Consider the following 60948-nt stretch of genomic DNA (forward strand, 5'->3'; position numbering starts at 1 on the left):
ATAGACTGAATTAATACAGCTAAGAGATACCTCAGCATTTTTAACATACAAAGATATTAAGATAATAATGTTCCATAATCTTTGCTCTATTTGTGAGAGAAATATGTCAAGTGGATTTGAAGACAATATCCAATTTGTTAAGTACTATATGCAAGATAATTAATGTTTCATTACTTAATAAATAATTTTATTGTTAGGTTATGGGCAACACTCATATCTATTTTAGAATAGATTATAAGTCAACATTAAAATGAGAAATTAAAAAGTTGACAGGAAGCAACAAGTGTTGGCATGGATGTGGGGAAAGGGGAATGCTCTTACACTGTTGGTAGAAATGCGAGCTGGTATAGCCACTCTGGAAAACAGTATGGAGATTCCTTATATGTTAAAAATAGAGCTACACTACAACCCAGTAATTGCACTATTATGTATTTACCCCAAAGATTCAGATGTTGTGAGAAGAAGGGGCACCTGTACCCCATGTTCATAGCAGCAATGTCCACAATAGACAAACTGGAATGATCCAAGTTGTGCTTCAACAGATGAATGGGTAAAGAAGATGTGGTCCATATATACCATGGAATATTACTCTGCCATCAGAAGGGATGAATACCCATCATTTACACCGACATGTATGGAACTGGAGGGGATTATGCTAAGTGAAATAATTCATACAGAGAAAGACAATTATCATATGGTTTCACTCATATATGGAACATAAGGAATACTGCAGAGGACCACAGGGGAAAGGAGGGAAAACTGAATGGGAAGAAATCAGAGAGGGGACAAACCATGAGAGATTTTGGACTCTGGGAAAGCAACTGAGGGTAACAGAAGGGAGGTGGTTGGGGGGTGCACCAAGGAGGGTACATGATGTGATGAGCACTGGGTGTTACATGCAACTGATGAGTTGTTGAACAGTCCATCAAAAACTAATGATGTAGCATATGTTGGCTAATTGGGCATAATAAAAAAATAAAAGTATTAGACCTGAAAAAATAAACGGTTTTAAATATCAATCGCTCCCTTCAGTAAAAGTAGTAAATACACTCTTAAAATAATTACATGTAGTGTAATATTATGTGCAGTGACTCAGTGGGTTAAAGCCTCTGCTTTTGGCTCGGGTCATGATCCCAGGGTTCTGGGATTGAGCCCCCTATCAGGCTCTCTGCTCAGCAGGGAGCCTGCTTCCCTTTCTCTCTCTCTGCCTGCTTCTCTGTCTGCTTGTGATCTCTGTATGTCAAATAAATAAATAAAATATTTTAAAAAATCACATGTTGGGGCGCCTGGGTGGCTCAGTGGGTTAAGCTGCTGCCTTCGGCTCAGGTCATGATCTCAGGGTCCTGGGATCAAGTCCCGCATCGGGCTCTCTGCTCGGGGGGGAGCCTGCTTCCCTTCCTCTCTCTCTCTCTGCCTGCCTCTCTGCCTACTTGTGATCTCTCTCTCTCTCTCTGTCACATAAATAAATAAATAAATAAATCTTTAAAAAAATAAAAAAATCACATGTATATAATTTTTTTAAATGTTCACTGCATTTCTGTACTTAGGATGCTGCACAGAAAGTCAAAGAGATCACAGTCATTGAATTTTTGTCAACAAAGACAGCCCAGGAAAGTGTGAATGTTTCCTATTCATAATCCTCCCTATAGGAAGGAAATGCCATTTAAAAAATTTCAGTTCTAATAACAAATACTATCTGAGGACACTTCCTTTAAGTTGGTTGTCTAACAGTCAGCATTATAATCATCATTAATTTGAATATGAGAGAGTAAGGGCAGTATTCAGTGAGGTTCTTCAATACCATATGATTGGTATGGAGGGTAAGTCTTCAACTCCCAGGTGTTTTATGTGGAAAGGACAAAGACTCAAAAGTGATGTCTAGAAAATGGTGGTTCTCATAGTATGTTCAGGGACTTCTGATGGTCTTTGAAGATTTTTCAAGGCATTAAGGTCAAAAGTAATTTCATAATAATGCTAAGATATCATTTGCCTTATTCACTCTTATTTTTTCTTGATTACTGAATGGAGTTTTCTAGACTGCATGATGGGTGATCTCCTACCAAAATTTTCGATCTCACAACAAATGTCTAGTGATTAAAACCAAACAATATCCTACTGTTTTCTCTTAAAGTAAACATTAAAGAAATTTATTAAAAATGTTTAAAAACACAATACCTTCCTTTAATTTTTTTATGCTGACAAAACAATTATCTTTAAATTGACATTTATGGTAATGTGATTACTTTATTATTGCCACTTTAAAAGGAGTTTAGTATAAACTTTATTTTATGTTTTAATTTCTAAATGGTAAATATGAATAGCTATAACATATGAACAAAACCACTTTGGGGTATTTGATGAGTTTTAAGATTTGGAGGGGTCCTGAAATCAACAAGTTTGAAAACCACTTACTTTGCAAAAATTACTACTATCTATAAATAAAATGAAAAGTTTATATTTTTTGTTTTGGTTTGGTTTGGGTTTGGAATTACATAGATATTTGCATGTTAAACTGTAAATAATGCTGTGAAGACACAGCAGATTTCAAGTATACAAATTATTATTATTAACTATTGCTACCATGCTGTACATTAGATCTGTAGAACTCACTCATCTTGTAACTGAAGCAAAGTAAAAGTACTACAGGAGGTGATGGATAATTAGTTTGGTTAATTAGTTTGACTATGGCCATCATTTTATGATGCATATCAAATCATGTCATTGTACCCTTAATACATACAATTTTTATTTGTCAATTATACCTCAATAAAGTTGGGAAAAAATGAACTATAAAATAGGACAGTTTGGAAATTAAGAGCAAATAAAGAAAAAAATAAATTAATCCATAGTACTAAAGTCTTAATCATAAATTCACATATATTCATACTCTTTAAAGGAATTATATACTTTTAAAATATTTTATTTATTTATTTGACAGACAGAAATCATAAGTAGGCAGAGAGGCAGGCAGAAAGAGAAGGGGAAGCATGCTCCCTGCTAAGCAGAGAGCCTGATGTGGGGATTGATCCCAGGACTCTGGGCTCAAGGCAGATGCTTTAACCCACTGAGCCACCCAGGTGCCCCAGGAATTACATAATTTTAAGGTTTTTCTTAAAAACAAACTTTGAAATTTGAAAAGTAACAGACTCATACTTAGGAAGAATTTTTCTAAAACAGTAATTTCATCTAAATTCCAAAGTAATCACAGATAAGAACCCAGACTGAGGCCCTGGATTTAGTATGTAACACAGTGTTACAAAATTGTAGCCCATGTAAACCCTCAATAATCTCCTATTACTTCTGCCATCAACTTCGGGTTTTACCTCTTCATGTTTTTTTTCATTTATTCTACTATCTCTTTATGTGTGTGGAAATGTCTCTAAACATCTTAGTGTCTACCTATTTCTCATTGCTTTGTTTGGCTTTTTTCTATTACGAGTATATGTATGCATGTGTGTGTGTATGTTTGAATACCTTGCAATTCTTTCCATGTCTATAATTTATTCACATGTGATATATCTCCAGATTTCATAAAACAACTGCCGGGAGTCTAGCCTTCTAGCCAATCAAGTTCTTCTTTCTCTTGCTTCCTCCCCCAACTTTGTATTTACCTTCTCTTTTTATAAACTCTTTCTCCAGTGTAGCTGAATATGTATGAAAGTTAAATCTATTTCATTTTATATATGGACACACATATTCACATACCTATTACATATATTTATGAAACGAGAGAAGATGGGTTTTTACAAACATTTTCAAGTTGAAAAACTGATATGTAAAATACTGTCTTTCTTCAAAAGGAATTTTTTAAAGATTTTATTTATTTGTCAGAAAAAGAGAGCACACAGGTAGGCAGAGTGGCAGGCAAAGAGACAGAGGGAGAAGGAGGCCCCCCACTGAGCAGGGAGCCTGATTCGGGGCTGGATCCCAGAACCCTGGGATCTTGACCTGAGCCCAGGGCAGTTGTTTAACCCACTGAGTCACCTAGATGTCCCTCAAAGGGAAATAAATTTTAAAGATATTCATAAAAATCCTCATCTTTAACATATAAAATTTTTTTTTGCAGATTGAAATAAGGACAGGAATGTGAGCACCAAAACTTAAAAATAAAGAATAGAAAAAATACAGATATCTTGAAAGTAGAATATTGTGCTACCAATTAGAAAACATCATTGAACAAGGCATAGAAAAGGCAAATTACTTACTAGACATTAAAGTCAAATATGTATCATTCATAAAGCTATGTTAAAGTTCACTGTGCTCAGAGAGGCTAATCCTCAAATTCTGCAAAACATGAATAAAATTTCATTCTTTCTTATCCTCTAAAAATAACAGAAATTAACAGGGCAATAGTCAATATATCACTTGAGTTTCATTGAAGAAAATAGTCACTTACTGGAAACACATTCATTTACTGGAATTTTCTCTACCTACAGACCCCAACTCCTACACAGAGCAACACAAATGGGAAACTAGCAAACTACTTTAAGAGTTCTAATACATTTTTGAAGTAACATTTGCTTATAAGCTCTAAAAAAAATGCCTGGCTTTAATTCTGAAGAAAAACTATTTTCATAATTCATATTCAAGTGGTGGAATATAAAACTAGGAATGGGTGGAAGGGGGGACATAGAGGGGCTTGGAGTCATGTGAGCTTTACCTTACCTGTAGATACAAGATGGGTATCATAGAAATCTGTATGGTTGAACACCATCTTCTATATCACAGTGAAAACTCTAGTCTCAGATCTCAGAAAAAGAACAAATATAATAGTGTTCCATGCACTACTGTGGGTGTTCACAGAACTGCAGACCCTTTTAGGAGAACATTACAAAAGCAGTCATGGGCCTCTTCAGGCTTGCCCTCTTATATTTCTCTTGCTTACATAAACTGACAAAGCAACAGGAAACTTGACAGTTGAAAAGAGAATCATAGTCTCATGATCTACACAGAACAAAATGAGCAACTGAAATAGGAAGCCCATTTACTTTCTTTGAGGATCATCTTTGGGGAGTGGCTCTCTAGAGAGGGAATTTATAAAACAATGGCTCCATTTTCTCATTCAGCATGCTGGAATTTGTTTCAAATTCAAACACGTTTCCTACTTTAATTCACAGATTTTTTATTTGGAATAACAAGAGAAATATAAACACATAAAATGATTTGGGCAGGTATAAGTTTGCTGTTTAACTGTGGTAGAAGTAACCTTCTCTCTGAGGATAAAGAAAAAGTTGTGATTCTGGCAATGAGACCTCTTTCCAATCTTAGAGAAAAGACTGTGGAATATAGGTTAACACAGAGATTAGGAGCCTGTGCACTTAAGCACATTAAAAACTCTCTTCTTTTGTTTCAGACTATTTATCATCTTAACTTCAATTTGTTTGTCCCACCCCAAGCTCACCACAATCACAAACACTGAGATGCATTCTTTAACAATGAGTAAATTTCTTTTTTTTTTTTAAAGATCTTATTTATTTATTTGACAGAGCGATCACAAGTAGGCAGAGAGGCAGGTAGAGAGAGAGGGGGAAGCAGGCTCCCCGCTGAGCAGAGAGCCCGATGTGGGACTGGATCTCAGGACCCTGAGATCATGACCTGAGCAGAACGCAGAGGCTCAACCCTCTGAGCCACCCAGGCGCCCATGAGTAAATTTTTTAAAATAAGAAAGACATTTATGGAAATTTCTCTTTAGTTAAGTACTTTGCTAATGCCTTTTAATGGCTCCATAGTATAGCATCAACATTTTATGAATAAACAAAATTTATGTAATGATCCCCAAGTTTTTGAGACCTTTGGTATAATAATTGGAGCTATGAAGATTTTCAATCTAATATTAACACATATCTTGAATAGAGTATTTCCAAATAATAGAATATGATCAAATAGAGGTTAGTCCTTTAAGAGATATTCAATATTACCTCATTTACATCATATGCAAATATAATATATAAACATAACTTTTTAAAATCATTGACTGATAGAAAAATATAGGAACATCTTACTAATGGTAGAAAAAGTAAAAGTAAAGATAAAATTGAACACCCATTTTTGATAGACTTCATAATAAACCAGAGATAGAAGAAAATTTATCTACTTGGTAAAGAATCTCTGCACCAGAAATAAATGGCTGAAACATTGTATAATAATAAAATGTGAAGCATTCCAATTAAAATCAAGTACAAATGAGAATGGCCACAATAGTAAAGAGAGTTACTGTTTCAAGTGATTCACTGTCCTTCCTGTAAAAGGATTATATATCCATGTCTCACAAATGTTATGCTAGCCAATGTAACTTGGTTTGTCCAATGTAGTGTATGACAAATTTAAATATAACTTTTTTTTTAAAGACTTTATTTCTTTTTCATCAGAACAAGCATGAGTGTATAACCAGGGGGAGGGAGCAGCAGGCAGAGGGAAAGGCAGGCTCCCTGCTGAGCAAAGAGCCTCATGTGGGACTTGATCTCATGACGTGAGCTGAAGGAAGATGCTTAACTGACTAAACCATACAGGTGTCCTATAAATGTGCCATTTCTAAAGAAAACCTATAGGGGGGGACAAGATGGCAGGGAAGTAGGAGGAGGTGTCTTTTCAACCTGCACCCTAAAGTGAGCTGATTACCTACCAAAGAATTCCGATCACCCACGAAATCAGCCTGAGATGAAAATTATACACATCTGGATCTCTACAGGGGCAGAAGACGCCAGTGGGCAGGTAAAGCGGTGTGGGAACGACAGACTGATATCAGAAGATAAACAAAAGGGGGAGGGAGCCACCAGAGGTGACCTGTTGGAAAGTAATACCCCTAATACGAGTGAAAGTGCCCTGCGTTTGGGGACCAGCATTAACTTAGAGACTGGTTGAAAGCACTCCAAAAGAGCAAAGGATCATGGGGGGTGGGGAGGAGGGGGATTGTGGGAATTGGGGTGGCTAGGGACAGGGGCTTAAGTCCCTGGTCCCAGGACAGCCTCCCCTGGAGCTGAGCCAGAGAGAGTGCGGTGGAGAAACCAGGCCTTGGTCCCTGAGCCGCCAGCGCGCCCGAGATTGCATGGGGTCTGGCTCCTGTGAGGGGATGGGAGCCATGCCAGATGGCAGAACGTGTGAGCCCTGCTACAGAGCCCTAGATGCACATGCCCCTCATCCTCCCCTGAGAGAGGTACAAAGGCCCAGCCAGCGCTCTTTGACCCACGCCATTGTTTCAGAGCCTAAGACGAGCGCCCCATACTCTCCCCTGAGAGAGGTGCGTGAATGCCCAGCCTGGTGCTTTAGGACTTGCGCGCCTTTCTCAGAGCCTGAGACACACACATGACCTACAGCATCCGCTGAAAGAGGTGCGTGCAAGTCAGGCGATCTTAGACCCAGAAAGACCATCCACTCCCAGCCTGGGCCAGTGGGAAAATCTAAGTGCAATCCCTGCTTGGAACCTCTCTGAGGGTCTGGAGCTGCCCAGACAGCCACAGCTGCCTTGGTTTGGGGTACAAGCAGAAGATACTGCATCCCCAGGGACCGCGACTTGGAACCTGCTCTACCAGCAGCCAAGGGCAAATTTATATGGGCTCTGCAACACCCACAGAAGAACAGACAGAAGCTTCTCTCTGAGAGGGAGGTCAGGGTGCAGTTTGCTTTCCTCTAAACCTACAAAACCCATCAAAAGCAGTCAAGGTGAGAGGAAAAAAAAAAATGTGAACAAACATAAAAACCTCCAGAGAACAAAAGCCTGAAAAAAACGGTTTCCTCAGAGCCCACCCCCTTCAGGGGGGCAGGAGGACTTAACTCAGAGAACATCATTGACTGAAAACCCACGTGGCCAGCCCCTCTCCCAGAAAGCCAGCCAGGAAAGAAAAAAAAAAAAAAGAGAGCCACTACCACTACTTCATAGGATAACTTTTATTTTTAATTTGTTCCCACTATTCTGGTTCATTTTTTTATATATAGATAATTTTTTAACCTATTTACAATCACAGCGAGGTGTCCAGAACATCAAATTCCATAATAACCTTCTAACCTGAACTTTTTGATATATACACATGTGTTTTTCTTTTGCATTTCTATTTTTTGAATTTCTCTTTTTTTAAATATTAGTTTAGCTTAGTCTAGTTTGTTGCTTTTTTATTTTTATTTTCTAATATTCACATAGAATTAAACTTCAAAGTAGTCCCCTTTCCCCAATCAATACTACCCCTATAGGTAAACCAATTTTTATCCCGCTTTATCTTAGGAAAGTTGAGTCCTTCATCAAAGATATCAAGATACATCCAGGAAGAATCAAAACAACCTTCCTCGCCTACACTGAGAATTTATAACCACTCTCCCATCTTTTTTTTTCCACCACTGCTTCTGTGTTTTTGTGTTTTTCCTGATAGTATATAAATCTTACACTTGGGGTTCTTTTTGACGAGGTTCTTCCTTTATTTGCATATGTATATATATTTTTTCTCTTGTCATATACTTTTATCAGTCTTTTTGTTTGTCTGTTTTTGTTTGTATACCTCATAAATCTTACCTAGGGGCCCATTTGGGGTGAACCTTCTCTTTCATCTTCCCTTTCTTTCCTGTCTCTCTCTCTTTTTTTTTTTCTTTTTCTTTTCTTTTTTCTCTCGTTAGGGTGGGGAATCCTAATTGCTCAGAAGGGTTCCAGGGTGCACCCTGACTGCACCACAGTCGATACATCTAGCTACATCTGTTCAGCCATCTCTCACCAAAATGACGATGAGGAGGAATGCCCAAAAGAAGAAAAATACAGAGGTTGGGCCTTCTGCAACAGAGCTAACGGCTATCAACATAGACAATATGTCGGAAAGAGAATGCAGGCTAACAATTATCCAGGCAATAGGTAGGTTGGAGAAAGCCATGGATGGCCAAACAGAATTGATCACGGCCAAGCTGAAAGCGACCAGACAGGATGTTCACAATGTTAGGGCAGAGCTAAAAGCTACAAGGGCTGAGGTTCACAATGCTCTCAATGAGTTCCAATCTAATCTAAATTCTCTCAAAGCTAGGGTAACTGAGACATAAGATAGAATTAGTGATCTGGAGGACAAACAGATAGAGAGAAAGGATCAAGAGGAAGCCTGGAACAAACAGCTTAGAAACCACAAAAACAGAATTAGGGAGATGAATGATGCCATGGATGTTCCAACGTCAGAATTATTGGAATCACTGAAGGGGAGGAGAAAGAAAGAAGTCTAGAAGATATAGTGGAACAAGTTCTCCATGAAAATTTTCCCAATCTCGCAAATGGAACCAGCGTTCAACGTACTAGAGGCTGAAAAGCCTCCACCCAAGATTATAGATTCCAGAAAAACATCAAGGCACATGATAGTCAAATTAATGTGTCATAATTGTAGATATACTCTCCTGAAAACCACTAGATAAAAAAGGCTCCATACTTACAGAGGAAAACCCATCAGAAAAACGTCAGACCTGTCCACAGAGACCTGGCAAGCTAGAAAAGGCTGGCAAGATATATTCAGGGCACTAAATGAGAAGAACATGCCGCCAAGATCACTTTATCCAGCAAGACTGACATTCAAAATGGATGGAGAGATAAAGAGTTTCCAAGACCGGCAAGGCTTAAAAGACTATGCAACCACCAAGCCAACACTGCAGGAAATATTAAGGGGGGGGTTCTATAAAAGAGGAAAAATCCTAAAAATAGCATTGAACAGAAATATAGAGACAATCTACAGAAAAAGAGACTTCAAAGGTAACACGATGTCAATAAAAACGTCTCTATCAATAATCACTCTCAATGTGAATGGCCTAAATGCACCCACAAAATGGCACAGGGTTGCAGATTGGATAAAATGACAGGACCCATCCATATGTTGTTTAAAAAGACCCAATTTGAACCTAAAGATACATGCAGACTGAAAGTGAAGGGATGGAGGAGCATCTTTCATGCCAATGGGCCTCAAAAGAGGGCCAGGGTAGCGATTCTCATATCAGACAAATTAGATTCTAAACTAAAGACTGTAATCAGAGATATAGAAGGAGACTGGATAATCCTTAAAGGGACTATCCACCAAGATGATCTAACAATTGTAAATATCTATGCCCCCAATATGGGAGCAGCCAATTACATAAGAAAACTGTTAATCAAGATAAAGAGTCATATTGATATAAATACACTAATTGTAGGAGATCTTAACATGCCTCTCTCAGAAATAGATCATTGAAGCAGAAAATCAATAAGGAAACAAGAGCATTGAATGACACATTGGACCAGATGGAACTCATAGATATATACAGAACATTCCACCCTAAAACAACAGAATACTCATTCTTCTCAAGTGCATAGGGAACCTTCTCCAGAATAGACCACATACTGGGTCACAAATCAGGACTCAACAGATACCAAAAGACTGAGATTACTCCCTGCATATTCTAGGATCACAATGTTTTGAAACTGGAGCTCCATCACAAGGAAAATTTCAGAAGGAACTGGAAGCTAAAGGCCACCTTGCTTAAGAATGCTTGGATCAACCAGGAGATCAAAGAAGAACTGAAACAATTCATGGAAACCAATGAGAATGAAGACACTTCAGCCCAAAACCTATGGGATACAGCAAAGGCGGTCCTAATGGGGAAATACATAGCCATCCAAGCCTCCCTCACAAAAATTGAAAAATCCAGAACACAGAAGCTGTCTCTACACCTTAAAGAACTGGAGAATCAACAACAAATGATACCAAGTCCACACATAAGAAGGGATATAATCAAGAATAGAGCTGAGATCAATGAGGTAGAAACCAGAGATACAGTAGAACGTATCAATGAAACTAGAAGCTGGTTTTTTGAAAGAATCAATAAGATCAATAAACCATTGGCCACACTAATACAAAAAGAGAGAAAGTTCAAATACATAAAATTATGAATGCAAAGGGAGAGATCACAACGAACACCAAGGAAGTAGAAACAATCATCAGAAGTTATTATCAACAGTTATATGCCAATAAGCTAAGCAACCAAGATGAAATGGATGCATTCCTGGAAAACTATAAGCTCCCAAATCTGAACCAGGAAGAAACTGACAACCTGAATAGACCAATATCTAGTAACGAGATTGAAGCGGTGATCAAAAACCTCCCAAAAAACAAGAGCCCAGGACCTGATGGATTCCCTGGGGAATTCTACCAAACCTTCAAAGAAGAAATAACACCTATTCTCCTGAAGCTGTTTCAAAAAATTGAAGCAGAAGGATAATTCCTGACCCTTTCTATGAAGCCAGCATTACCCTGACCCCAAACCAGGCAAAGACCCTTCCAGAAAGGAGAATTTCAGACCAATATCACTGAATATGTATGCTAAGTTTCTCAACAAGATCCTAGCGAACAGGATCCAAGAGTACATTAAACAGATTATCCACCATGACCAGGTGGGATTCATCCCTGGGCTACAAGGATGGTTCAACATTTGCAAATCAGTCAATGTGATAGAACAAATTAATATGAGAAGAGAGAAGAACCACATGGGCCTCTTAACTGTTGCAGAAAAAGCATTTGACAACATCCAGCATCCATTCCTGATTAAAACGCTTCAAAGTATAAGGATAGAGCGAACATTCCTGAATTTCATCAAATCTATCTATGAAAGACCCACAGCAAATATCATCCTCAATGGGAAAAAGCTTGCAGCCTTTCCATTGAGATCAGGAACAAGACAAGGATGCCCACTTTCACTACTCTTGTTCAACATAGTATTAGAAGTCCTAGCAACAGCAATCAGACAACAAAGAGAAATAAAAGGTATCCAAATTGGCAATGAAGAAGTCAAACTCTCTCTCTTCGCAGATGACATGATTCTTTATATGGAAAACCCAAAAGACTCCAACCCCAAACTAAAAGATCTCATACAGCATTTCAGTAACGTGGCAGGATACAAAGTCAATGTACAGAAATCAGTGGCTTTCTTATACACTAACAATGAAAATACAGAAACGGAAATTAGAGAATCGATTCCATTTACTGTGGCACCAAGAACCATATGATACCTGGGAATAAACCTAACCAAAGAGGTAAAAGAGCTATACTTGAAGAACTACATAACACTCATGAAAGAAATCAAAGAAGACACAAAAAGATGAAAGACCATTCCATGCTCTTGGATTGGAAGAATAAACATTGTTAAAATGTCTATACTGCCTAGAGCAATCTATACTTTTAATGGCATTCCAATCAAAATTCCACCGGTATTCTTCAAAGAGCTGGAGCAAATAATCCTAAAATTTGTATGGAATCAGAAGAGACCCCAGATCGCTAAGGAAATGTTGAAAAACAAAAATAAAACTGGGGGCATCACGTTACCTGATTTCAAGCTTTATTACAAAGCTGTGATCACCAAGACAGCATGATACTGGCATAAAAACAGACACATAGACCAATGGAACAGAGTAGAGAGCCCAGATATGGACCCTCAACTCTATGGTCAATTAATTTTCGACAAAACAGGAAAAAATATACAGTGGAAAAAAGACAGTCTCTTCAATAAATGGTGCTGGGAAAACTGGACATCTATATGCAGAAGAATGAAACTTGACCATTCTCTTACACCGTACACAAAGATGAACTCAAAATGGATAAAATACCTCAACGTGAGACAGGAATCCATCAGAATCCTAGAGGAGAACATAGGCAATAATCTCTTTGATATCAGCCACAGCAACTTTCAAGATATGTCACCAAAGAGGGACGCCTGGGTGGGTCAGTTGGTTAAGCAGCTGCCTTCAGCTCACGTCATGATCCTAGCGTCTTGGGATGGAGTCCCACATCGGGCTCTTTGCTTGGCAGGGAGCCTGCTTCTCCCTCTGCCTCTGCCTGCCTCTCTGTCTGCCTGTGCTCGCTTGCTCTCTCTCCATCTATCCCTGACAAACAAAGAAATAAATAAAAAAAAAGATATGTCTCCAAAGGCAAAGGAAACAAAAGCGAAAATAAACTTGGGACTTCATCAAATCATAACCTTCTGCATAGCAAAGGAAACAGTTAAAAAACCAAAGAGGCTACCCACGGAATGGGAGAAGATATTTGCAAATGACAGTGCAGACAAAAGATTGATATCCAGGATCTATAATGAACTCCTCAAACTCAACATACACAAAGCAGACAATCATATCAAAAAATGGGCAGAATATATGCACAGACACTTCTCCAATGAAGACATACAAATGGCTATCAGACACATGAAAAAATGTTCATCATCACTAGCCCTCAGAGAGATTCAAATTAAAACCACATTGAGGTATCTCCTTACACCATTTAGAATGGCCAAAATTAACAAGAGAGGAAACAACATGTGTTGGGGGGGGATGCGGAGAAAGGGGAACCCTCTTCCACTGTTGGTGGGAATGCAAGTTGGTGCAGCCTCTTTGGAGAACAGTGTGGAGATTCCTCAAGAAATTAAAAATAAAACTTCCCTATGACCCTGCAATTGCACTCCTGCGTATTTACCTCGAAGATACAGATGTCATGAAAAGAAGGGCCATCTGTACCCCAATGTTTATAGCAATAATGGCCACGTTCGCCAAACGGTGGAAAGAACAAAGATGCCCTTCAGTGGATGAATGGATAAGGAAGATGTGGTGCATATACACTATGGAGTATTATGCCTCCATCAAAGGGTATGTGCTTTGGTGAGTGCTCTGAAGTGTGTAAACCTGGTGATTCACAGATCTGTACCCCTGGGGATAAAAATATATGTTTATAAAAAATAAAAAAAAAAAAGAAAAAAAGAAAGAAAGGATGAATACCCAACTTTTGTAGCAACATGGACGGGACTGGAAGATATTATGCTGAGTGAAATCAGTCAAGCAGAGAGAGTCAATTATCATATGGTTTCACTTATTTGTGGTGCATATCAAATAGCATGGAGGACATGGGGAGTTAGAGAGGAGAAGGGAGTTGGGGAAAATGGAAGGGGAAGTGAACCATGAGAGGCTATGGACTCTGATAAACAATCTGAGGGGTTTGAAGCAGCGGGGGGCTGGAGGTTGGGGCACCAGGTGGGGAGTATTATAGAGGTCAGGGATTGCATGGAGCACTGGGTGTGGTGAAAAAGTAATGGATACTGTTATGTTGAAAATAAATAAAAAATCAATAAAAAAAAAACCAGAAGAAGAACACAAAAAATTAACTTGAAATGGATTACTGACTTATTTATTTATTTATTGATGTTCATTAAAGTTAAAGGGCTACTACTGCCCCTTGGAACAATTTGTTACTTAAAATATAACCCCTGGAGGATTTTATTAATTACCAAGCACATTTAGATAGGGCCTTAAGAAAAACATATACCTGCAACTGGTCTTTGGAGAGAAGGATGATATAGGACCGTGAAGCTGGGCAGCTGGTGATGTCATGCCAGCTCAGGGCTTTAAGTTTCCTCCTTCAGGGAAGCTGAGCAGCCAGAACACCAGGTAAGCTCAGTGGGGACAGAAATACTGCCTGCTTCCCTTTTCTGTTATAGCTCCTTTCTCTTCCCAGAAGCACCTATTGTTATTTAGATGAGTTCTTTGAATGTGCTTGGTTAACTATAAACTTTATCCTCCTCCTTCTATGTCCACAAGACATGTGACCAATGTTTGAACTTCATGGGTTCTTCTGTTGGCTATTGTTTCTATCTAATAAAAGTGAGACTGAGGAGTTGCTAGATGCAGCAGTCTTTTCGACTGTTGTCCCCTGCTCCCAATCTCTTGCAGCTGACTTGTTTGTGCCTAATTCTTCTCCTGTTAGCTGAGTGGAAGCTGCAAGGGATTAAAGACATAAACATACTGCCTGAATCCACAAAATTCCTAGAAGAGAGCATAACGAAAAATCCCTTGACACTGGTCTTAGCACCAAGTTTTTGTATACACTACCAAAAACACAAGCTACAACAGTAAAAATGAGATGTGGGATATTATCAGACAGCTTCTACACAACAAAGAAACAACAAAATGAAAAGGCAACATACAGGATAGGACAAAATATTTCCAAATCATGTATCTGTTAAGAAGTTGATATCCAAGGGTCACCTTAGGGACTCAATTGGTTAAGCACCTGCCTTCTGTTCAGATCTTGATCTCTGGGTTCTGGATTCAAGCCCTGCATAGGGCTCCCTGCTCAGCAGAGAGTTTGCTTCTCCCTCTCCTGCTGCTCCCCCTTTTATGTGTGAGCTCACTCTCTTTCTCCTTCTCTCCTTCTCAAATAAATAAAATCTTTAAGAAAAAAAAGTTAGTATCCAAAACATATAAGGAACTCATACAACTCAATAGCAATCAATTAATCCATAAACAATCTAACTTAGAAATAGGCAGTAAAGCTGAATAGAATTTTTCCAAAGAAGACATTCAACTGGCCCATAGCTATAGGAAATGGTACCCCATGTCACTAATCATCAGGGAAGTGTAAATTAAAATCACAATAAGCTATCAGTTCACACATATTAGAATGAGTAAGGTCTTCAAAAAGAAAAGAGATTAAGTATTGATGAGGATGCAGAGAAATGGGAATACTTGGGCACTGTTGGTAGGAATATTAACTGGTGCAGGCAGTAAGGAAAAGAGTAAAAAAAAAAATTTAAAATCAAACTACCATATAATCAAGCAATCCCACTTCTTGGTATATATCTGAAAAAAAAAAAAAAAGAAAAGAAAGAAAAAATGATGTCAAAGAGAGTCATATACAAGTCTACAGGCATCATACATGGCAGGAGGCCGGCTGGGGGCCCCTCCAAGACTTCCCCACCCCGGGTGGAGCCAGCACGTGGGGAAGGGGGACCAGGCTAGGGAATGGGGGGTATCCATCTTTGCACCTGTTGTCTGGGAGGGAGTGGGTCTGGGAGGACCCCTCGGGGCTGGTCCTTGTTGCAATCTGGAACCCAGAGCCCCAGGTACATTCAATGTACAGTCAATGCAGCATTGTTCACAGTCACCAAGATATGGAAACAATGTAAATATCTGTCAACAGGTAACTCAGTAAAGAAAATGTGAGATATAGACACACATACACACACACACACGCGCGCGCGCAGGCAATTATTCAACCAGGAGAATAAAGGACATTTGTGACAATATGGATGGATCTTGAGGGCACTATACTGAGTGAAGTAAGTCCAAGAAAGACAAATACTGTATGATATTACTTATATGTGGATGTAAGCTTACAGCAGGTAAAAATAGAATGTATTTACCAGGGGTTTAGGAGAACTCAGTGAAGTTAGTCAAAGGGTATAACTTCCAGTTATGAGACAAGTAAGTTTTGGGGACCAATGTGTAGCCCAAGATTATACTTAATAATATATTACATATTTTAAGATTGCTGAGAGTGTAGATTAAACATTCTAACCATTCTAACCACATATCAAACATTCTAACACTACAGTGGTAATCATTTTGAAAAATCTATGTATGAAATCGATGTATTTTATACCTAAAACTTACTCAGCACTGGATGTCAATTATATCTCACTAAAGCTGGGGGAAAAAAAAGAGCTACACTGAGACAGATAGATCAAAATAAAATTCTAAATATTCAAGTAAGCCCAGGATTGCAAAAAAAAAAAAAAAAAAAAAAAAGAGAGAGAGAGAGAGAGAAAAGAAAAATAAGGAAACAAGCATAAAATATATGGGGAGACTCAGACTTAACATATCAACATTTCATTAAAGAGTTTTAATTCACCAATTTAAGGAGACAGGTTGGCAAAAGTGGAAAAATGACCCTTTAATGCCATCTATAAGAAACTTAATTCAAATGTAATGATACAGTAGTTGAAAATTAATTACCATGCACACAACTGAAGAAGCTAGAATAACTATTAATACAAGAACAAAGAGAATTATCAGACACAGAGAATATTATACAGCAAAAAAAAAGGAGAAAGTCCGATAAGATTAGCAATCATAAATGTATATATATACTGAACAAGAGAACTGCAAAATATGTGAAGAAAAAACTGACAGGGCTAAAAGGAAAAAGCAAATTCACAATTATATTTAGACACTTCAATACCCCTTTGCTCAACAACTGATAAAACAACTAGAAAGAAATTCAGTATATAGTATACAGAAGAATTTGACTATACCACCAAGTGACAGAACCTAATGGACATTTATTAGAATACACCATCCAACTCCAGGAGAATACATAGTCTTTTTAAATATGCACAAAACAATTACTAAACCAGACTGTATCTTGGGACATAAAATAACCTCAAAAAATTTAAATCAATTTAAATTGATTTTAGAGAACAATCTTTATACAATTTAAAATGATTTAAATTGTATAAAGATTGTTCTCTAAAATGGTCACTTACTGGAAAGCAACAATAGAAAGATAATTGGATATTTCCAAACAGTTGGAAATTAAACAAAACACTTTTAAATAATCCATGACTCATAGCACAAATTTCAAGGACAATGAAAAATATATTGGACTAAAAATAATGTGAAATGGGCTGAATGAAGATGAAAATACAACATATCAAAATTCATAGGGACAAAGTTAAATGAATACTGAAAGGGAGATTTATACCATTAAGTGCTTATATTAGAAAAGAGAAAAGTCTCAAATCAATTATGTAAGTTCAGGAGCTTTTGGTATACTGATGGTGTTTCTCCACATGGGTTCTAGTTACACAAGTATGCTTAATTTTTGAAATTTTGTTGAATTATAAAATTATTATTTGTGTACTCTTCTGAATGTACATAATTCTTCAATAAAAATGTTTATGTAAAAATGGTAGAAGGATAAAGTGTTATTTCAATAGCAATAAAATATATTTGGAGCCAAATATAAATAAGGTCAAAAGAAACTGAATTTTGGTAGCAATACTTTCCTGTTTAATCCTTCCCCAATGTACCACACTGTAAAAGCTTTACAAATGATCTTGATGAATTTTCTAGAAAATAAATGTTTTCCCTTACAAAGAAGTATTCCAGAAAAAAATACATTCTTAAACTTATAAGATGCCAAAGGAAGAAAAGAACAGCAAAATAAAATTATAAACCAACCTAACTATAACAAATGCAAAAAAATTCACACTTACAAACTCAAACCAATACTATATTTAAGCATTCCTACACCAAGTGGGTTTTATCCCAGGATAATCTGTCAAAAGATGGATCATTTTATAGAAATTCTCAGTGCTATACCAAGAGATTAAAGAAAAAAACCTGTATTATTTTAATTTATGCAGAAAAAAATCATTTGACAGAATGTAAAGAAATTATTCAATTGACAGTTCTCCAAATTTGGCAATGGAGCTACAGTCTACTATTTACAGTCACTGCTTTTCGTTTATAATTGAGCAAAGCTGTGAATTCAACAATATAACTGAGTTTTCCTCTTATTTCAAACTTTTCATGATGAACTTCTAATTTCCACCCAGCACCTCTAATAGTATCACTAGAATCTTACACTCCATTTACCTCACTCATATCTAGGCTTATTTTCAGGAAAAGAAATTTTCTCTCTCTCACATGGCCCATGACTTCTGCTTCTGCCTAACATGGAGTAACACAGACTAGACTTACTCTCCCATCTGAGACAACTTAAAAACATGAAATAACCATTATCAGAATCCTGGACTTCAGGCAGTGAAGGATACAGTAGTCCCTGGGACAGGAAACAAATAAATTGAGTCCTACAAGTGTCCAGGCTTTTTTGCTGTGAGAGATTCGAGGCTGCAGCACAGAGAAAAGAAACCCAGATAGAGTCGGATGAACTTCCTCAGTTGAAGAGATAAAGCTGAGAAACTGGTGTGCCCAAGGAAGCTAGCCTTCACATCACAGTCTCAAAGAGAAGACTTATAAACTCAGATAACTGTCATAATCTCTAATTTTCAAAATACCTACATTTGAAGAATCTAGATAAAAATGAAAATAGACTGAATTTAACAAAGATAGACCTGAAAACTTAAGATTTAATCACTCACTGAAAACAACTGCAATATTGAAATTATATAACACCAGCGTTTTATTCCTAGAAAGTCTGATTCTAGATATGTTGACACAAAATGAATAAACCTTTAGAACTTCAGAAAGTTTTATTGGAACCCAAGTTAGGACTGTTGCCTGGGATACAAAATCTTCACAAAAAGAGTGCTCAGAAAAAGGAATGTTTTAATATGAAATTATACATGCTTTTTGTTACACAAGGAGTTAAAAATTTGCATGCCTGGGTGGCTCAGGCAGTTGAGGATCTGACTCTTGATTTTGGCTCAGGTCATAATTTCAGGGTCATGAAATCTAGCCCCATGTTGGGCTCCATGCTCAGAGGCAAATTGACTTCAGATTCTTTCTTTCCCTGTCTGCCCCACCCTTCCACCCTCCAAAGCTTGCATGCTCCCATGCATGCACTATACCCATGTTCTGTCTAAAAATAAGTAACTCTTAAAAAAGAAGTCTTACAAATCATCATGAGAAATGACACTCCAGAAAAGTATATACTTTTTCTTATGCTTTTCATATGTGCAAGGCTTTGGAGGTATGGGATCAGAACTTAGGCAGATTTTTACTCTTAACTTTAGTTTGAAGTATTTATTTTAGTTTATCTGTTTTGAAACAGATGTACAAGGTATGCTGGGGCAGAAACTGAGTCTGTGCTCTCAGGTCTGGTTAAGCCATTCTGATCTTGGAAATGTTAAAGTATAGTTTACCTAGGAGCCCAGGAGCAGGCCCATGAACACTGAAGGTTGATTTCCTTTATTAAATATTCAAACCTATGGAGCCAACCAGACACCCCTGACAATTTAGCATTTAGAAATTACGTTAAATGGATGGGACTGGAAAAGATTATGCTGAGTGAAATAAGTCAAGCAGAGAGAGTCAATTATCATATGGTTTCACTTACTTGTGGAGCATAATAAATATCATGGAGGACATGGGGAGTTGGAGAGGAGAAGGGATTTGGGGGAAATTGGAAGGGGAGGTGAACCATGAGAGACTATGGACTCTGAAAAATAATCTGAGGGGAATGAAGTGGTGGGGGGGTGGGAGGTTGGGGTACCAGGTGGTGGGTATTATAGAGGGCACAGATTGCATGGAGCACTGGGTGTGGTGCAAAAATAATGAATTCTGTTATGCTGAAAATAAATAAATTTAATTAATAAAAAAAAAAAAGAAATTACGTTAAAAGATTCTTTACAGGGGTGCCTGGGTGGCTCAGTGGATTAAAGCCTCTGCTTGATCCCAGGACCCTGCATCATGGTCTCTGCTCAGCAGGGAGCCTGCTTCCTCCTCTCTCTGCCTGCTTCTCTGCCTACCTGTGATCTCCATCTGTCAAATAAATAAATAAAATCTTTAAAAACAAACAAAAAACAAAACAAAACAAAAGATTCTTTACAAAAAATAATTTGATTTAAAAGCTACTTAAATATCGATGTTAAAGAAAAACATTAATATTCAGAAAATTAAAAAAGGAAGCAGCTGATTTCAATGACTGCATATAGAGAAGAAATGTTTAAGAGGGCTTCAACTTCACAGTAACTTCTCAGTAACCAACTTTTCTGCCAATAAACAACACATTTTATGAGGTTATAGTTTTTGATTTAATATATCCACATGATGTTTACCTGAGAATGCATCCCGGTGCATTAAGAGAGATTAATCACATAAGCAAATCCTTCTAACCAAGCCTTAATAGCAAATACTCCTGCAGATGGATAATGTCAACAATAATCCAGTGGTTCTCAGCCAGGATTGTGAATTTGAATTACCTGAAGCAACTTAGTGTAAAAAACACATTTCTGGGATTCATTCCTAGAACGCTAATTCAGCAAAGCAATGATAGATTCATGTTCTTTGCATTCAAAAAGCATCACAGGTGATTTTAATGTAGGCAGTCTTCAAGTTACACTTTGGAAAACACTATATTCTGAATTTTATTTACTTTATGTCAAAATAAGGTGAAGGTGAACTTCATAAACACTACCTCAAAATTCAAAAAAGTTCCTCTATTTAAAACCTGTGGTGCAAGGGGAGTCTGGGTGGCTAAGCCAGTACCCCTTGCTGAGCTCTATGCAGAGCGTGAAACGTACTTTCAACATACTAAAAAAAAGGAAAAAAATGGTGGAATTTAAGAAACAAAACAAGAGAGCAAACAGAGAAAAAAGAGAGAGAGGGATAAACCAAGAAACACTCTTTAAGTGTAGAGAACAAACAGCTAGCAGAGACAAGGTGGTTGATGGGGATTAAGGAGGGCACTTGTGATGAGCACCAGGTATTGAAGGGAAGCACTGAATCACTATATTGTACACCTGAAAATATTACACTGTAAACTAACTGGAATTCTCTTAAGATTTTATTTATTTGCTTTATTGCAAAAACATGTTACAGATTTTGGGAGCCAATGGTAGATCTAATTCTAGTTCTGTCACATACTAGAAATGTTAACTTGGGCTAGTGAATTCAACTTTCTGAGCCTTTGCCTCAGCAGTAGAACAGATCAAAATCAGGAGATATGACCTCACACTTTTTAGAATGGCTATTATAAAAAAAATAATGAGTGTTTGGGAGAGCGTGGAAAAACACAATACTTGAACGCTATTGATGGGAATTTTAATTAGTACAGCTACTAAGAAAATAGTATAGACATTCTTCAAAAAGTTAAAAGTAAAACTATGACATGATCCAACAATCCCACTTCTGGAAAACACCCAAAGAAAACAAAATGAAATGAAATCAAGTTTGAACATATACTTGTGCTCTTATAATCATTATTGTAGTATTATTCATAATAGATAAAATATGGATATTAATTTTATTTATTTATCTATTTAAATTTTTAATTTCTTATCAGCGTAACAGTATTGTTTTTGTACCGCACCCAGTGCTCCATGCAATCCGAGCCTTCTCTAATACCCACCACCTGGTTCCCCCAACCTTCCCCCACCCCACCGCCACTTCAAAACCCTCAGATTGTTTTTCAGAGTCCATAGTCTCTCATGGTTCATCTCCCCCTCCAATTTCCCTCAACTCCCTTCTCCTCTCCTTCTCCCCTTGTCCTCCATGCTATTTGTTATGCTCCACAAGTAAGTGAAACTATATGATAATTGACTTTCTCTGCTTGACTGATTTCACTCAGCATAATCTCTTCCAGTCCCATTCATGTTGCTACAAAAGTTGGGTATTCATCCTTTCTGATGGAGACATAATACTCCATAGTGTATATGGACCACATCTTCCTTATCCATTCATTCGTTGAAGGGCATCTTGGTTCTTTCCACGGTTTGGCGACCAAAATCTGCAACATGTTTTTGCAATAAAGCAAAATAAACTTCTTTTCTATATTAATCAAAACTCAGAGTATATACCAATAAATCAGATATCTCTCAAAATATGTGTCTACCTACTTTCTTATTTATCCATCAATGTTTGATTCACCTTTGTTGTATTTCATGCAGATATACATAGAAGCACAAGATATATGCACATACAAATACTGTGCATTTTAGATCTCTGTGTACAATAAAATCCTTAGGATCACTAGCTCTATAACCTTCTAAACAAATAAAAATACACATTGCTTATGTCCACAATAGCCAAACTATGGAAAGAACCTAGATGTCCATCAACAGATGAATGGATCAAGAAGATGTGGTATATATACACAATGGAATACTATGCAGCCATCAAAAGAAATGAAATCTTGCCATTTGCGACAACATGGATGGAACTAGAGCGTATCATGCTTAGTGAAATAAGTCAAGCAGAGAAAGACAACTATCATATGATCTCCCTGATATGAGGAAGTGGTGATGCAACATGGGGGCTTAAGTGGGTAGGAGAAGAATAAATAAAACAAGTTGGGATTGGGAGGGAGACAAACCATAAGTGACTCTTAATCTCACAAAACAAACTGAGGGTTGCTGGGGGGAGGGGGTTTGGGAGAAGGGGGTGGGATTATGGACATTGGGGAGGGTATGTGCTTTGGTGAGTGCTGTGAAGTGTGTAAACCTGGTGATTCACAGACCTGTACCCCTGGGGATAAAAATATATGTTTATAAAAAATAAAAAAATTATATAAAAAAAGAAAAATAAATAAATAAAAAATTAATAAAAAAATACACATTGCTTAAATATTTTAAAAGAGCATAATTCCTAAGTCACTAAGCATTCTGAACTCTGTACTGTTTGTTCTTTTTAATAGAAACTATTGTGGAAACATTAGAAGGCATGAAAAATTTCATGTATATGTATGACATTGCAGAGATACTTTAGGGAACTGTGCTTGGCTGGACTCCAGAAGGTTCTCCTCTCAGTAATCGGATTCATTCTAGGAAGGTCATTTGACAATGCTATAAAATCCAGATAGTGGATAGCAATGCAAAATAATTATTATCTATGAACATAACAATACAATTATGAAGGAACTTTTCCAAGAACTAAGGTAGACTTTGTGGAGTGAATAGTTTCAAGGTAGTTCCAGGAAATAACATCTGATAGGCCTTTTATAAAATTCTTCCCCTAGAGATGAGTAAAGGAAGTCCATTTGGTAAAGTTCACCCAAAAATATGAGTGTGTTCTTGAAAAGAAAGGAAGGAATCCAAATTTATTTGAGAACAGGTGGCGATTTTTTTTTTTAACATTCAGATGCTTTAAAAGTTTAGTCTGAGATTCCTTAAAAAATTTTCAGCAAAACAATGGAAAGTTTCTAAATGCACATTCTTCTTGCCTCTGTACAATAATCAGACAAAATCTAATGTGATCAGACTCACTGTTATCTGAAAGAACTTTCTTAGAAATTCATTAGCTTCAAAATAAAGTCTACATTGTCTGTTACCTAGAGGACATATTTCTACATTTGCCACTGGATCACCATAGAATTTTAAGCAATTTATTTTTCATCACATGGAATCCACTTTTCATCTTTAAAATAATGATCTTAGGGGCGCCTGGGTGGCTCAGTGGGTGAAAGCCTCTGCCTTTGGCTCAGGTCATGATCCCAGAGTCCTGGGATCGAGCCCTGCGTTGGGCTCTCTGCTCCGCAGGAAGCCTGCTTCCTCCCCTCTCTCTGCCTGCCTGCCTCTCTGCCTACTTGTGATTCCTCTCTCTCCGTCAAATAAATCAAATCTTAAAAAAAAAAAAAAAGATCTTATATTTGAAAAATCTCTTTATTCTGTAAATATGTGAATCACTACAGTGAAATGTTTTTCATATGTTATTTGTGATTGAATAGGGACATGGGAGACATGGGAAAAGCAATATCTGCAATATTAATGATCCTTATTAAATGTTATTAAAATAAATATGTTAATATGCAAATGTAAAAAAATATATTTTATTTATTTGAGGGGGTGAGAAAAGAGAGAGAGAGAGAAAATCACACAAGTAGGGGGACAGGCATAGGGAGAAGGAGCAGCAGTCCCCGCTGAGCTGGGGCTCCATCCAAGGACCCTGGGATCATGCTGAAGGCAGATGATTAAGCCACTGAGCCATCCAGGTGCCCTAAGTAACCAGAATTTAAATAAAAACTTAAAAAAAATACAATCTATAGTTCCCTGTGCACTGAACAAGGACAAAGTCCCCACAAAAGCCCATAGTTTGGGGAAAACTGATGACTCTGCCCACTCAAGTTTCACTAACAATTCAAGCAGGGATCTCCTCCCCTCTAAACACTAAAATCCAGGGATTTCTGCATCTAAAGTGAGAGTGCAAGAGTCCACACTATCTTCATGGATCTGGTCAAAGCAAGATGAAGAGCAGAGCAGAGATTGCAGATAAGAGCCACTTGATTTAAATTTAAAAAAAAAAAAAAAAAAGCCACTGGATAGATCTACAAAGTCATGAACACTTGTGGGATCTATTACCTATCAGTATTTACTAGAGGACTGGTTCTGTGCTAAGCATCCTACGTGTGTGTAGTAATAAGACAAAACACAAAATCCTTAGAAATCAGAGAAAAATTGAGTTAATAAGGGAAGTGTTTCCTAACCATGAGGACTGGATTAAATTTCCCTCTCCTGTACTCAAATATCATGTTTATCACTATCATAGACTTCACATGACAGCATATTTTGTGACCGTTTCCTTCTCTTTTTTTCCACTACACTTGAAAATGTGTGATCTAATTTGAAATATAGTAGGCCCCTGAAATTAACTGAACAAATGCATAGTTATTAGACGTATCTTGATAAAAAATGGCTATATCTATAATCTACAAAGTCAATAATCAATACACCAATAAAAACCAAGGAAATTAATCCTAAGGCAGAAAGATTTCCTTTTAACTTCTCTCTATACTTTTTTTTTTCTCCCATGTTACCACACAATGGAAGCACTGCAGAATCTGAAATGGCTATGATGGGATTCTCCTCCCTAAAGAATGCAGTCTCAACTGAAATGGAAGACACTAAAAACTAGCCCCTTCTCTGAGTCTTGTTCTCAGGAACTCTCTGGAAGCCCTCCATTTTGGCATTTTAATTAGGATGACCTGTAAAACAGCACTCATCACCCCTCCCTGAAACAACGACAACTTATTTTCCCAGTCAGTTTTGGGACCAGACTGACCACAACTGCTGACTGACCCACACAACTCTGAAATCACTGCCCCTTCCCCGACTGATGGTTGCCCAAGGTCGGTACAAATTTCCTGAATCCAAAGTTCTCATTCCCTATTTGCATATGCTGTCACATCACCACAATACAGGCCCCAACTACAGGGCCCGAGGAAGGAGAGCCATACCAGAAGCCTATCCGGAGAACACTCAAGATGGGCCATTATGTGGGGCCCATCAAGAAGGAGCCTTGCAGGAACATCACACAAAGAGGGGCACCACAGGAGGACAACACCTGGGCATGATCTTCCACAAGGTGACCCGGCCAGAACGAAGACGCGATCCGGATCTTCAACACGACCCGGCGCCGCCTCCACCCGGGCCTGCTGACGGCTCACCTACCTGATGGAGATCCAGCGTCCCCCACAAGTGGCCGGTGACATCTTCGGAGTCCGCAACAGGAAGCAGGCCATGCCTTGCAGGAGCCTCCGCTGGCAAGCACACCCACGTTTGTCAGGAAGGCCTCCCGGCCCTTCAGGGAGCTAATAAGGCACACCTGAGGTCTCACACAGGCAGCCAGGCCTGGCCCCGGTGTGTGCTCCACCAGTGGCTGACCCTGCCCCGAGGCCTTCTGGACAACACCAGCCGCCTCAGCCCGGCGGAGCAGGAGACACGCAAGCACCGACGCCCAAAGGAAGGCACGCCAGCGCTGCACCACCTCGCGAGCGCTTTATTGGCGGCCGTCCCGGCAGCCCCCGCGGCCCTGGCCCCGGACTCCCTGCTGCGCCCGCACCTGGCTAACCACAGGCTCCACCACAGCCTGGAGCCCTTGCGTGTTCTTGCGGTGCAGACTGGGTGATGCTCTGGCAGACAGGTTTCTAGGACGCACTGCCTGCCTTAGCGCAACATTGACACTTGCTGTTTCTTCTGATGTTTATTTCAAGATTTCAGAGCCAACAGAAATGCCCTCCCAGCTGGGCCTTACTGGGCAGGAGGGAGGTGGCAGAGGTTGGGATAACCAACACTTTTTTTCCCGTTTGTTCAGAGGGAAACTCAAATGCTCCACAAAATTTTTAAATAAAGGCATTAAGAGAAAAACATGAAACAGACTCCCATAGACATGATGTTCATTTATAACAGGATTTAACCTCTAAAGACACAATATGTTTTCTTCCTTTTTATTTCAATGTATTCTAGCATGTTTATAAATAAAACTTTTCACTTTCAGATTTTAACCCTGCTTTTGCTCTCTTCAACAATAATAAGAATAAAGTATCATCGTCCTAAAAACTCTGTTGGTATCCAGTCTTTTTTTTTTTTTAATTTTATTTATTTATTTGAGAGATAGAGCATGAGAGGAAAGAAGGTCGAATGGAAAAGCAGACACTCCACAGAGCTAGGAGCCTAATGTCAGATTTGATCCTGGGATTCCGGGATCATGACCTGAGCCAAAGGCAGTGGCTTAACCAACTGAGCCACCAAGGCGCCTTCCACTCTTTGTTTTAATTGAAGTATGATTGACATACAATATTTTATTTAAATATGTATTAGATTGATTCAATATTTTTGAACTTTATCAAATGATCCCCTAGGAAGTCTAGTTATTATCAGCTTACATATCATTACTATATTCTTGACTATATTCCCTATCCTGTACATCACATCCCTGAGACTTACTTATTTTGTAACTGGTATTTTGTGTCTCTTAATACCCTTCACCTACTTTGCCCATCTCCACCCTCCTCACATCAGACAACCACCAGTTTTTTCTCTTTATCTGTAAGACTTTTTCTCTTCAGTTTTTTTCTTTTGTTTTTTTAGACTTTACATATAAGTAAAATCATACAGTATTTGTCTTTCTCTGTCTGACTTATTTCACTTACCATAATACCCTCTGGGTCCAGTCATTTTGTCTAAAGAGTAACAGTTCATTCTTTTTAAATGGCTGAATAATATCTATATCTATATCTAGCTAGAAAAGTTGGAAAGAACTCAAATACATGGAGGCTAAAGAGCATCCTACTAAAGAATGAATGAGTCAACCAGGAAATTAGAGAAGAATTTAAAAAATTCATGGAAACAAATGAAAATGAAACCACAGCTATCCAAAATCTTTGGGATTCAGTAAAGACACACACACACACACACACACACACACACCATTTCTTTATCCATTCATTTCCCCTTGGACACAGGTTACTTCCATATATTGGCTATTGTAAATAATGCAGTAGTGAAAATAGAGTGGAGCTTTTAAGCTCTTTAGTTGTTCACAAAGAGAGGTATAATTCGTCATAAAATTTGACAAGTCCAAAGTCTGTAAAATCAAAACACAGTAGTATTGCAATAGCAAGCAAGAGGACTCTTGAGAAATTTATCCCAAGGCAGTTTTAAATCTGTATTCTTTTAGTGTTTATGAAAATGTGTGAGATTACAGTCATATAAGAAGCCATAAGAACACAGGAGCATACCTCTTATTGAAAACATTGTCCAAAATTATTGGAAGTTTCATTCGGTTACTCAAGTAACCCAAACATTGCTCAATTATCTCCTCTTGTTTTACGTTTCAGAATCAACATACAAGAAAACGGATTAAATTCTTTGATGAGTAGTTTAGTTAATACAAAAGTTAACTCTTGTTTATGATTGTCCTTTTAGGATACAAAGAAATTTAAAAACTTAGAATAAGATTTGACTCTGTTGTAATCAAACACACTTCTTAATAGGTCCACAAGGGACAGAATCAATTCAGTAAGATACAGAGTAAATGTGGTGTTTTTTAAAGTCTGTGGGTAAAACCTGATTAATTTCCTAATCCATATTAAGTAGCAACCAATAGCTTAATTTATACCATGAAATATTGAGCCATAAAATACATATTTTTCTCATGTGGAAAATAACTTCTATAATTGAATTTCACTGGCATACATTAATTTTTTTCAATAAAAAGATCAAGCATAATACCTAGTCTCAAGAAAAATGTGTTTTTTAAATCAATAAGATTTCATGTCTTTTTCCTCCTCACAGACTTTGAAAACCAGAGAAAGATTCATAGGGCATTTTATTCTCAGACTAGCTTCCTTCTGCTGAGTATCTCATGTCTTGAATGCCCATGAAGTGATGGCTCTTCCTATACTGACCTATGATTAGGAAATTAAAATGCATTTTGTATACATACTTTAGGCAAAATAAACTAGTAAGAGAAATTCAGTTTAACAAAGAGAGAAAGAAAATTGCCAAGACCATTCCAAAGTGAATGTTTGGATTGAATGTGTATGAACATGTATGTCTGTTTACATTAAGTTATATATATTATATAGTAACTACTATACCATTATACTAATATGATATTACAATGTCATTATATTATATAGATAAATTACACATAAAATATGATAAAATTATAATAATTATAATGTAATATAAATCTTACATTATAAGGTAGCAATACTATAATTATATGATAAAATTTTATTTAAAGTATAAATTTATGTAGAATAAAACTATATACATGATTTTTGTTGTAATCCACAACTATTTCTCTGTAATATAACACAATACAAATTATATTAATAAAACATCAGAATGAAATCTTTACACAGAATCCTATTAAAGAAAGGATATCCCCTGAATGAGTAAGAACACGTAGGTCCAAGGAAAGCTGGAATTCAGTGAGAAGTCATGTGTTGGTTACCCAGTTTCTTCATAGTGGTTTTCATCTTTTTATTTCTCATTGTGTAGATAAGGGGTGTGGTTCAAGAGTGAAGTAAAAGTGGGACGCCTGGGTGGCTCAGTTGGTTAAGCAGCTGCCTTTGGCTCAGCGTCCTGGGATCGAGTCCCACATCGGGCGGGCTCCTTGCTCCGCAGGGAGCCTACTTCTCCCTCTGCCTCTGCCTTCCACTCTGTCTGCCTGTGCTCACTCTCACTCTCTCTCTCTGACAAATAAATAAATAAAAATCTTTATTAAAAAAAAAAAGAGTGAAGTAAAAGTGGTATAAAACACAGACAGGAGCTTGTCCACAGAGAACTGACTGAAAGGCCACATGTAAATGAAAATGCAGAGCCCAAAGAAGAGTGTCACTACCATGATTGTGCAAAACAAGTAGAGAGTGCTTTGTATACACCACCAGTAGCACGCTGTTAGACAGTGATGAGGATAACAGTGTAAGAGACCAAGAGGAACACAAAACAGTTCATGGACAGCAACCCACTGTCTGATATCATATGTATACCTAAGATATAGCTGTCTATGCAGGCAAGCTTGATCACGAGAGGAAGGTCACGGAAGAAGCTGTCCACTTCTTTGGGGCCATGGTAAGGTAAATTCACAGTAAAGGCTACTTGACTGATGGAGTGCACAAATCCAATGACCCATGAAACCAACACCAGCCCCATGCAAGTCTGCTGGCTCATCATGGTCATGTAATGCAAAGTTTTGCATATCTGTCATAGGCCATGGAAATCAGAAGTACTATGTCAGGCCCACTGACAAAGTGCAAGAAGAATTGAGCCATACATCCTCCAAAGGAGATGAGCTTTTGATCACTAAGAAAGTCCCTGATCATGTTGGGGGTGGCAAATGAGGCTAGCCGTATATCTAAGAAAGATAGATTTTCCAGCAGGAAGTGTATAGGAGAGGAATGCAAGTGGGAGTCAGAAATTACAGTGACCACAATGATGAGGTTACCCAGCACAGTGACCACATAGATCCCAGAGAAAAATATAAAGAAAAAATTCTGGAGGTATTGTGAAGTGCAGAGTCCATAAAACACAAATACTGACACAAGGAATAATTCTGCAGCTCCATTATCTCAAGTTTCAGATTGTGTCCTGAGTCTATATAAAGAAAAGAGGTGGACATGAAAGGGCCTGTCAACTGCCAGGCACATGAAAGTGATCACCTAAATTTCATCTGAATATAATTTTAATTTGTAAAGCATATATAAAATACAATACAAAAATGATTAAAGCCAAGCCCAGCAAAAGTTTGCTTGTGTCCCATGTTAAGGCTGCTTAAAATCTTGCTTTTTAAAATTTTTTACTATCCACTTTATTAAGATAAAATGTACCTACCTACCAAAATTCACTGATTTTGTTTTTCATTTAAAACAAAAGAAGTTTATTATCTTAAGTCCTGATTGTCAGAAGCCCAAAATAGTCTCATCAACTACCAAGGTGTCAGTAGGCCTGATTTTTATTTATTTATTTATTTATTTATCCCATAAAAACTTCAGGAAAGAATATGTTTTCTTGTCTTTTTCAGCTTCTAAAAGCCACCTTCATATCGTGGCCTCTTTACTACATCTCTAAAGCCAGCAATATCATATATTTCTGGCCTTTTATTTTTTTTCATAGCTGAAATTTTATTATAATTTTTTTATTTTTTATAAACATATATTTTTATCCCCAGAGGTACAGGTCTGTGAATCACCAGGTTTACACACTTCACAGCACTCACCAAAGCACATACCCTCCCCAATGTCCACAATCTCACCCCCGTCTCCCAATCCCCCTCCCCCCAGCAACCCTCAGTTTGTTTTGTGAGATTAAGAGTCACTTATGGTTTGTCTCCCTCCCAATTCCATCTTGTTTCATTGATTCTTCTTCTACCCACTTAAGCCCCCATGTTGCATCACCACTTCCTCATATCAGGGAGATCATATGATAGTTGTCTTTCTCTGCTTGACTTATTTTGCTAAGCATGATATGCTCTAGTTCCATCCATGTTGTTGCAAATGGCAAGATTTCATTTCTTTTGATGGCTGCATAGTATTCCATTGTGTATATATACCCCATCTTCTTGATCCATTCATCTGTTGATGGACATCATCTGTTGATGGTTCTTTTTTTTTTTTTTTTAAATAGGATGTTAAGAATAGGTTTCATTGAGAAGGTGACTTTTGACCAAAGACTTAAAGGTTCTTGATGGTTCTTTCCGTAGTTTGGTTATTGTGGACATTGCTGCTATAAACATTCGGGTGCACGTGCCCCTTTGGATCACTACCTTTGTATCTTTAGGGTAAATACCCAGTAGTGCAATTGCTGGGTCATAGGGCAGTTCTATTTTCAACATTTTGAGGAACCTCCATGCTGTTTTCCAGAGTGGCTGCACCAGCTTGCATTCCCACCAACAGTGGAGGAGGGTTCCCCTTTCTCCACATCCTCGCCAGCATCTGTCATTTCCTGACTTGTTGATTTTAGCCATTCTGACTGGTGCGAGGTGATATCTCATTGTGGTTTTGATTTGTATTTCCCTGATGCCGAGTGATATGGAGCACTTTTTCATGTGTCTGTTCGCCATCTGGATGTCTTCTTTGCAGAAATGTCTGTTCATGTCCTCTGCCCATTTCTTGATTGGATTATTTGTTCTTTGGGTGTTGGGTTTGCTAAGTTCTTTATAGATTTTGGACACTAGTCCTTTATCTGATATGTTGTTTGCAAATATCTTCTCCCATTCTGTCAGCTGTCTTTTGGTTTTGTTCACTGTTTCCTTTGCTGTGCAAAAGCTTTTGATCTTGATGAAATCCCAATAGTTCATTTTTGCCCTTGCTTCCCTTGCCTTTGGCGATGTTCCTAGGAAGATGTTGCGGCTGAGGTCGAAGAGGTTGCTGCCTGTGTTCTCCTCAAGGATTTTGATGGATTCCTTTCTCACATTGAGGGTCCTCCATCCATTTGGAGTCTATTTTTGTGTGTGGTGTAAGGAAATGGTCCAATTTCATTTTTCTGCATGTGGCTGTCCAATTTTCCCAACACCATTTATTGAAGAGGCTGTCTTTTTTCCATTGGACATTCTTTCCTGCTTTGTCGAAGATTAGTTGACCATCCAGTTCTTCACTTTGGATTCAGTTTTTCTTTCTGTTCCTCAGATTGGAGAAACTCAATCAACTTTCCCCAAGTTCACTAGTATTTCTTCTGACAACCAAAACTGCAGTCGAGCCCCCCTAAAGAATGTTTCATTTCTGTTATTGTACTTCTTTTTTCATAATTTATGCTTTTTATTTTTTCCATCTCTTTATTGATGATACTCCCTATTATTCTTCTGCTTCAATAGCCTTCACACATACAATGTAGGTATGATTTTGGGCTACAATCAAGCCTATCTTCTTATTGCTGATCTTATTTTCCAAAGATGCTTAAAATCAAAATCTTCCATTGTACTGCACTGTGACTATGTCTCCCCCTGTCAGGATTTACAGTACAGATGCCAGACAAATGAGTGAAGAAGCCATCCTGTAAATGAGTTTTCCAACTCCAAGGTGAGCTCAACTCTAAAATAAGCTGTTCCTTTGTGGCTCAGACATGAACTGCTCAGCTGAGTCCTTCCCCAATCACAGACCGAAACTTGAAGGAGAATGAAATGTCTACCGAACCAGGACATTTTGGGAAACTGTCTGACACACACACATCAACCTGGAACACACACCTCCAGTCCTTCTTCTAGAGTCCCATGTGGTTATCTCAAATAGGCTTCCATGTATTTAAAGTTTCCACGTTTCCTTCTACTCTTCTCTTTGTATATTAACTATCCCAGAGAAACATTCTTAATATGACTCTTTGACAACTTTTACTATTTTTCCTATCATGAACTTCCTTCTCAAAAATCTTTAGGATCGATGTCCTTGCCTTCAACTCTCTATCCCAGCTTATATAAAAAATAGTATTCTTATGCCAAATCTGCCACTGCTTTCAGTCCTGAAGTACACCAACACTTATTCATGCGGTTGCTACTGCTGCTTTCCATAAACTCACTTTTGCTAACTCAACTGTTCCATGAGGGTTCCTAGTTGTCCATGTGGGTGCATGCTTTGGTGATCTGATCTCTGTGGGTTACCTTCTCATATTCTTGCTCACACCAGAAATGGGATCCCACATTCCTTTATTTATTAAAAAGATAAAAATAAAAACTAACGACATCCGTTAAATTGTAGTATCAGTTTGCATGTCTTTATCTAGAAATGCCTAAATAATTATACTTGAAAAATCAGGGAGCACCTTATCCATTGCACCTCATTACTGAGCATGATAACTAGTATAACCCAGGAGCTCATTAAATGTTACTTGAAATGACAATTATTATGATGGAATCTCTGCTACTGGCACTAAGAGAAGATAATGCTAAAATTACTATTAAGAAAGGAATTCTATATATGTGCAGAAGAAATAACTTTCATAATAATGCCTGTATGAATAATATGTTAAGTTGTACAGGTAGCAAAAAAAAAAAAATAAAGAAGGTTGAGACATCTGATATCATTATATAAATTGGGAATCTGCATTTCTATTGGGAATCTTGCAACTATATTAGCTAGCAAAGTACAATTTTTGCTCTAACACCTCTATTCTATTTCCTTTTTTCTTTGTCATTCTAATCTCATGCCGCTATTGTACTCTGAAATGTACTGATCATTTCACTGTCACACCATTTGAAAATGAAGACATAATGGATCCCTTTTAATTCTTTTAGATATTCATCTAATGATTTACTAACTCATTAATGGATTAAGATGTATCTGCCCTGAGACTGTGCAATGATCTGTTGAGAATAAGACAAATGAGATACCACTGCAAGCCTCAAGAAGTACTTTGCTAGTAGCATTGACAAAAAAAAAAAAAAAAATGAATGCAATAAAAACTTGAACTAGGAATGACAGTGGCACATAGCAGGGTCAACGGGTAAATAATCTAGAGGACTCAGGTTTAAGCAAAAACATCACTGAGGACATATAACACCTCAGAACTATTTTTTACTACTTTGTATGAAATTTAACATTAACTATAGAGTATATTAGTGTTAGATTGGTGGGGAATTGAGAGGGTTAAAATTCTTATACAGAGGAGCTTTCGTTGTGTGACTGATAACACATCACTCAATAATAGAGAACACATCAATCAATTAAATAATAGTATTTAATTAATTTTCTCTCATTAACACTATATGGTTCCAGTACTTCCTTTATGGATTTGCATTCATTTGTCACATAATGAGAACATTTATTTTATTTATTCACTTATTCAACATTTAATTCCTACTATGTGAAAAACTTTTCTAGGCATTATGATTGAGTGGTGTTTTAGTTTTGGATGATTTCAAACAGTCTCAAGACAGGTTATTTTTGCTCTATCATATTGCATATCTGTGCCAAGTTTCCCTGAAAGTTCATATTCAAGAGAGTAAAGCAAAAGTTTTTACTAATTAAAATGAACCTCAAAACCCAAGGGAAAATAGCAAGTGGGCTGCCTTAATGATCTCTGTGATCTTTGAAAATTGCTTAACCTCTCTGTGTCTCATCTTCAGTGTGCCAGATGCTTAGTCTAGGGTTTGGGGACACAGGCAAGTTCCCTACCTTGACCATGATCACTGAGGTAGCTGCTTGAGGGGATTTTCTGTCAGAGTAGAGAGCACAGAGGGGCTGAAAGGATGGCCCTGGGAGACAGAGCTCTTAGAGAAGGAAATAGCTCACTGCAGCTGCTGGGGGTGCATGGCCAGAGAGGCATTCTCCCCCAAATTAGTGGAGACAGGTAACAGTGCAGGCATCTAGCCTAGTCTTCCCCTCTGTTTTGGGCCTCTTCCACATGCAACCACTGGCCTCTCCCCTCTAGGCATAGCCAGAAGCCTTTCCAGGAAGGGCTGCTCCAGAAGGCTATCCCCTCAAGATCCCCAAAGAGACAATTTACACTCTCTGCAGGGGCTGGCCAGTGACTGAAATGGCACTAGTACCTGAGTGGGGTCTGTGAGGCAGGAAACAATGGAGGTGTGTTGAGCCTCATAGACAGGTCAATCCACACTGGCCACACTTTGTACCATTGGCCCTCACAGGGACAGGTGCCACTTTCTAAGCACCCATGTGTGGGAGAGACAAATGGCTTGGCATTTGTGTATGTATGTATTTAATTTCACTTAATAATGCCAAATTCCTCTGCAACCTGGTTTACTCTCTCACTAATACAGCACAAGGAGCCCTATATTGCCACGTTCTTCTCACCAATTTGCATCATCAAAAAATTCTAATTTTCTATTAATTTCATGGTGAAAATGTGTATTGTACATTTAATTTTTTCTCATAGGAGAAGTTAGTTCTGTGTTTGTATTAGTTTTCTAGGACTACCATAATAAATTACCACAGGCATTATGGTTAAAATGACAAATTTATTCTTTCACATTTCTGTAGGCAGAAGTGTAAAATCAACACTAATGCAATATGATCTCATCAAGATCCTTACCCTAATTACATCTGCCAATACCCTATTTCCAAGGTCACATTCTTAATTTTCAGGTAGACATGAGTTTGAAAGGACAGTATTCTATATACGCAAAGTGAGGACAGATACTTGGTTCCTGGACTATTGAGAAATCATAGCAGAGTTATCATTTTACTAATTGCATTGTTAACTTTATCCACATGGTTTTTTCCCTTAATTATGGCTTATGCACCTCTTAATCTCATGCATGATTAGCCATTAGCTTTGTCTTTTTTATCTCTCTTCTCTATTTACTCACTGATTATAGAAACATAATGAGGACTAGTCAGTAACATTTGTCTTGACATATCTGATCATGCCAGATCTCGAATAGTGCCTCATTGTTCAGAAGAATGCTTACCTCCATATTGCTTCAAGCACACTCTCTTCACCACCTGCCCATCCCTTACAAGTTTTCAAGAAACCCATTACCCTCCTTTCATGTATATAAGCTGTCTCTAGGCTCAACTGGGCATGTTGGCTTTGGAAATCCCCTCCCTTTTCAATGGACTGCCCTTCTGATAATAAAGCTGTCTTTCCTTCAAAATTGAGATGGCAGACATTGCCTGACTATGTCTTAGGTGCACAGACAAGTTTGAGTTCCTGAACAAATTTGGTGAGCCAGCCAGGAGGTTTGTGCCTCAGGAGAGAATTATTGGGGAGAATTTCCCCAATATGGCAAAGGGAACGAGCATCAAAATTCAGGAGGGTCAGAGAACGCCCCTCAAAATCAATAAGAATAGGCCCACACCCCGTCACCTAATAGTAAAATTTACAAGTCTCAATGACAAAGAGAAAATCCTGAAAGCAGCCCGGGAAAAGAAGTCTGTAACGTACAATGGTAAAAATATTAGATTGGCAGCTGACTTATCCACAGAGACCTGGCAGGCCAGAAAGAGCTGGCATGATATTTTCAGAGCACTAAACGAGAAAAACATGCAGCCAAGAATACTATATCCAGCTAGGCTATCATTGAAAATAGAAGGAGAGATTAAAAGCTTCCAGGACAAACAACAACTGAAAGAATTTGCAAATACCAAACCAGCTCTACAGGAAATATTGAAAGGGGTCCTCTAAGCAAAGAGAGAGCCTACAAGTGGTAGATCAGAAAGGAACAGAGACCATATACAGTAACAGTCACCTTACAGGCAATACAATGGCACTAAATTCATATCTCTCAATAGTTACCCTGAATGTGAATGGGCTAAATGCCCCTGTCAAAAGACACAGGGTATCAGAATGGATAAAAAAACAAAACCCATCTATATGTTGCCTCCAAGAAACACATTTTAAGCCCGAAGACACCTCCAGATTTAAAGTGAAGGGGTGGAAAAGAATTTACCATGCTAATGGACATCAGAAGAAAGCAGGAGTGGCAATCCTTATATCAGATCAATTAGATTTTAAGCCAAAGACTATAATAAGAGATGAGGAAGGACACTATATCATACTCAAAGGGTCTGTCCAACAGGGAGGCAAGTCTTGGCCACAAGGGTGACTTCATGGGAATTTTCCACAGGATCTTGGATCACCAGTGAATCCAAGAGAATTCCCTTGGCTTCCCTCCAGACCGGCACTGGCCTCTTCTCAAGACCAAGTTTTAAGTGAAGGAATGACACCTTCCATGAGCTCTGGGAGAACTTCTGTTGTTGAAGGGTGAGTTTTAGAGCACACAATCAGCAACTGTATCTCCTCTCTTAGGAATCTTTCCTAAGAAAACCTTTAAAGAAGGGCCCTCACATATTACAAGATTAAACAGTCATAAAACCATCCTGAGTTTCTTTTGTTGATGGATCATTTGCTTAGGTTTTTTTCCTACAGCGCTCATATTGCTAGTCTTGTCTGTCTTGTTTGTCTGTCTTACCTGCATTATGGGAAACATCAGTTCAATCTAGAATGTAGCACTTTGTGCTGCATTACACAGATCTGGCCTTGTTTTAGTTACACTTCTATGAACAAAAAGAAAGGAATGATATTCTTTTAGCTCAGCCACAATAAAACTGGAACAGTTTTTTGCAAAGTAGCAATACTTCCCCAGAAACAATTCAAAGTCCTAAACCTCTCTGGGAACAACTTACCAAAATCATTCTCCATGCCTAAGACTGAAAAAAGAAAAGGGAAGAGAAAAGAAGCCTTTTAAAATCATAAACAGCTAGAAAAACACCCTTCTCAAAATCTAGCCCAAAGGGCACCTGGGTAGCTCAGTCAGTTAAGGATCTGACTCTCGTATCAGGTCAGGTCTTGATTTCTGGGATGTGAGTTCAATCTCTGCAATTGGGGTCCATGCCCAGTGTGGAACCTACTTAAAAAAAAATCTAGCTCACGATTTCCATAAGGTTATTGGTCAAGGAAAAATACAAATCTTTACTGTACAGTCTTTTGTTTGTGTCTGGTAATATGGCATTATCGACCTCTGGATGGTATTACTAATGTTAGTGATGAAAGAGCCCTATTTAGTTCAAGACAAGCACTTACAAGAATGGGGCATCCTACCATGCAAAGATAGAAACTAATTCAAATGCTTCTCTGGTTCATATAATCTGGAATAATCTCTGTTAAATTAAAGCTTGAGTTTGTTGGTTTAATGAAAATGGACATGTCTTTTGGAGTTATAGCTTTTATGAGTCTTGTTTGAAACATTACTCTTTCTCTACTGTTTGCTCTTCCAGATTTAAGACAACTCTATCCTAAGAGATCTATGACTTACAGAGATTTGATAAAATATGCCTTTGTGAACAAATTCACTTTTTCTCCCTACCTGAACCCTCCAGAAATCAGAAACTCAGAGTTGGTATTCCTTCTTTTCTGACAATTATAGTTATTTCCATAAGTTCAAGAACATCTGTTCTTATAACAAAACATCATTGGAAACATTGGTTATTTTATGAAGGCTTTGACTAGAATGCCATATTTGGGAGGGGGCATGCATAAACTCACATATGACCAGACAGCTTTAATGAACTAAGGTTGACTTTATAGTGCCAGTGAGCCCCTTAGAAATATAAGCCTGGTGTCTTGCTTATGGAGTTCTCAGGAGCCTTACTGGGAGAGTAGAGAATGTTTCATGCTGGTAAGTGCAGGAACCTCAGGATATCTGGGGGAATTGAGAAGAGAGGAAATAATCCAAAGCTACAGGTACTGCAGACAAATCAAATGGCATGTATTTGACTTGGCTTTGGGTCTCAAAAGACTATTAAAATTTCAATCTGATATTCCTTATGAATAGATCTAGCAAGGCAGGTTTAAAAGAGCCTGTGTGGCTGATCACGATTCTTGTTGGGCTTATGTAAATAGTTAAGCCAAGTTTGTTAAAACTGGATTTATTTTGCAAACATACTAGTCTCAATCTGACTACCTTCAATAAAAATGAGGGTAAATTTAGATAGAAAAAAATATATTTCAATAGCACACATTTCTGAATGTTAAATTTTAATTCTGATTGTCTTCACATGTTTGTTCTTCACCTAAACAACTGACTAGATCATAAATTCTCCTGGTTTGTTCGAGTATCTGTCTATGACTCTCCCAACAAAGGTTTCCTATTTTTTCCCCATTCTTTTAACTTGAACAAACCTGGGATTCATATACTAGCTCCAAACAATCCTGCCAGGCCAGAGGCATCAGAGCAACCAGACAAGGGGCCAACCTGTGACCCCAATCATAATATAAATTCAGAAGGATAAATAAATAAATAAATAAATAAATAAATAAATAAATGCAGAAGGACTTCCCAGACTCCAAAAGTATCAAGAATCTATCCTGGTAGGAATAAAAACAGGAGTTTTTAAGATTCAACTAGTTAATCAGATATCTCAAAAAGACCCCTCATCTTTTCTTGAACAACTCTATCAGGCACACCATCAATATGCTGACATTGATCCTGATGCACCTGAAAACTTAAAAGTGATAAATATGACTTGTATTAGCAAAGTGTTCCAGATATTCAAAGGAAATTACATAAAATAGAGATAGCTTTAGTGATGGCTACTTGGGCATTGGTAGGGAATGGTTTTAAGGTTTCTAATAAATGGGACGAAGTCCAGAAAACAGAGAGAAAAAAAAAAGAAATAAAAATAAGACACCATACTACTCTGCTTGCTTCTGTGACCTCAGGAAAATCTCCCCGAGAAACAGTAACATTCAAAAGCAAGGTCCAAGCCCTGTGCCCAGTTACTCCAGAATATTGTTGAGGGCAGTTTTCCCACTTCCACTCTCCGGGCTATTGCTCTTCACCCCTTATTAGCAGGAAGCAGCTAGAACAGTCATTATTTCTATTCCCTATGATTGAGGAATTATAAAATAAGAATGGGGATTTGAGGCAGGTGCCAGGTTCCTGGACCTGTTTTGAAAGCATAAGCAGAACTATAGTTGTATTAGTTGTATTATTAACTTGGCTCCATGTTCTGTTTTGTTCCCTACTTATTGTGGTTTATGCACCTCTTAACATCATGCACAATCAATCATCAGCTTTGCCATTTTTACTGTTACTCTCTGTTTACCCACTAATTGTAGAAACCCATGGAGGGCTGGACAGTAGTATTTGTCTTGACATATTTGATCATACCAGATCCTAATATTTCCACATTGTCCAGAAGAATGCTTACCTCCAGACTGTGTCAAGGACACCACACACAGTTTTCAAGAAACATTACCTTCCTCTCATGTGTATAAGCTGTGCCTAGGACCAACAGAGGAAGGCAGCTTTGAGAATGATTCCCTGCCTTCTTCTTGGGCTAATGTCTCATGATAAAGCTTTCTGTGCTTCAAAACCAGTGTCTCAGAAATTGGCTTACAGTACATTGGGAGCAAGGTCAAATATAAGTTTGGTAAAGACTATACCTCTATTTAGACTTCTACAGAGAGAAATATAAACCAGTTACTATTTGTATTTACCTTTTTTTCAATCAACACTATTTGTAAATTTCATCCTCTTTATTATATATAGTCATTTTTAAAACCCAAATTCCTTTGAGTGACTCTTAGAGTTGAAAGTTTCTATATCGCTTTTCTTTGACTCAAGTATATAAGAGCAATAAATTAGCCTTTGCATTATTTGTCTGTGGAGTCAGTTTCCCAGCCCTCAGTTATATTTTTAAAAAATTTATGGATTTGGAGAAGAGGTGATTACAAATGGTTTTCCAGAATTTGGTTAATACTGTTAGAGGCAGCACAGAATTATAAAGAGATGCATGGCTTCTAAAAACAGACTAGTTGGAATCTGTTCTTTCCCTTCTAGCTGTGGAACGTTAAGCAAGTTATCAAAGCCTTCTGCTTCCATTCCCTCATACAGAGAATGGGGATAGAAGTAGCACCTCACTTTTAAGACTGAGAAACTCAAAGACTTCCCTAGACAGCCTAATTATTAACTTAATTAATTTCCCCAATACTATCTTTTAGATAAAGATGGAAGAATGGCTTTTGGCCACTCTCTTTAGTAGCCTCAAACAAGTCCTACTTTCCTATCTGACCAATTATGATCTAAGTAAAATCATTTGGCAGCATATTCTTTTTTTTTAAATTTTTAATTTTTTGTTTTTTATAAACATATAATTTTATCCCCAGGGGCAGCATATTCTAAGCAAAGGGTTCAGTCTTTCAAACTGAAATGATGAGAAGATATATTTTTAGTTCCTCCTGAAATTTGGAGGGATCATCCATTCTTTTAGGGATGTTAAAAACTTAGTTTTATAAATTTATGGCAGGCAATAGATTTAAAAATCATGAAAATGATTTTTAACATACAGACAGTTTATAGTTACTGGTCTGCTTTGCCTTTTTCAGAACACTCTAACTCCTAATGGTGACTTAATGAGTTGTGACGTCCACTGGAATTCTGGACTTAGCTGATGGCTATTTTTGGTAATGGTGAGATGGTAATCAGCTCCACTACCTCTTTGGAAGGTATAGGCTGCATACTGATTGCCTATTGGGGGACTGCAAAGACTCCAGACCATTCTTTTTTTTTTTTTTTTTTTAAAACAAATGGAGATTTTTATTGGTATAAATTTTTGCTAACATAAATTCTGTCATTTGAAAATAACAAAGAAACTTAAAAACATGTGACCTTTTACTTCCCCTTTTTAAAAAATTATTTTTATAAAAATATAATGTATTATTTGTTTCAGGAGTACAGGTCTGTGAATCATCAGGCTTACACATTTCACAGCACTCACCATAGCACATACCCTTCCCAATGTCCATAACCCCACCACCCTATCCCTAGCCCATCCAGCAACCCTCAGTTTGTTTTGTGAAATTAGGAATCTCCTATGGTTTGTCTTCCTCCCGATCCCATCTTGTTTTATTTTTTCCTTCCCTACCCACCCCCCACAACCCCCACCCTGCCTCTCAAATTCCTCATTCTTACAAAATCCTCCTTCCTATTCTGGGTTTTTGCTAAAGCTAAAAAGCGAAACCTAAGAGATTATGGGCACTAGGTGGCAGGCAAGCTTCCTATAAACTTCCAGTTTTTACTTAGTTTTAACACCAAAATTTAGATTCCTTTTCTTAGATTTCTTCTACAGCTAAAAAGGATTTACCTCTACTCTTTGGAAATGTTCAATATAGCTCCAATGAAATTAAAAAAATTTTCCATGTCAAATAAACTAAGTGTTATTCATAGTTATCATCCCAAATATGTGTCATTTTTATAAAAATATGTAAAATATTCATTATATTGTGTAAGTATATTAAAGGTAGTAATTCTTACTGGAAAACAGATGTGTCAGCAATTTTATGAGATATATCTATTTTATTCTTTGGCAACCAGGAAAAAATTCGGAGACAGTATTAACTCCTAGACATGTGATAAGCTAAAATATGAAGTAAAATGTTGAAAAATTATAGGAGAACATAGATTATCATAGTTGAAACATTATATGCTAAGCCCAAGAAAATCAGCGAAAAATTTCAATGACTTAGTGTTCAGGTCAGTGGCTAATTTCAAAGAAATATACATATAACTCTACTTTTCCTTTATTCCAGAAATAGCAACAAACAAATAAACAAACAAAAACCCAAATAAAATAAAACCACATACAACTAAAAAAATGAACTCAAAAACTTAAAAAAGAATTGTAAGTTTAAGGTAGTTTCTGTATATAATGAAGAAAGTTATAAAATGTTACTGGGGGACATAAAAGGTCTATATTAAGTTCAGAATATGAACCATGTTCTAGGATTAAAAAGACCAATACTGTTAATATTTCTCCATAAATCAATATATAAGATTAAATGAAATTATAATTACTTAGAATTCACATCATTTGATAAAATCATTCCAGCTAATATCAATAAATAACTGATCTGGTTTCAAGATAGTCTGAGGAAGAATAGCAATGAGGGCACTTATATAATAGATATTAAAATGTAAAATAGATTTTTAATAATGAAAACAACTTGCTATTGAATGAATCCCAAAGGCATCATGCTGACTGAATAAACCATGCTCAAAAGGCTACTCACTATTTGATTCAACTTATATGACAGTTATTAAAAGGCAAATCAGGGACCAAAAAAAAAAAAAAACCAAAAAAACAAAAACCCAGATCCCTTTTATCAGAGCTGGAACATGAGACAGAAGAATGGACCACAAAGGGGCAGAGGGAAATTCGAGGGTTGATGAAATTCTCCTATATTCTCATTGTTATGGTTACATGACTATGCATTTGTCACGATTCACAGCATTGTACACTAAAGAGAATGATTGTTTTTTCTATTTGTAAACTGTATTTTAAAAAATGAAAAAGAAAGTTTGATTCTGGTACTAAGAATTGAAGATAGACTTTTCAGGAGTACCAGTCACCCCTTCTTTCCTATAGGCTCTGAGTCAATTTATCAGTGAACTCAAAAAAAGGCAGAGACAAATATTGGTGTTATTACTGATAAAGGTGTACTGGACTTGCAACCACGTAATATAGTACTGTCCATGACACAACATGATTGCAAATTTAGTGCACTCTCCCCATCAATGGGCTGTAAACTTCCTGAAATCAAGGATGTATCTTCTGGCTCATTGTAGGCTCACAAAATATGTGAAGCATGGTTGGAGGCACTGTATCTGGGGCAACTAAGTGACTAAAATGAATACACATTAACTAGGGATTACCTACTAAATGTACTTTTTTAGCACCAGTTAATCAGACACTTAGCTAAACGGCCTATGTGAGAAGTCATCTTTGTACATTTTCTACTGATAGATTCCCAATAACAGCTACAATTATAGTAGCACCAGTAATAACTACAAGCATAATAGAAGTAGTAATAATAATTGTAAAAATTAAAAACATTCCAAAATAATAAAAGAAACATATAAAGAAATTTCTGTAGATAATTAAGTAGATAAAGAGAATTTATTCATTTTTTTGAAATTTGCATGAAAAGAAGCAGTGAAGAGAGGATTTAAATGCATGTCTTCCAGACTCTACATGTCATGTGTTTAATCACTAAAAGTGACAAAAAAAGGGGTTTTCTCTTTAACAGTTACACCTACTGGTTCCTTTTATAGAACATGAAATAGCTTCAAAGTTCATTCCTTAAAATGTCCACACAAGAAATTATTTCTTCAGAAGCATCATCTACAAAGTGTGTTTCACATTTATATGTCGTGTCCTTATCTTCTTTATGGCTGCTTTTACTTCTTGATTCCTTAATGTATAAATAATAGGATTTAAGAGAGGTGTGAAAATTGTATAAAACACAGAGAGAATTTTATCGACAGAGTATCTGCTGAAGGGCCATACATAGATAAAGACACATGGGGCAAAGAAGAGAGTGACAACTGTGATGTGTGCTGACAGAGTGGAGAAGGCCTTGGCTGAACTACCGGCAGCACGGTGCCTGACTGAGTATATGATGATCCCATAGGAGACAAGCAAGAGGAGAAAGCAGACCAGGGACAGGAGGCCACTATCAGCAATAACCAGCAGTTGTAGCAGATAGGTGTCCTTGCAGGCAAGTTTGATCACAAGGGGAAGGTCACAGAAAAAGCTGTCCACCACATTGGGACCACAGAAGGGCAAATTTAGCATGAAAGCCATCTGACTAGATGAATGCACAAATCCAACTGTATAGGAGGATAACAGCAGCCAAACAAGCACTCGTGGGCTCATGATGGTCAGGTAATGGAGGGGTTTGCATATGGCCACGTACCTGTCTATTGCCATGGCTACAAGCAACATCATCTCACTCCCCCCTAAGAGGTGCATGAAGAACATCTGAGAGTAACATCCCCACCAAGAGATGGTCTTCTGTTTTCGGAGGAAATCCACAATCATCTTAGGGGTAGCAAAAGAAGCTAGGATCATATCAATACAAGAGAGATTGATAAGCAGAAAATACATTGGTGTGTGAAGGCGTGAGTCAAAGATCACAGTGACCAAGATGAGGAGGTTTCCTAACACAATACCTGCATAGACCACAGAGAATCCTAGGAAGAATAGAATCTGAAGATTCTGTGATTTAGAAAGTCCCAACAAAATGAACTCGGACACCACTGAATGGTTTGCCCTTTCCATGTTGTCAACTTTATCCCATCATAATCAAAGTGAGTGAGAATTGTGAGCAGAAAAGTTGTGGTTACAGAAAGTAGGGTTCATGTTGGTATCTAATTTTGACACTTAAACTGGGTACCTGAACTTAAAGCACCTCCCACTTTTGAGAGTCAGTGATTCTGAAATGGCCCAGAGAAGTGTACCCAAAAAGCAAGGAGAATTCATAATATATATTTCTGAAAGACAAAAATAAAAACAACACATGAAATCATCATTGTATTGTGGACTTGGAATCTGAAGACCTCAGTACAACACCTAGCTGAGGTACTCATTGGGGGAAACATAGGACAAGTATCTCCTTTCCAGGGTTAAGTTTCCTCCTCAGTAAAATGAAATAAAAACAATCAGATTATATGATATTGAATGCCTGTTTATCGTATGAAGAGGTATAGAAATATGATTATGATGGTGGTAGGTTCTACATTCATAGAAAAATACCAAGTTTCTTATCCTGGAAATGATAAATGTAGAAAATACAGCACGGATATTAAAGACCCATATTTTGAAAGAGATTCTGGTAAAGAACTATTAATTAAACTTTAAATTATGTCTTATTTGTAAGTTTTTGGCTCCTGAGAAATGTATCGCCTCTTTCCTGCTCCATTCTTGCATGAAACTGTCAGAGCTCATGCTAGTATCAGTAATGGTGGTCATCACACACTTTGTAAGGGTGAAACATGCCATACATTATATACATGCCATACATTATTATATATGTTAACCATGTATAAATTATTCACTCAACATTTAACATCATTCACATCAAATATCTCTTCTAGGATTTTAAGCAAGAAATACCTTGAATGTAGAAAGTCCACAGCCAAATGGAACTGAATTTATTTCATTTTCAGTTTGTATTGATTCATTCATTCTTTCACTTATCTGTTGCTATAAAGAGGATTGCTGGTTGGCTTGTGCATGTATCATTATCACAAGCTTCCAAATGACAAAATGAGGTGGCTTGAAGTACCTGATTCATGTGGATAAGAGAAATACAATTTCTCTGTATTATGGCATAAATTTAGGTGATCTAAATTTATGCCATAACTTTCCCATCAGCCATGCTTATAACAATAGGAGTTTTACCAGTTTTGCTTTAAAAAATTATTTTCATCACTAATGGTTTTCAATCACCTAGATTTTTACAAACCTCCTTCAGTAAATATACGCAAACAATGAATCATGGAACACTACATCAAATACTAATCATGTACTCTATGGTGACTAACATATCATCATCACCATCATCATTATAAAGTATAGGCTTCTGTTTTTGCATTACTTACCAGAGTGGAGAAAATACTTTCATGAGAAAGTGTCTCATGTGAATCCTGGGAATAGCCTTACATCTCATTTTCCCATGTTCTCATTCATTCCCTGCAATTTATGCTCCCAGTCTTCAGTAATAGAAGGAAGAAGCATCATAATGCTATAAAGTCTTTTTCTCTCAGACAATCCCATGTGTACATTTTATCCAATTGGGGATGTATTTTCCCTATAAAAACATGTCCTCTGGCCAATTATCTGCTCTGAGAACCTTGTATTGATGCAAAGTCTTAAGTCATATTAAGTATGTAAAGTTACTCATTTCCATGTAGAAAGGTTATGTCTCCTTTCAGTTTTATAGATGATATTTAAAAGATACATACTAATGATTTTTGAAATCTCATTTTTGAAACTGCATATGAAGAAAATAGTACAGACTTCAAATATATATGAGGTAGTTTATACACATTCTAACATCTGGAATACTGACTACATGACTACTCAAATATCAACTGAAGGAGTGAATGAATGAATGAAATGCATAATGAATATTCAGCATCTAGATAAAGTCAGTATTAAAGAAAAGTCCATGTTAATTAGGAACTCTAAGCACATTTCTTTAAAAGTGTCAAATTGGATGTTGAAGCATTTTTAAACAGAAACAGAATAACCATTCTAATAAAATTGTTAGGAGTATGTATTTTTCCCTAATTTACTTTTAAAAAGGATCAAGGTGCTTACACGAATGGAAAAGAAAGCATGACACATGTAGCTGGAAGATAACTCTTAACAGTTTGTTTCCTGGATAGCCTTTGAGAAAAGTAATATACGCATTAGCACAGTGCCAGTGTTCCGTGTGTGTGTCTCTGTGTGTGTGTGTGGTGTGGGTATTAGTATCTATTTATATTTATATGATTTTTATTAAAACAATAATGTTCAATACTATTTATTGAGAGAATAATATTCATATGCATAGTTATTTTCCTTGGGTTTGTCAATACATTAAAAATATATTCCTAATAGCACAAGAAAATCCACATTTCATCACGATACAGAATTCCATTTCTTTGATGATAAATAATCCTAATTCCCCTCACAAATACAGTTTACTTTTAGGAAATGAACATTATTCACAAGAATTCTGTTTTCATCCCCTCATTGTCTTCTTTAAAGAAAAAACAACAATTACAAACCCCAAGTTGACCTGGGCCTTCACAATCAGCCTCTCATCCACTCTAAATATCCGATACTGTTTTCTAACAGTGCCAAAATACAACTTCTGTTTTGGTAAAAACAAATTCATGGTTTTCTGCATTTCTATCCCTACGTGTTTCATCATTTTAGGTAGACAAATTCTTCTGTCCATATGACCGTATCTTTCAGGACACCTTGAGGCTTCTCTTCTGTATAATGGAAATTTCCCCAGTACAAAACCCACAGCAATTTCCACTGTACTATGGTCTATCTCATGTGCTCTATCATTTACATAATCTCCAGGTATACTGTGTGCAGTAGGTATTAATATTCTGAAATTGAAGGAAGACTAGAACAAGAACTAGGCAAATGTGTTCTAGTCCAAGGTCTCTTATTTCTAGTGTTGTGATTCTTCTTTCCCCAGATCATTTTAAGCTCCTTGAAAATAGACAAATTACTCTTATATTCTCCATAATACATGTTATAAAGACTATCAATAGAGACGCTGATGAAGTGAGTGAAAACTGGCAGATATTTAACAATAAAACTTTTTGGATTTTTTAGTGCTAGTGATATATAACTGTGTTGGAGTAGGTAGGCTTATTAAAAATCACAGAATTTTTCAACTTTTTTTCTGTTTTGATAGTATAACTTGCACTAATCTATAACTTTCCTCTAAAGCATATTTTTACATATAAGTTTTTAACTAAACCATAGACACACACACACACACACACACACACACACACACACACACACATTCTTTCACACAATCCCTAAAAGTAAGGATGGGGGCTAGGGGGCAACAGAGAAAAGAGAAAAATTTGGTTTTCAGTGGAATCTTTTGATTATCTGCCCAGCATCTCCCCCTTACCACAGAAACAAAGTTCCTTTGCTTTCTTTTTACTGTAAACAACTTTCTGGCCATTCCAATATGGCTGGGGAGAAAAGTAAAATAAACTTTGAAATCAACATTTTAATTCTAATGCATAGACTCACATGCAGAGAATATGGTTGAGTATTAGAAGTAGAAATTTACTCACAGGAGATCATAGACATCAAATTATGAAGAGAAAAGACAAAAAGTGATTGATTTACTAGTTGCCTGATCTACAGAGAGCAGTCTGTCCAACTACCTGAGAATATAGGAGTGATTCATTCTATTAACATGTATTTTTTTAAAGTACTTGAAATCTTAAATCAGAAGAATATGAGATAAAAGCATTATGACTTGGGTCAGACTGGCCAAAATCATGCTCTTGTCCACATGATACTAGTCAATTTAGCTGACTTTTATTTGTCTGCTTGTTGACCAGAACAGCATAAACCGAAGTGTTAGGTCTGGTAGGCTTATAAGTACAAAGAATAACATGCTTGTTTGAAAAGAAAGACAAAGATTTCATTCAGTCACTTACTTCCCGAGGAGGCAGCGTTTGGCACAGATTTGAAATGCTCTTGAATGTTTATTTGTAAAGATATTGACATCATGAAGTTTGACATGGAAACTCTTTAGCAGATGGAAAATAAAATCACCTGAAGTGCATCAAAGTGCACTTATTTGCCCCACGTTGTCGCACTTATAATGAGACTATGCTATGTGTCTGTATAACTAGAATGATAATGCCTTCTGGAACTCTCTAATGTTGTCATAGTGTTTGACTCCTAAAGGACTTCCAACATTTCATTCTACCTTTGAACAAAGAAATTAAAAGCCCATATCTAGAAATGGTTCTATATTGTTTTGATGTATGTTAAATCTTCCCCTATGACTCACCGGTTTTATAGTGTTTTCAGAACATTACTTGAGTCAGACACATTGAAACCTGGAGAGCTTCTCCTTCCAAAAATAATAGTATTTCCCTAAAACAATGACAAATATGAACATTTTACTTAAAAAGAGTCATATATATTGAGAGTGTGGTGATAAAAAGGTGACATAATTTTGAGACCTAACAATACCCAACTGATGATTAAATACCAATGGGGATTATTAAAGATGCCATGTTGTTTTCCCTGAGTTACAAAAGAGAAAACTTCTCCTGGCATTGCCTACTTACTGAAATTGGTATTTTTTACCAAGGAAAATAAAACCACTATCAGGTCTGGAGTGCACTAATATAAAAACTTTCTTGAAGAATATTTAAAAAGATCAATTACAAACACATAATACCATTTACTGTATACTAATCTTAGGTTTGGCACTATTTTAACCATAAATGGACCTATCGAAACAGAAGATATAAAGATGTAAAGCTGGGGAATTGCAGTCTCACAATTTTCTTATTCTAACCCCTCAAATTTAGGAAATGTTTCCTGTGGAATATTCCATTGTCTCTCTCCCATATCCAATTGAAAATATATTTACTCAAAAATATTGGTCAGATCTTCATGCCTCTCCACTCCAGTTTGAAGTAACTCTGAATTGTCTATTAGAATTTTTAATGAGACCACTGCTCCAAGAGTGAAGGAAAGGTGATATAGGAGAGCCTGGGTGGCTCAATCAGTTGTGAGTGGGGGAAACTTGATTTCACCTCTTGGTTTTGGCTCTGATCATGATATCAGGATAGTGGGATGAAACTCTGCCAACCAGCTCCACATTCAGAGAAAAAATCAACTTAAAGTTTTCTCTATCCCTTTGCCCTTGCCCCCTTCATGATTTCCCTCTCTCATTCTCTTTAAATAGATATATAAGATCTCAAAAAGATAGAAATATGATACAGCTATGTAATCTGATGTTTCTTCAGTTGTTTTTGTATATTAGTAACAGTTGAGTTCCTTTTTTGATCAGAGGCATTGCTCCACATGAAATACACTTATAGACTCTCCAATATTATAAACTTTTCATTGTATTCTTGGTGGCTGCTTTTTAACAACTATTCTAGAACCATGTATCACAGCCACTAACTCTGGAAATGAGCAGGTGAACCCTGATGTGCCATTGGGTACAAGTTCTCTGTTTCAGGGAACCCTGAGGGGACTGCATAAATTGAGAGCATAGCTCCTGGCTGGGTTTGGCAATGCTTGCTAGACAAACTTGGATAAACTTTTAGCAAGAGAAGACAATAACCCAAAAGACAAGGATTTGGAAAAGAGGGAAAAATTTAGTTCAGATGCCTGTAGCTGGCTGAGGTGGCAAACTCAAGCCCTACAACAGACCTCTCTGCCTGTAAGTTGGACACCTAGAGTTTTCTAGGAGAGGTTCAGGAAAGTACTTGCAAGACAGCAGGCAAGGAGCACTTGATCACAGGTGGGGATTGGTATTTGTTTTTAGTCCCTGATCATGTCCAGGGAAGAGGACCTGTGGGTGGTGGTCTTCTAGGTATTCCATTGCTATGAGATAGGCCTTTTTTGATGTAGAGGTTGGGGTGTTTTCAGTCATAAGAGGTAACTGCTGGGGTCTAGAGTTGAGCAAGTAGGCTTGCTAACAAGAAGATTAGCAAATCCTAGAGCTGAATAGGTGTCCGTTCCATTGAATTCCCATTTTTAGACCACTGGGACTTTTGGAAGAGTCCAGTATAGTCCATTTTCTGTTTCTGTGCAGAGAAATCTGCCTTCAGATTTACAGAGAAATCTTGTCTTCAGAGAAATCTGCCTAAAATTGTCAGATGATAGTCTTCCTATGAACACTGAGTTAAGTCCACAGTGTTCAGACTAATGGCTTTGGTGGGTGAGACAGAAGTAAGTCCACTTTTTCTCTGCTTGGATGTTTCCATGTCATTTGATTTCATTATCCCCAATAGGGGATAATGGTTCAAGAATCCCTAAAGCATCCGACAAAAATCTTAACACTCCAATCTCCTGCCTCAGTACCATGTCTCTCTTGAGTGGTTTCTACATGACTTGTTTTAATCTTCCTCTAAGTTCCCATAAATGTGCACATTATTGAATGCTTGAAATGAGAGTGGTTTTAGTTTCCAATTATCTATGGCCAATTTACTTGTCTGTACAGCAAGATTTCCTGGCTTAAGTGACTATCAGCATCTAAAGGTATCATTGATCCATGAGCCTAATTACTTCTGCAATACAAAGTAAGGGACACTTGACAGCATCCATCACACAGATCTCCCCTTATCTTCTTCATCAGAGTTTGACTGTCTTCAGGATTTACTGTGACTGATTTATGAAGAACAACAGCCCTCCTTATGGCAACTATGTCAATAACCAAAGAGCATGTTTTGATTTGATCTGGAAAGGGCCATATAGTTTAAATTTAGGATATGCCCAGATTAGTAGCCATTAGACATACATGGTTATTTTAACAAACTACTTTTCTTTTCTTTTTTTTTCTTCTTTTGTTCTTTCTCTCCTCCTTCCCTCCCTTTCTTCCTTCTTCCTCTCCTTCCTTCCTCCTTCTTTCATTCTGTTATTCTGTCATTCCAGTCCCACTTCCTCTTTTTCTTGGTTCTTCTAGAATTTATATTATGCAATTTTAAATTCACATTCTAGTACCTTTAAATAATATTATACCGTTTCACCTATACTGAACTTCTCTACCCTCTAACCTCCCTTGTAATATATTGCTGTGTCATACTTTTATTTGCACATATTATAATTGTAGTAGTCATTAAGCTTCATTTAACATTTCTGGTGGCCATGAAATATTCAATCTGTTATTTGCTCAAAAATATCTTTTTTTCACCTTTAAAAAAGATACAGATGTAGTGAAAAGAAGGGCCATCTCTATCCCAATGTTTATAGCAGCAATGGCCATGGTCACCAAACTGTGGAAAGAACCAAGATGCCCTTCAACAGATGAATGGATAAGAAAGATGTGGTCCATATGCACTATGGAATATTATGCCTCCATAAGAAAGATGAATACCCAACTTTTGTAGCAACATGGACTGGAGTATCTGTAACTAGTGTATCTGTATCTTTATCTGTATCTTTATTTCTTTTCAGTGTACCAAAATTCATAATTTTGGTATAGAGTTCTACTTTGAGGTATTTTTTTTTCCATTTTCATAGTTTAAAAATAGTGGGTAACTTTTTCTCCTTTGACAAATATTAAGATTTTATAAATTGCTCAATTTTAGCATCTATTGTATGTCTTGAAGTGATTTTTTCATGAAGCATTCAAACCCAATTACATTCTGTGATTTTAAAACATTTTTTTTCTTTTAAAACATTATTTCTTCAAATAGGTTTTCTGTCATCCCTGAATCATAGGTCAATAGGCTCTGTTAATTTTTTCTGCATTTTTTCAGCTATTGCTTTAGCTTAAATGGTTTCTATTCTATATCCATGGATTTTTAAAAAAATAATTTATTTATTTAAGAGAGAATGAGGGAGGGGAGGGGTAGAGAGAGGGGGAGAAGCCGACTCCCCACTGAGCAAGCAGCCTAATGCGGGGCAGATCCCAAGACTTGGGGATCATAACCCCAGCAGAGGGCAGACACTTAACCAACTGAACTACCCAGGTGCCCCTCTATTTTTGTTGTTGATGTTCTTTTGTCTTTGAAATGGAATTTCTGTTTCTATATTGTATATTATAGCCCTAAAAATTCCATTTGATTCCTTTTTTATATCTTTTATTTTTTTCTCTCATGTATATATTTTCCTATAAATTTCCAATTATTTCAAAATTCCTATATTTTGAATATTTAAAATTCCATCATCCAAATATTTCTCAATATAGTTTGACTATTTTTTCTCTTGTTATAGGTCATATAGGTCATATTTTTTCTCTTGTTATAGGTCTTCTTTCAGTTGTATTAATATTTAATATTTAAAAATTTTTTTAATTGGAAAGATTTTTTAAAATTTTTTATTTCTTTTCAGTGTGCCAGTATTCATTTTTTTTTTTTTTTTGCACCACAGTGCTCCATGCAATCCGTGCCCTCTCTAATACCCACCACCTGGTTCCCCTAACCTCCCAGCCCCCACCCCTTCAAAACCCTCAGATTGTTTTTCAGAGTCCATAGTCTCTCATTGTTCAACTCCCCTTCCAATTTACCTCAACTCCCTTCTCCTCTCCATCTCCCCTTGTCCTCCATGCTATTTGATATGCTCCACAAATAAGTGAAACCATATGATAATTGACTCTCTCTGCTTGATTTATTTCACTCAGCATAATCTCTCCCAGTCCAGTCCATGTTGCTGCAAAAGTTGGGTATTCATCTTTCTTATGGAGGCATAATACTCCATTCATCTGTTGAAGGGCATCTTGGTTCTTCCCACAGTTTGGTGACCATGGCCATTGCTGCTATAAACATTGGGGTAGAGATGACCCTTCTTTTCACTACATCTGTATCTTTGAGGTAAATAATCAGTAGTGTAATTGCAGGGTCAGAGAGAAGCTCTATTTCTAATTTCTTGAGCAATCTCCACACTGTTTTCCAAAGAGGCTGCACCATCCTGCATTCCCACCAACAGTGGAAGAGGGTACCCCTTTCTCCACATTCTCTCCAACACATGTTTCCTGTCTTGCTAATTTTGACCATTCTAACTGGTGTAAGGTGGTATCTCAATGTGGTTTTAATTTGACTCTCCTTGATGGCTAGTGATGATGAACATTTTTTCATGTGTCTGATAGCCATTTGTATGTCTTCATTGGAGAAGTGTCTGTTCATATCTTTTGCCCGTTTTTTGATATGATTGTCTGTTTTGTGTATGTTGAGTTTGAGGAGTTCTTTATAGATCCTGGATATCAACCTTTTGTCTGTACTGTCATTTGTGAATATCTTCTCCCATTCCATGGGTTGCCTCTTTGTTTTGTTGACTGTTTCTTTTGCTGTGCAGAAGCTTTTGATCTTGATGAAGTCCCAAGAGTTCATTTTCATTTTTGTTTCCTTTGCTTTTGGAGAGGTAGAGGAACTGTACTCGAGGAACTACAGAACACTCATGAAAGAAATTGAAGAAGACACACATAAAGATGGAAGATCATTCCATGCTCTTGTATAAGAAGAATAAACATTGTTAAAATGTCTATACTGCCTCGAGCAATCTATACTTTTAATGCAATTCTGATCAAAATTCCACCGGTATTTTTCAAAGATCTGGAGCAAATAATCCAAAAATTTGTATGGAATCAGAAGAGACCCCGAATCGCTAATGAAATGTTGAAAAACAAAAATAAAACTGGCCGCATCACGTTACCTGATTTCAAGCTTTACTACAAAGCTGTGATCACCAAGACAGCATGGTACTGGTACAAAAACAGACACATAGACCAGTAAAACAGAGTAGAGAGCCCAGATATGGACCCTCAAGTCTATAGTCAAATCATCTTCAAGAAAACGGGAAATAAATACACAGTGAAAAAATGACAGTTTTTTCAATAAATGGTGCTGGGAAACCTGGACAGCTATAGAAGAATGTAGAAGAATGTAGAAGAATGAAACTTGATCATTTTCTTACACCATCCACAAAGATAAACTCAAAATGGATAAAAGACCTCAATGTGAGACAGGAATACATCAGAATCCTAGAGGAGAACATAGGCAGTAACCTCTTCGATATCAGCCATAGCAACTTCTTTCAAAATATTTAGAATTTTGTTAAATTTTTATATCTACTAGCTATTTATATTTGTATTTATTATTGATCCAATGGTATATATTAGTGGTTCTCAACCAAGGGACTTTAGCAATATTGGGGGACCTTTTTATGTGTCACACATGGGGACTACTACTGGCATGTAATGATAGAGATGAGGAATGTAGCTAAATATCATACAGTGCACAAGGCAACCTCCCATGAAAGAGAATTACCAGCCTAAAATGTCAATAGTGCCAAGGTTGAAAAACCCTGTCACACATTATGAATATTACATTATTGCAATTTTTTGTATATTTCAAAATAAGATCTTTGTTGGAGGTATGTATTTGAAATATCTTCTTTGGAATATGTCAACTTTTTATTTTCTTAATGGTTTCATCTATTAGACAAATTTTAAATGTTAATGAAATCCAATACATCTTTTTTTCTTTTTTGTTTTATGGTGAGGTATGTTAAGAAATTAAGACTATGAAGTTGATTTATTGTTAAGTTCATTGTGTTCTAGATTGTTATTATTTCACCTTTGAAGTTAGGTGTGTGTTATGTCTCATATCAATGTTTTGTATATGACAGGAGATAGAAAACAGGAAACATTTATTTTTCCACATGAATAGCTAATGGGTCTAGCACAATTTATTTTAAAGGCCATCTTTCCCTCCACTGAATCCCAGTACCATTTTATCATATCTTAAGTGATTGTATCCATGTGACACAATTTATGGAGTACATATGCTTTTAGTATGTCTATTTGTCTATTCTTATGCCAAAACCACACTATCTTAATTACTATGGATTTGTAAAAAATATTGAAATCTGATAGCATAAATCATTCAACCTTTTTCTTCTTCAGTACATGCTATTTAAAGTCCCCTGCCTTTTTATATTTTATATATTTTTATATTTCACAATTTCTTTGTCAGTTATCACAAAAAAGCCTGTTACAATTTTAAGGGAACTGCACTAAATCTATGGAGTATTAAGAAGTGGGGGATATTATTTGCTGGATAATATTGCGCCTTCTGATCCATAAATCTGGTACATTTCTCCATTTAACTTTTCTTTAATTCTGCTTAGCAATGTTTCAGTTTTCAAATGACAGGTCTTCCAGATCTTTTGTATATCATTGTTATAATTAATTTTAGGATGTTTATCTTCAATTCAGAAAACTTAATTTCAATTATTTTCTTAGCAAAGCTAGGACTGTTGTAACAAAATACCATACACGGGGGGTATTAAGCAACAGACATTTACATTTCACAGTCGTAAAGGCTGGTAAGGCCATGATCAGGATATCAGCAAGCTCCTGTTCTGATGAGAGTCTTCTTCCTGGCCTTCAGGTGGTTGCCTTCTTGCTGTGTCATCCCATGGTGGTGAGAGAGTGAGCTCTGGTCTCTTCCTCTCCTCCGGAGAACACTAATCTCTTCATGGAGCCCCAACCTCATCAACCTCATCCAATTCTCCCAAAGACCCTAACTCCAAAACACATCAGGATGGAGATTAAAGCTTCAACTAAGGAATTTGGAGGAGACACAAACATTCGGTATATAACTGATTTTTTGGCTTCAGATACACTGTTATCCTTTACTGCTAATGTGGTAAATTACAGTGACTGCTTTTCAAATGATAAGTGAACTTGGTCATGATATACCTTATATTTGATTTCTTTGTATTTTCTTTGTAACTTTTTACTCTACTATTCCTGTCTTTTTCATGTCCCATAGATTTTCATGTCCCTATTAGGTTTCATATCACACTTACAATGGATAAATCCAACTGTTTGTAAAGTGTTCATTCTTTTTCTGAGAATTTATCCTACTTCATTCGTTCTTTTTTTTTTTTTTAAAGATTTTATTTATTTATTTATTTGACAGACTGAGATCACAAGTAGGCAGAGAGGCAGGCAGAAAGATAGAGGGGAAAGCAGGTTCCCTGCAAGCAGAGAGCCTGATGTGGGGCTTGATTCCAGGACTCTGAGATCATGACCTGAGCTGAAGGCAGAGGCTTAACCCACTGAGCCACCCAGATGCCCCCTAAATTATAGTTTTAATTTCTTTAACATATACACAAGATCCACTTTTTTTCTTCTTTTGCCAGTGTAACCTGTGATTTCAAGGAATTTTCAGCTTTCTAAGCTGTCAAGTACTGATAAGATTTAGACACAAAGAGGTAAACAGGTACTAAACAACCAGGATTATTAAAAAATTAATAACCATAAGAAAAGGTGTTCTACTTCATGTATAAACAAGAAAATATAAATCAAGCCACAGTGAGGATTGCAATGTATATAACAAGACTGCTGAAGTTAAAAAGGCTTAAGGATATCAAAGTCTGGGGTGCCTGGGTGGCTCAGTGGGTTAAAGCCTCTGCCTTCAGCTCAGGTCATGGTCCCAGGGTTCTGGGATGGGGCCCGCATCAGGCTTTCTGCTGCGCGGGGAGCCCGCCTCCCCCTCTCTGTTTGCGATCTCTCTCTCTCTGTCAAATTAATTAATTAATTTAAAAAATAATATCGTAGTCTGGTAAGGATACAGAACAAGTAGAATTCTTTACACTGTGAGTAGAAGTGTAAATCAGTGCAGCCACATTACAACTCTCTGGCACTTTCTAAAAGACATGCCTACTCTAGATCCAGTAATTCCACTCCAAAGTATATGTCTAAGACAAGTTTGTGATTATGCCCATAGGAAATATACAAGAATGACAATAGCTTCTCTGGAGATAATAGATGAACCTCACTAATAAATGTTATTTTCTTAAGTGTCTAAGCTAGAAATGTATGAAGTAATCAATGGATGAAATAATGAACTCAGAGATGACAGCAACAATAAAGTAGTTTTAGATATTGCTAAGCAAGGTGTTCACTGAAATACTAACACAATTAGACAAAATAGTTGGTTGGAGAGCCATTTGTTGACTTCATAAACACCGGAAGTCCAATGTGAGAAGGAAGAAATTAGTTATTGCTTAAAAAAGAAGAGATGAATTAAAGACACATTGCTTGCATTTTAATCATGAGGTATTCTGGCACAATGCGATAGCAACTGAGCTCCCAAATCCAAGAGGAACTAATTATAGAGGAAAATTAGAAAGGTATCAGAGTGACTCTTAGGAATCAGTTATTTCCAAGTAAATGACATTCTTCTCTTCACCTTTATTCAGATAATAGGATTAATGAAAGAGATTTTTATGATCATCATTTATAAGAAATTTCCTATCATAAAGTGAAATATAATACAATAAAACTTATCTCTTAAGTGTCTAGATTCTTGTTACTTTTGACTTTTTTGAAAATTCAAAGTTATCTACATTTTAAAGAGACACTCAGTTTTTATGTCTGTTCATGGAAACACGGTTATATTGCTTGGCCAGTAATACCTTCTTTCTGTCTCTTTTTGATGGTGAAAAACTACATACTAATGAGAGATTCTGAATAATCTAGCTTGCCAAATATATGGCTTTTAATTGCTGAGGGAATTAATTTATAAGATGCAAGATTTTCCCAGGGTCATTAATTGACAAATTCCTCATCTCTTCTGTGATTTCAAAATAAAAGGGAGTTCTCTACATTAAGCCATCAGAAAGGATAAATATCCAATTTTTACATCAACATGGACAGAACTGGAGGAGACTATGTTAAGTGAAATAACTCAAGTAGAGAAAGTCAATTATCATATAGTTTCATTTATTTGTGGGATATAAGGAATAGCATGGAGAACATTAGGAGAAGGAAGGGGAAAATGAAGGAGGGGTAATCAGAGGAGGAGACAAATCATGAAAGACTATGGACTTCGGGAAACTAACTGAGGGTTTTAGAGGGGAGGGGGTGCGGGGATGGGTTAACCTGGTGTTGGGTATTAAGGAGGGCGGGTCTTGCATGGAGCACTGAGTGTTATTCACAAACAATAGGTCATGGACCACTACATCAAAAACTAATGATGTACTGTATGGTGTCTAAAATAATATAAAAACAAAACAAAAAACAAAAAACTGGGACATACAAAAAGAACATGGAAGAAAGTGGAGGCAAGTGAAAAACTCCTGAGTTTCAGTGACTTTCAGTCATAACTCCCAAAGCAAGAAAAAAGTATAGAGAAGAGGGGGGCCTGCGTGGCTCAGTGGGTTAAGGCCTCTGACATCGGCTCAGGTCATGATCCCAGAGTCTTGGGATCGAGCCCCACATCAGGCTCTCTGCTGGCCAGGGAGCCTGCTTCCTCCTCTCTCTCTGCCTACTTGTGATCTCTATCTGTCAAGTGAATAAATAAAATCTTATTTAAAAAAAAGTATAGAGAAAAAAAGTAAAGATATTTTTATGTTTATGTTTTATTAAATAATTTTTAAAATTTCAAATTTCAAATGTAAAACATGTTTAACAAAGAATATTTGTGATAAATCAAGAAATACAGAATAATATGACCAAGTATGTATAACTAAACCACCCAAAATAAAGCACTAAAATACTTAGATGTGTGTGATTTTGAGCTATATTTTACTGAAATAAACCTCTTTTTCACATATTCAACTATTATTTATATATTTTCTTACACATTTTGTGTTTTACCTTGACTTGTTTTTAAAATTTTTTGTGTGTGTGTTAGTACTATTTTTTTAATTAAATTAATTTATCTATTTTCAAAAAACAGTATTCATTATTTTTTTACCACACCCAGTGCTCCATGCAATCTGTGCCCTCTATAATACCCACCTCCTGGTACCCCAGCCTCCCACCCCCATGCCACTTCAAACCCCTCAGTTGTTTTTCAGAGTCCATAGTCTCTCATGATTCACCTCCCCTTCCAATTTACCCCAACTCCCTTCTCCTCTCTAACACCCCTCATCCTCCATGATATTTGTTATGCTCCACAAATAAGTGAAACCATATGATAATTGACTTTCTCTGCTTGACTGATTTCACTCAGCATAATCTCTTCCAGTCCCGTCCATGTTGCTACAAAAGTTGGGTATTCATCCTTTCTGATGGAGGCATAATACTCCATAATGTATATGCACCACATCTTCCTTATCCATTTTTCCGTTGAAGGGCATCTTGGTTCTTTCCATCGTTTGGCGACCGTGGCCATTGCTGCTATAAACATTGGGGTACAGATGGCCCTTCTTTTCACGACATCTGTATCTTTGGGGTAAATACCAAGGAGTGCAACTGCAGGGTCATAGGGAAGTTCTATTTTTAATTTTTTGAGGAATCTCCACACTGTTCTCCAAAGAGGCTGCACCAACTTGCATTCCCACCAACAGTGGAAGAGGGTTCCCCTTTCTCCACATCCTCTCCAACACATGTTGTTTCCTGTTTTGTTAATTTTGGCCATTCTAACTGGTGTAAGGTGATATCTCAATGTGGTTTTAATTTGAAACTCCCTGAGGGCTAGTCATGATGAACATTTTTTCATGTCTCTGATAGCCATTTGTATGTCTTGATTGGAGAAGTGTCTGTCCATATATTCTGCCCATTTTTTGATATGATTGCCTGTTTTGTGTGTGTTGAGTTTGAGGAGTTCATTATAGATCCTGGATATCAACTTTTGTCTGTATTGTCATTTCCAAATATCTTCTCCCATTCCGTGGGTTGCCTCTCTGTTTTCTTGACTGTTTCCTTTGCTGTGCAGAAGCTCTTGATTTTGATGAAGTCCAAAAAGTTTATTTTCTCTTTTTTTTCCTTTTCCTTTGGAGACATATCTTGAAAGAAGTTGCTGTGGCTGATATCGAAGAGGATACTGCCTAT

The 60948-nt window shown here is 37.0% G+C and overlaps 2 protein-coding genes and 1 pseudogene across 2 annotated transcripts in view; all 3 read right to left on the bottom strand.

Moving 5' to 3' along the window:
• LOC131837129 (olfactory receptor 11H6-like) overlaps positions 1-4714 on the bottom strand; it is a 5983-nt gene extending 1269 nt beyond the window's left edge. Inside the window, exon 1 of the mRNA XM_059183389.1 lies at positions 4666-4714. Coding sequence (XP_059039372.1) covers positions 4666-4714 — 49 coding nt within the window. The remainder of the gene's footprint in view (positions 1-4665) is intronic.
• Positions 4715-29132: 24418 nt separating this feature from the next.
• Positions 29133-37797, bottom strand: LOC131837130 (olfactory receptor 4K14-like; annotated as a pseudogene).
• Positions 37798-44279: 6482 nt separating this feature from the next.
• LOC131837131 (olfactory receptor 4K13) lies at positions 44280-45224 on the bottom strand. Its single transcript, XM_059183390.1, has one exon. It carries the CDS (start codon positions 45216-45218, stop codon positions 44280-44282), a length of 939 nt encoding a protein of 312 aa, XP_059039373.1. The 5' UTR covers positions 45219-45224.
• Between the last annotated feature and the right edge of the window lie 15724 nt (positions 45225-60948).

The sequence above is a fragment of the Mustela lutreola genome, chromosome 7 (assembly GCF_030435805.1).
Source record: "Mustela lutreola isolate mMusLut2 chromosome 7, mMusLut2.pri, whole genome shotgun sequence".
In the NCBI taxonomy this organism is placed as follows: domain Eukaryota; kingdom Metazoa; phylum Chordata; class Mammalia; order Carnivora; family Mustelidae; genus Mustela; species Mustela lutreola.

What these genes read in the sequence shown, in the direction of transcription:
- LOC131837131 (XM_059183390.1), bottom strand. Translation starts at nt 45,218, where the DNA reads ATGGAAAGGGCAAACCATTCAGTGGTGTCCGAGTTCATTTTGTTGGGA.